At 39.4% G+C, this 72,089-nt stretch overlaps 2 pseudogenes; both read left to right on the top strand.

Annotated features, from left to right (window-relative positions):
* Positions 1 to 22,643: 22,643 nt before the first annotated feature.
* Positions 22,644 to 23,745, top strand: LOC149229215 (proline--tRNA ligase, chloroplastic/mitochondrial pseudogene; annotated as a pseudogene).
* A 25-nt stretch (positions 23,746 to 23,770) lies between these two features.
* Positions 23,771 to 27,833, top strand: LOC149229216 (proline--tRNA ligase, chloroplastic/mitochondrial pseudogene; annotated as a pseudogene).
* Positions 27,834 to 72,089: the final 44,256 nt, after the last annotated feature.

Consider the following 72,089-nt stretch of genomic DNA (forward strand, 5'->3'; position numbering starts at 1 on the left):
TAAGTTGTTTTCATATAAACTTAGTGTTTCACCCTCTCATCCCTTCCCCCCCTTCATATTAACCCCTAACTTCTTATTATCTAAATCCCCTATGTTCCCCTTTTCCCTACTATTGTAACACCATGGTGTATAAACCCCAAAACATGTATAATATCCCCCCTTGTTAGCACTATAGCTAAATAAGTTTGTTAAAGGGAGACATTAGTCCACCAGGGACTATGGTCAACCCTGTCATGGGATTACTCTAGCCTCTGGTTGGAGTAATAACCTCCCCCTAATCCATCCTCTCCCCTCTTTGCAAAAAAATTTCACAAAAGGCCCCTTTCCCTCTGCTTAAACCTAATCATAACCCTTGTTCCCCCTACAGATTAATTCAAAAACTCAAAAAACCCACAGCAACCCTTTAATCCAAAGTCCCGCCTCCCAAATATTAAATTAAATATTTAAATACACGGGCGGGACCCAACCCAAAGCTGCGCAGTTGACCAACTTTACCCGCCAACCGTTGATCATCCGCCGCCCCCGATCCAACGGTGGGCGGTCAATCTTGGATCCCGACCTGCCTCCCTTTAACGTCTGGGGAATGGCGGTATTGGGGGCCGTACCCAGGATGTGTGGCATGCGCTGGGGTTGTTCGGAGCCCCCCTCCCCGATACCGCCTATCACCAAAGGTGGTGCGGGGAGACCACTTACCGCCTCCCTGATACCGCCCATCCGGCGCACGTCACCCTCACGTCATCCTGACGTCGTGTCGCCTCCGCCTGCCCCTGCACCCCGTGGCCCTCCACGTAGCCCTGCCACTGCATCCGCCCGCCACCGTGTCCAGCCACGCTGGCCTCCAGCTCAGCGTCCACGTCACCCTCCGTACCCGGGCCCGCCGTGACGTCATGCTGACGTCATTGGCGGAAAAGGCGCCAATGACCCGTTTTGTCCAATTTTGTCGTTAAAAACGCCCAAACTAGCCGTTTATTGCCATTTTCACGTGAAAACGACGCAACCATTGTCAACTTGTTCGCCGCGAAATTGCCTCCGAGCCATCAAATTCAAAGTCGCGGCCGCCATCACTTGTCAATCCAGCTGCAGTGAGCTCCCCCTGCTCGGCCCGAAGACATTCAGTGCTATTTTATCCAGGTATTCATCGCGAGTTCCTTATTTCGTCCCCATGCTTGCCATTAATCTGCAAATTCTCCACTAAGCATCGCTAAAATCCTAAATTACACATTGTCTACTACTGAATTGACAATTAAATCAACCTGCATTGCCCCAGCTCCAAGAATTTGACACTCTAACCATAATTCACGGCTTGAAATTTGCAAATTTAGCCCCGAGTTGCTCGGCATTGTTCCCTTTTGCCGGGTGGAAGCCCAAGTCTGCATGTCACCAAATTGAAGCCCGCACACCCTCTGCAATCTTCCCCACGAATTCACAATCCCTGTGAATTTACCACAAAACTGCAGAGACAAGTCTGCCAAGCCTGCTTAATTCCACTTTGAAGATAATTTCAAGCATTATTTACAGTCAGCCAGTCACTTAAGCTCTGAGGAACCTTGCAAACCATTGCACTCACCTTGTTCAAAATCAGATTACACAATGGCTGCTCCTGCACCCTCAGCCCTCAGTGTTGCTCCTTTAAATGCACCAAACAAAGACCTGGAGTCCTTGCCTCTTGCTGACAGGGACTACCTCATTGAAGACTTTGTACACCAGCCACCCAGGCACCTTCTGCAGCAGCACCAAGTACAGACAAAGGGAAAGGAATAATGGGTGCTGAAGAAGAAACCGTGAAAGAAAAGCCTGCCCCTTCAAGTGAGCAGCAACCAGGGCAGCAACCAGGGCAGCAACCAGAGCGGCAACAAGAGCAGACTCCCCCTCCACAAACTGAGCCACAAACAACTCCAATTTTGCAGACCCCAGCACAGGAGGAGAGAGGCACGAAAAGAGACAGAGAAGAGTCCACTCCTGCTAGTGGATCCTTCCAACAACCCCAGACCAAAAGGCCAAGGGCTGACGCCTTAGAGGTAGAAGACATCACTGAAGAAGTCCTTGAAAGTTCAAGGAAAGACAGGGAGGGCAGCCAGCATACAAGTACAATCTCCTTTCAGCAGGAGCAAGGATTACAACTTGGTTTGGAGGTGTCCACCTCCTCTCAGCAGAGAAAGAAGCCCAAAAGCACTAAGGCTTCTTTCAAGCAAATTAAGCCACAGAATGACTTGCTGAGGGTGGAAGTCTACAAACAATTTCTAAATGCTACACCAGCCCAGAAAGAAAGGCTAATGTCTGTATATGACATTCAAGAGGAGAAATTGCTCCTCAGCCATTTCAAACCTACAGTGCCCAATCCAAAATCAGCGGCAGATTATGTGAAGACAAGGGTGGAGGTCTTAGCCAAAGACATCCATCCCATGGACCAAATTGAACTCCACAAGCAGGCAGGAGAAATGGTCTATGCAACCTTGGTAGACAGGGCAACCATGGCCCATGAGCTGAAAGAATCACTAAAAAATACCAACACTCAGTTGGATTTTGAAAGAATGTCCTCCCTAGCCAAAGACAACAGAATAAAATCACTTGAGGACATTATTATCGACCTAGGACATGATCCTAAGGATCCAAAGGGTGTAAGAGCCCTTATGAAGAAGAAGGAGGATGACCTCAATGCATTAAAGAAGAGGTTAAAGCTGCTGCCCATAGAGCACCCTCAAACAACAGAGCTACAAAAGGAAAAGCAGGTTGATGAGCAACTGGACCTCATAATGCAGCTAAACCAAAAGGTCCTCGACTTGGAGAAAGAGCTTGAAGGGGCATTACAAGATAAACAGGGAGAATTTACATCCCAAGCTCCTCCAACTACTTCAACCACTGCAACAACTACAGAGGCAGCAGTGGCTCCCACAATAGAAGCAGCAGCAACAACAATAGCTCCAGATTCCAGCACAAGCGTAGAAGAATTGACTAAGGCCATCAAAGAAATGGAGCTCCAGCCAAATGAGATAAAAAGGCCAAGGAAAATTGGCAGAACTCGATGCCTAGTATGATAAATCAAAAGTGACTGTAGCAGAGCAAGGCAGAGAAATAAAGGCCCTAAAAGAAAAGATAAAGGCCTTAGAGAAAGAGCTAAATCTGGAGAGTGCCATGGCTAAGATAAAAAGAATTCTATGGGCCAAAATTGGCCAATCCATCACTCAGCAATAGAGGTCAATCAAAACTATACATGAGCAGATGGATTTAATAGGCCAAGCATAGACAGAAATTCAGAGGGGCAAAGCATTACTGGGAGACAAACCTGAACAGGCAAATAGAATGATAGATTTTTTGAACAGGCAAGAAAAGGAGGAACTGGCAGCCATCGGCATTGTCAACAGAACAGAGGCTGTCCTCATAGCCAAAAAGGTGCTAACTCTCAGAAATTATGTACAAACTGTGGAGAGGAAGTGCTATGAAATACAGGCTGATGTGGAGGAGTATAAAGTCAAGATGGCAGTGCTGCAAGCAAAGGGACTGCCCAGCCTACTAAGCGGTGCAGGAAGACTGATCTCCCGAGATCAATTTACCAATAGGATGGCAACTTATATTGAAAATCAAATCACTGCATCTGGCAGTACATCTGAGGAAACATGGCCTCCAACAGGACAGAGCCTATACGATAAACTTGAAGGCCTAGCTTTTATTGAAAATGAGGTAAATCACCTTTTTGAAACTCCTCCAAACTTTTACAGATATACAGAGGCCGACGAAACTTTGATAAAGATTCGAAGACATCAAATGCCTAAGGAAGATTGGTGGCAGGCAATGCTTCAAATTTTGCCACGGTAGCCTCAATTGCTCGGTCACTGCCAGCTCCAACTCACTAGAAGACAAACAGCAGAATAAAGTTAGTATTAACGGCAGCTGAAAGGTGACTCAGCACATGGATAATGACAGCTAGCCCAAAGGATAAGAAAATACGCAAATTTTGGACAGCGTATCCTCAGCCGACTCCAACAGCCGCCAAATCAACAGTTTCTGACTATTTTGGACAGCTAAAGCACTGAAGAGTTATTTCAGCATTAACTTTCTCAGCTACAATGCTCCAGGAGTTGGCATAACATAAATGAGCCAGTAACGCATTCCCTTGATATTTGTTCATGTAAATTTTGTATATATACCCCCCTTAGCAACGCATAAGGGGTTGGTGATTTTCACTCTGAGGCGAATCTATTGTACACTTTCAGATTATCTAATACAAAGGGCTGGACCAGCTTAGTGATTTCCTGGAACTTTGATGTCTTGCTGATGACATACGTGCTGTTGCAGAATTCTTGTGCTGTCTAATGAAATAATAAGTTTTCCTTAATCTCTGTTTTGTCTTCTTATGTTACCAAATCATGTTCATGTTTCACTAATCTAGCAATAGAGAAAAGGGATAGTGCAGGATATGTTTGGTTACACCATGTGCTCAATCTTTTATTGCTGTAAATGTTTTCTTCAGAATTAACTATGGACATGAATTCTTAAATGCTCATGTTTTTTCATTAATTCTATAATGTGAATGTTGTCTAGAAATTCTTCACTGCTTCTAAATAATATTCTCACTTCTTCTGCATATCAGTTTATTGGAAGATTCTTAACTGCCTTTCATGAACTTGACACATCACACTTAATCACAATTTCAAAGCATTGTTTCTCAGACACTTATCCAACTCTACAGCATCACTACTGTATCAACACAGCACACCAAACTACTAAAGGACCACTGACTCCATGCCCAATGGCCTAGAACATATTAGTGAACACATATATATCTTGATTGAAACCATCACCCAACCAAGTCCAAAAACAAACCTTGAGCATCATAGCTAGCCTAAAATTCTTCTCAAAACATAGACAAACCATAAAGAGAGAGCCCTCTCTGATTACAGTTTGGCTAGAAGCTGTAATCCAAAGATTGGTTAGTGGTTACCCTGGTCGTATTCCCTTGGGAGTCAAAGGGAACAAACTGGGTGTTAACATAATTGGCGACTCCACTGGGGACTTCCTCAGGATTTTCTAATGTCTGTATATTTCTTAGAGCTGCTTCATTCAATCTTCATGCTAGCTTTAAGGTTTACATAGCCATTCCAAAATCTTATCTGGTCCTTGTAGACACAAAAATATTTCAAAAAATTTACTCAAAAACAAGTTTAGAAGCTGGCTCCCAAGAAGAATCCACGATATACAAGGTCAAATCCGGACCCCAATCCTCCAACTGTTTTTGAAAATCCTAATACAATCCCTAAGATCATTAGGAAGTAGCAGGGACAGGAAACTCTTGCAGATTCAAGTCCTGAGACAGCTCATCCAAACCTTGTTCCAACTCTAATCAAGGTTCTATTTCGGTCTACCCTTGATTCCCCTAGTTCACCACCCACATCTCAAAGCCCTTCTTTCACACCTCCATCCACTGCACATATTCCCTTGACCAACACTCTAGTTTCTACCGTTCCCAATCCCCCTGTTGTACCAGTCGTTCATGCTATCCCAGTTATCCCTGTCAATCCTATAAATCCTGCAAATATGGCTAATAGATATGCACCCCTGCAGTTGCCTGCCAATGCTGCAGCTCTACCCCAGGACTACCAATCCAAGATCTCATATTTTGACTCCACTGGCCCTTTCACAGCAATTCAGCATGCCAGGAGGATGCAAGACCATTTTGAGAACTATGAAATAGTTGATGATAGTGTGAGAATGAGAATCTTTGTTCAGAGCTTGACAGGGGATGTAAGAACTTGGTTTAGATCACTGGCTGTAAATACCATCACAACTCCTGATGAGCTTTATCAAGCCTTTACTAACAGATGGGAGAAAGAGAAAGATCCCCTGCACATACTTGGTGAATATGATACAATCAAACGAGGTCCTCAAGAGACCGTTTTGGAGTATTACGCAAGATTCAACAACGTATATAACGCAATACCACAGAATTTAAGACCTCCTCCTGATTTAGCCTTATACAAATTTCCTGATGGTTTTGACCCTGATATGGCATATCAGTTGAAGGAAAGAGCTCCTGAAACCCTTGAAGATGCCCAAAAGGTTTCTGTCACAGTAGAGGCTAACCTGATTGCCAAAAGAAACAGGGCAAGACTGGAAAAAAGAACCAATTTCAAAGAAGAACCCTCAGCCTTTGATCAAAAACTGGATGCAATACTCACCGGTATGAAGAGATTGGGTGATAAAGTAGAATCAGTTGAGAGAAAGTCATCATGGGAAGCACCACAAAATAACCCTATTAGGAATCCAAATTTTAGGAGAAATCAAAACCCAAACGTTGGCAAGGTCGGTTCTGATCCAGACATAAGACCTCCGTTCCAGGAAAACTATACTGAAGCATCCACTTCAAATGAGCAAGTAGATGACACCCACATTAACCTGATGGGCCTGAATGATGAGCAGCAAGTTTTTTTGAGTCAAGAAGATCATAAGGATGAGGACATTCAGCAGTTCCAAACCAGGTCAGGCGAGTCATTTGACTTTAAACAAGGCTATGACACAGCTGTTTATGAAGTTCATAAACAATATAAGCTGAGAAGCAGAACTATAAATGTAACACAGCCTGAAAAAAAAAGGATACCCAGCAGCCCAAAAGAGCCATAGTCACAGAGCTAAATGACACAACTGATTCAGTTACAAAGGAAGTAACCATTCAAGAAGTCACTGAACCATTGCCTGCAAAACAACAGCCTATGGCTACATCACCCTTGCAGCCCAATCCAAGTAAAACTTCTCAAGAGATGAGTAAGAAGGACAAGCCTCAAGATCAAGATAAGAATCAAGAAGAAAACCTAGTGAACAAGGAAAAGGCTGTCACCCACAACACCAAGATCCAATCTGAAAGACCCTTTGACTTAGAAACCGAAATTGGCAAATTGAAGGTAGCTATCCCTCTCTCAGAACTAGCCAAGAATGACATTTATAAACAACAAATCAAGAAGTCCCTACAACTTACTCGTACTAAAGATAATGTCAATATATTGGATGACACCCCATAATTGCTTTTCGGTCCAGAGGTTGATGGAAAGGTAACAGTTATAGGGATCCTGCCTTTCTATGTCAGCCTGCATGTTCATGACAAGATACTACACAATGCAATGTTTGACTCAGGTGCCTCTCATAACTTAATGCCCAAATCAGTCATGGAAAGATTGAATCTAGATATTACAAGACCATACAAGGACCTATTCTCATTTGACTCCAGCCAAGTTAAGTGTTTAGGTCTGATAAAAGATCTTTGTGTGTCACTTGTCCAATACCCCAATAAGACAATCATGATGGACGTTGTAGTTGCTGATATTCCACCCAAATATGGCATGCTGTTATTAAGATCATGGGGGGCTAAACTCCAAGGTTCCCTACAATTAGACATGTCGTATGCAACCATCTCAGTCTTTGGTCAACCCAAAAGGTTATATAGAGAGTCACTTATGAAATACATGGTCAGCAGTGAAGAAAAACCTCAAAACTTTCCCATATATGTTGTCCATTCTGATATAGATTCATACATTCTCTTCAATGATAATTCGGGTCTTACAAATGATGAAGAAAACCAAACACTCAAACAAGATCAGCATATAAATGAAGAAACTGTTGTTCAAGACATATGATTGAGAAATCGATTAACAAAACAGTTCAAGAAGGAAAACCAAATACAAGCCAAGATCTTAAATTATTGATGCTAACTCCCATAACAGTTGACAATTTTTCCCTAAAACAAGATATCCTATGGTTCCTTGAATTTGATGGGTCAGTCAACAAATTAGGGGCAGGAGCAGGGGTTTGGATACATAATAAACAAAACAGTCATGCAGAAGGCCGAGCCTATAGGTTAAACTTCAAGTGCACCAACAACATGGCAGAATATGAAGCTCTCTTACTAGGCCTCAAGCTAGTAAAATCCTTAAAAGCCATAAAAGTTTCAATCCTAGGAGACTCAGACCTAGTCATACAACAAGTAATGGGTAATTTTGTCACCAATGACAAAATACTGAGGTCTTATAGATCTGCTTCTGCTGAACTAGTGCAGTCCTTCACTGAATTTCAAATTAACAAAATTCCTAGAACTCATAACCTGCATGCTCATAGCTTGGCTACATTTGCAAGCACTTGTAAACTTCCTTTTGAACCCCAGCATTGCTTTACAGCTGAGGTAAAACACAGACCCTCTGTCCCAAACAATGTCAAGGACTGGCAAGTGTTTGAGGATGATACCCATATAAATCAATTTTTGACTTTGCAGCAATAATTTTCAGGGCTAAACATTGATATGGAGGCTGCAAGTGATTCACAAACACTAGGTGAATAGCACCAAACAAGTATTTCGCCCAAAACAGCGAACCAAATGTTGCATCCAACCATTTTCAACAAAGAAAATCTACAAGAACTTAAACAAATCAGTTGTGAGGAGATAGCTGATAATGAAGCTGAAATTATACAACTGAAAGACAACTTCCTCCCAACAGGGCTTACTCCCTTGGAAGACATTTTCGACTCAAATGATATTCTCAGGAAGCCAAAATTGTAGCCCCTCAATACTACCATAGAAGAGTGTAACATTGGAACTGCAGAACAACCCAAGATAATTAAATTGTCCGCATCTTTACCACCTGATCAGAAGCCTAAATACATTGACCTCTTTAAAGAATTCCAAGATGTCTTTGCATGGAGTTATGAGGATCTAAAATCCTATGACACCTCTGTTATTCAACACACTATCCCTCTCAAGCCAAATCAAAAACCCTTTAAGCAAAAATTGAGGAGAATCAATCCTATGCTTCTCCCAGCAATGGAGCAAGAGGTACAAAAAATGTTTAAAGCTGGCATCATAGCACCAATCAGATTTTCTGATTGGGTTTCAAACTTGGTTCCTACCAGAAAGAAAACTGGTGAAATAAGGCTTTGTGTTGATCTAAGGAACTTGAATCAAGTGTCCCTGAAAGATAATTACCCCTTACCCAAGATGGATCATATCTTGCAAAGAGTAGTGGGGGCCTCAAGAATTTCTTTACTTGATGGTTTCTCAGGTTTCAACCAGATCCTAGTTCACCCTGATGATAAGGAAAAAACAGCATTTACAACCCCATGGGGAACCTTCAAATATGTAAAAATGCCTTTTGGATTGAAGAATGCAGGGGCTACATTTCAAAGAGCAATGGATATTGCTTTTGCTAAAGAGATTCATGACTTCCTTGTCATTTATTTAGATGATCTCACACCTTTCTCAAAATCTGACCAAGAACATTTGAAACATCTAAGGCAAATATTCATAACCTATAGGAAGTATGGAATTTCTTTAAATCCCAAGAAATCCCTGTTTGGTTTAGAAGAAGGTAAGCTGTTAGGTCACATGATTTCAAAGGATGGCATTAGAATTGACCCAGATAGGATACAAGCTATCTTACAAATGCCCCACCCTAGAAACATCAAACAATTACAAGCATTCCTGGGGAAGATCAACTTCCTAAGGAGATTTATCCCAAATTTGGCAAAATTGAGCAGATTGCTAAATAACATGCTAAAAAAGGATTCAAAAGTAAAATGGACGGTAGAAGCAAATCAAGCTTTTGAAGGAATAAAATTGGCCCTTACCCAAACTCCAGTCTTAACAAATCCACAATTTGACAAAGAGTTTATCATTTTCTCTTTTTCCTCCCACCATACTATTGCTGCTGTCCTATTACAGAAAGATGAACAAGGAAATGAAAAACCCATTGCTTTCTTTAGTAGAGCTCTCAGAGATGCACCCCTGAAATATCAGATCATGGAAAAGCAAGCATATGCTTTGGTCAAAGCTATCAAAGACTTTAGGATTTATATCCTATACTCCCATGTTATAGCTTATGTTCCAAGTCCCATTGTGAAAGATATACTTACTCAAGAGAACTTAGAGGGCAGAAGAGGAAAATGGATTGCCAACATTTTAGAATTTGACATTGAAATAAAACCTACAAAACTGGTAAAAGGGCAAGGTTTGGCCAAATTAATGTCTGAAACAAACTTCCAAGCCTTGGACATCAACCAACTGGACAGTGAACTGGAGCTGGCGACTCCAAATATCAACGTAGCCTTTGAAAAATCTTCTTGGTATTCTGATATATGTTATGTGTTACAAAACCTGTGTGCTCCCCCAGGATTGTCGAGAACTAAATGTAGGTTCCTAAAAATGAAAGCTTCAAAATTTTGTGTCATGAGTGGCAATTTACTTTGGGAAAACCATGAGGGTATATTGTTAAACTGCTTAATTGAGAATGAGACTAACAAAATCATGGAAGAGTTTCATGTAGGTGATTGTGGTGGACACTTGTATTGGAAGTCCACTGTGGATAAGATACTGAGGGCTGGTTACTATTGGCCCACCTTGTTCTCTGATGTTAAAAAGTTTTCTACCTCATGCCACAAATGTCAAATATTTGAGGGAAAGAAAAATTTACTGCCACTCCCTTTGAGGCCTATTGCAACAGAGAGACCGTTTCAGCAATGGGGCTTGGATTTCATTGGGGAAATTCATCCCTCATCTTCAGGCCAACATAGATGGATCCTAACAGCTACAGATTACTTTACTAAATGGATTGAAGATGTTCCATGTAGACAAGCAAATGATTCAACCATCATTCATTTCCTTGAGACCAATATCCTGTCTAGATTTGGTTGTCCTGATAAGATAATAACGGACAATGCTGCTGCTTTTAGATCCAAGAAGATGGTGAATTTCTGCCACAAATTTCACATTACCTTGGGCCATTCTACTGCATACTATCCCCAAGGTAATGGCCTAGCTGAATCATCAAATAAAAGCCTTGTAAACATCATAAAGAAGGTGTTGGAAGAAAATAAGAAGAATTGGCATAAGAAGATTGTGAATGCCTTGTGGGCAGATAGACTAACAACCAAGAGATCAATTGGGATCAGCCCATATGAGTTAGTTTATGGATTAGAAGCCAAATTTCCTTCATTACTAGGGGTCCCTATTATGAAATTACTACAAGAAAGTCAAGCTGAGCCAAATGACATGGAGAGAACGATCAATCAGATAATATGTCTGCAGCAAACCAGAGATCAAGTGTATAGCAGAGTTCAAATCCTACAAGAAAAGCTGAAGAAAGCCTTTGACAGAAGAACTAAGGCTGAAGATTTATCCTTAGGGGACAAAGTTCTTAAGTGGAATTCAAGAAGAGAAGACAAGGGTAAGCATGGCAAATTTGACTCCCTTTGGAGAGCTCCTTTTGTCATACAATCACTACAGGGAAATAACACTTATTTTTTGGAAAATTTGGATGGCACTGACTTAGGTGAAGGTCCTGTAAACGGCAGGATGTTGAAGCACTATTTCGACTACTTTCCATGTATATAACAGAGTTTCCCCATCTGTATATAATCAGCTGTAAATATTTTCTTTCAGCACATAAATAGTTCAGTTTGAGAAGCTACTACAAATAAGCATAAAGGGGCTTTATATGCCAGGAATTCCACAGAGGTAATAGACTCCAGTTTTGAAGTACAAAGAGAGAATTTTCAAATTTTGGCAAGAACAGATCAAGGGCCAAGGCATTCTGACCTGCTGTTCTTGGTATTTCAAGAAGAAAAACCATCCCCAAGTGGAGCCACTGTTAGCTACCTATACCAATAGGTTTCATATTTCATGATTGGCAAAGAAAGGTCCAAATATGCTCTGCTTTGGTGATGCAAAGATCCCATATTTCCAGGAGAAAACATGTGTACATAGCTTGATGTTGACTCAATTTTGATGGGTGGTTCAACAGCCTAATCTGGATCATGCCATGTTTTAATTTTCTGTTGTAGAATAGAGAAAGAAGTCTGTCCAAACTGTTTAATCTTGGCAGACCAGTAGCTTAGGTAGAGAAGTAAGGTTCCCAACTGCTTAATCTGGGACCTTAGAAGCAATAAGGGTAGTTCTAGATAGAAAATCAAAAGAAAAGCCAAGAGAAAAGAAAAGGCACATAAGGGTCTGCAAGTCTAAGTGCACCCTCCATGAAGAAACAAAAAATGCTAGGCAAGTAGATGGGTAAGCAGATGGGGTTGCAGAAATGTCATTCCTTTCAATTGAGTGTTTGGTAACCTGTTTATAAAGGAATATCAGTGGATAGAGAAGGTCCTCTTCTCCATCATGTTGCAGCAAAGTAAAGGAGCATGTCTAACTTCCTTTTCTCCCCTTTCACATTCATTACTAACATCCCTTCATCATTTGTGTTCATGAAAGAATTTAAGGTTTTATGTTGGTTCTTATTCCTTTAAAAGCCACATTTCTTGTCTAAAAATTCTTTTTATTTTGATCTACTCTCTAAACTAAGTTGTTTTCATATAAACTTAGTGTTTCACCCTCTCATCCCTTCCCCCCCTTCATATTAACCCCTAACTTCTTATTATCTAAATCCCCTATGTTCCCCTTTTCCCTACTATTGTAACACCATGGTGTATAAACCCCAAAACATGTATAATATCCCCCCTTGTTAGCACTATAGCTAAATAAGTTTGTTAAAGGGAGACATTAGTCCACTAGGGACTATGGTCAACCCTATCATGGGATTACTCTAGCCTCTGGTTGGAGTAATAACCTCCCCCTAATCCATCCCCTCCCCTCGCAAAAAAATTTCACAAAAGGCCCCTTTCCCTCTGCTTAAACCTAGTCATAACCCTTGTTCCCCCTACAGATTAATTCAAAAACTCAAAAAACCCACAGCAACCCTTTAATCCAAAGTCCCGCCTCCCAAATATTAAATTAAATATTTAAATACATGGGCGGGACCCAACCCAAAGCTACGCAGTTGACCAACTTTACCCGCCAACCGTTGATCGTCCGCCGCCCCCGATCTAACATTGGGCGGTCAATCTTGGATCCCGACCTGCCTCCTTTTAACGTCCGGGGAATGGCGGTAATTGGGGCCGTACCCAGGACGCGTGGCATGCGTTGGGGTTGTTCGGAGCCCCCCTCCCCGATACCACCTATCACCAAAGGTGGTGCGCGGAGACCACTTACCGCCTCCCTGATACCGCCCATCCGGCGCACGTCACCCTCACGTCATCCTGACGTCGTGTCGCCTCCGCCCGCCTCCGCACCTCGTGGCCCTCCACGTAGCCCTGCCACTGCATCCGCCCGCCACCGTGTCCAGCCACGCTGGCCTCCAGCTCAGCGTCCACGTCACCCTCTGTACCCGGGCCTGCCGTGACGTCATGCTGACGTCATTGGCAGAAAAGGCGCCAATGACCCGTTTTGTCCAATTTTGTCGTTAAAAACGCCCAAGCTAGCCGTTTATTGCCATTTTCACGTGAAAACGACGCAGCCATTGTCAACTTGTTCGCATGTGGATGAAACAATGCTGGTATTGCTAGCTGCTTACAGCCCAGGCCAACCCCTTGCATGCAAATATAACTTTGCCAAGTTCATACCTAACAAGATTCATGATCAGCTGTGCAAAGTAGGCAGACAGGGTGTCTTCAAGTACTCATCCTATATCTACCACCTTTTCATGTACTATCAGTCCGAGGTTTTTCCATGCTACATCAAAAAGCTGGATTATAAAGGGGAAAGAAGATTTGTTATCTTCTGGGCATCTGTCTATCACAAAGTCCAAAATTCACCCTATTCCTATTGTGAATTTATTGACCAATTTGTATACCCTGTTTCTTGCTTATTGATGAGGTCCCCTCCTCCCAGAATATCAACTGAAATACAGAAAGTCCTGCAGCTCTCCAAGAATTACAAAATAGGTGATTGGTACCTATATGAGGAGCATACAGTCATCAGAGTCTATGGCTGTGAGCTCTGTCCATACAGGCTCCCAAAATATGTGCCTATGAGGATATTTGCCTTGGAGTATTATAGGCAGTTAATTCAATCTGACCTCACTCACTTTCATAGCTCCAAAAAGAAAGCCCATCTCAAGTTCAAGAACCAGGTGGGCCCCTTCATCATGAATAAAAAAGAAGGATGGGAAGATGCTGACCTAATCCTCAGAAACAAATACAAGCTATCACATAGTTTCCAGTGGGTCCCTTATGACCCTGAAGGCTTCATTACTGCTAGAAGAGTCAAGTACAGGCTACTAGGTTATAAGCATTGCAAATATCCACACATTGAAAAATATGCCAACCAGCAAGAATGGCAGCAGGATACTTTAATTGAAAAATTAACTGAAGAAGAGACAATGTTAAAGAATGTCAAGGAACTGGAAAAGACTCTTGACCTAGATTCTGTGCAGCAGGTACCCTTCAAACGACCGCACTCAGCAGGAGAAGGGACCTCGGCCTCAAGAACTGCACCAGCCACCCAGGCACCTTCTGCAGCAGCACCAAGTACAGACAAAGGGAAAGGAATAATGGGTGCTGAAGAAGAAACCGTGAAAGAAAAGCCTGCCCCTTCAAGTGAGCAGCAGCCAGGGCAGCAACCAGGGCAGCAACCAGAGCGGCAACAAGAGCAGACTCCCCCTCCACAAACTGAGCCACAAACAGCTCCAATTTTGCAGACCCCAGCACAGGAGGAGAGAGGCACGAAAAGAGACAGAGAAGAGTCCACTCCTGCTAGTGGATCCTTCCAACAACCCGAGACCAAAAGGCCAAGGGCTGACTCCCCAGAGGTAGAAGACATCACTGAAGAAGTCCTTGACAGTTCAAGGAAAGACAGGGAGGGCAGCCAGCATACAGGTACAAGCTCCTTTCAGCAGGAGCAAGGATTACAACTTGGTTTGGAGGTGTCCACCTCCTCTCAGCAGAGCAAGAAGCCCAAAAGCACTAAGGCTTCTTTCAAGCAAATTAAAGCACAGAATGACTTGCTGAGGGTGGAAGTCTACAAACAATTTCTAAATGCTACACCAGCCCAGAAAGAAAGGCTAATGTTTGTATATGACATTCAAGAGGAGAAATTGCTCCTCAGCCATTTCAAACCTACAGTGCCCAATCCAAAATCAGCGGCAGATTATGTGAAGACAAGGGTGGAGGTCTTAGCCAAAGACATCCATCCCATGGACCAAATTGAACTCCACAAGCAGGCAGGAGAAATGGTCTATGCAACCTTGGTAGACAGGGCAACCATGGCCCATGAGCTGAAAGAATCACTAAAAAATACCAACACTCAGTTGGATTTTGAAAGAATGTCCTCCCTAGCCAAAGACAACAGAATAAAATCACTTGAGGACATTATTATCGACCTAGGACATGATCCTAAGGATCCAAAGGGTGTAAGAGCCCTTATGAAGAAGAAGGAGGATGACCTCAATGCATTAAAGAAGAGGTTAAAGCTGCTGCCCACAGAGCACCCTCAAACAGCAGAGCTACAAAAGGAAAAGCAGGTTGATGAGCAACTGGACCTCATAATGCAGCTAAACCAAAAGGTCCTCGACTTGGAGAAAGAGCTTGAAGGGGCATTACAAGATAAACAGGGAGAATCTACATCCCAAGCTCCTCCAACTACTTCAACCACTGCAACAACTACAGAGGCAGCAGTGGCTCCCACAACAGAAGCAGCAGCAACAACAACAGCTCCAGATTCCAGCACAAGCGTAGAAGAATTGACTAAGGCCATCAAAGAAATGGAGCTCCAGGCAAATGAGATAAAAAAGGCCAAGGAAAAATTGGCAGAATTGGATGCCAAGTATGATAAATCAAAAGTGACTGTAGCAGAGTAAGGCAGAGAAATAAAGGCCCTAAAAGAAAAGATAAAGGCCTTAGAGAAAGAGCTAAATCTGGAGAGTGCCATGGCTGAGATAAAAAGAATTCTATGGGCCAAAATTGGCCAATCCATCACTCAACAATGGAGGTCAATCAAAACTATACATGAGCAGATGGATTTAATAGGCCAAGCACAGACAGAAATTCAGAGGGCCAAAGCATTACTGGGAGACAAACCTGAACAGGCAAACAGAATGATAGATTTTTTGAACAGGCAAGAAAAGGAGGAACTGGCAGCCATCGGCATTGTCAACAGAACAGAGGCTGTCCTCACAGCCAAAAAGGTGCTAACTCTCAGAAATTATGTACAAACTGTGGAGAGGAAGTGCTATGAAATACAGGCTGATGTGGAGGAGTATAAAGTCAAGATGGCAGTGCTGCAAGCAAAGGGACTGCCCAGCCTACTAAGCGGTGCAGGAAGACTGATCTCCCGAGATCAATTTACCAACAGGATGGCAACTTATATTGAAAATCAAATCACTGCATCTGGCAGTACATCTGAGGAAACAGGGCCTCCAACAGGACAGAGCCTATACGATAAACTTGAAGGCCTGTTTTTTATTGAAAATGAGGTAAATCACCTTTTTGAAACTCCTCCAAACTTTTACAGATATACAGAGGCCGACGAAACTTTGATAAAGATTCGAAGACATCAAATGCCTAAGGAAGATTGGTGGCAGGCAATGCTTCAAATTTTGCCACGGTAGCCTCAATTGCTCGGTCACTGCCAGCTCCAACTCACTAGAAGACAAACAACAGAATAAAGTCAGTATTAAAGGCAGCTGAAAGGTGACTCAGCACATCGAAAACGATAGATAGCCCAAAGGATAAGAAAATACGCAAATTTTGGACAGCCTATCCTCAGCCGACTCCAACAGCCGCCAAATCAACAGTTTCTGACTATTTTGGATAGCTAAAGCACTGAAGAGTTATTTCAGCATTAACTTTCTCAGCTACAATGCTCCAGGAGTTGGCATAACATAAATGAGCCAGTAACTCATTCCCTTGATATTTTTTCATGTAAATTTTGTATATATACCCCACTTAGCAACGCATAAGGGGTTGGTGATTTTCACTCTGAGGCGAATCTATTGTACACTTTCAGATTATCTAATACAAAGGGTTGGACCAGCTCAGTGATTTCCTGGAACTTTGATGTCTCGCTGATGACATACGTGTTGTTGCAGAATTCTTGTGCTGTCTAATGAAATAATAAGTTTTCCTTAATCTCTGTTTTGTCTTCTTATGTTACCAAATCATGCTCATGTTTCACTAATCTAGCAATTGAGAAAAGGGATAGTGCAGGATATGTTTGGTTACACCCTGTGCTCAATCTTTTATTGCTGTAAATGTTTTCTTCAGAATTAACTATGGACATGAATTCTTAAATGCTCATGTTTTTTCATTAATTCTATAATGTGAATGTTGTCTAGAAATTCTTCACTGCTTCTAAATAATATTCTCACTTCTTCTGCATATCAGTTTATTGGAAGATTCTTAACTGCCTTTCATGAACTGGACACATCACACTTAATCACAATTTGAAAGCATTGTTTCTCAGACACTTATCTAGCTCTGCAGCATCACTACTGTATCAACACAACACACCAAACTACTAAAGGACCACTGACTCCATGCCCAATGGCCTAGAACATATTAGTGAACACATATATATCTTGATTGAAACCATCACCCAACCAAGTCCAAAAACAAACCTTGAGCATCATAGCTAGCCTAAAATTCTTCTCAAAACAGAGACAAACCATAAAGAGAGAGCCCTCTCTGATTACAGTTTGGCTAGAAGCTGTAATCCAAAGATTGGTTAGTGGTTACCCCGGCCATATTCCCTTGGGAGTCAAAGGGAACAACCTGGGTGTTAACATAAGCAACTAATCTATCTCTTCATCTTTGATGGCCCTGGTGGCCTCCCTGTCATGCCAAGCTTCTGAAGTGATGTCCTCTTCTCGGTCATGAAACCATGCCTTCGTCTCTTTGCTTCTTCCCACTGCCTGTGCTTCTTTTCCTAGAGAATTCTCAGCTTCCTGTAGAACTGTCTCAGCATTCTGTAGAACTGTCTCAGCATCCTGTAGAGAGGCTTTTGTGTCCAACCTTTCCATTCTCTCCCTCCAGGTGAATGTCTTCAGGCTTCCCTACTCATAAGTGATGGATGCCTTTGAGGGGGACCTTTCCCTTGGTGTAGTTGGGGTGTCTATAATTGTAATTGGCTTTTTTGACGGTGGCTGCGGTTTGCTAGTCTTTACCCTCACGTTCCTTCTTGTCTTAAAATACAGTGAGGGCTCCCTCTTTTGCTTCTCCTTCTGCTTGGGAGATGTGTTTAGGGTGGCCAACACAGCTGCTGCCTCCCTAGCTAAAATCTCGAGCAATTTCTCCTTCTGCTACCCTTTCCCCAGACTCCCTGTAGAAAGTCCTGTAGTAGCGGTTTTCTGGCTTCCTGTAGAAGCAGTTTTTTGGCTTCCTGTAGAAATAGTCTGATGGCTTCCTGTAGAGCCAATTTTCCCTGATTTGACTTTCTTGGCTGGGGGTGCCTTCTCTTTGACTTGTGCTGTGGTTGCCTTGGGTGTGACAACTCTCATTTGGGCTTTCTTGTCCTTGTTTCCAGCCTTTTTTCCTTTTTCGCTCTCTCTGTTTTTGCTGTTGTCTCCTTTTCTATCTCATGTTCAGCGGTCATGTCAAATTCCTCTTTTTCCTTCTATTCTTCCTCTGTTTTGTCCTCTGTTTGCATGTCTTGTGCTCCCTCATCAATGTTCTTCTCAATTTCTTCAGTTGGAATGGTGTTGAGTTTGTGTTTTAACCAAAAAATAGAGAAAATGCTCAAGTGGAAAAAACACAGTCAATCATTGAAATAGAGGACAACTGAACTCGGTCTTTTTTTTTAACCCAAGAAGGAATTTTTCATGTGCTCTTTACAACATCAAATGGCAGTAATTCCCTTGTGTTAAAACTGTTGTCACCTCGAATTGGTCTGTCTGTTTATGAAATAAAGTTTTCACAGATCAACGCATAAGGACACTGGTTTTCTCACACATTGATAGATATGTAAATTCAGGTTTTTCTACACACAGGTTGGTCTACGGCATGTCTTCCTTGCAAGGGAATTTTTTTATTTTCTTCTTTTTTCTTTTTAAAACTGATGAGGAGATTTCGGAAGCAGAAGAAAAGAATGGGTAAACTCATTGAATCATGCAGGCATGCTTCCACTGTTCTCAATGCACAGGAAGACTTTTTACTCTCATTTTTCAATTTAATGTCATGTTCAATTCACCATTTTGCACCAACAAATCATGCACAAATAATTTTCCCCGATACTACCTTGTTTGGAGCTTGAAATTCGCCGAAAATCCCAGGTATTTTTTCTGCATGGCTGTTTTCTGTGTTTCCTGTAGAAGACTTCCTGTAGAAATGCTTGTAGAGTGCCCCTGCGCCTCTGGGTGAGCCTGATACGCAACAGAATCTTGAAGACATGTAGAGAAACTGGTGGAGGATGACTAGCTAATCGTTTTGTGCATACTTCAGTTGAGGATGTGGCAAGTGCAGATGAACAACAGTTTGTGAGTTTCAGCCGAGCCTTCTTTAATTGCTGCGTGATTTGTGGTGAAGGAGTGAGGTGGCCAGGTGTACGTGGCCACATGCAGATGACAGTGCTGTGATGAGTTGCATGTCCTCTTCTCGTTAATCAGTTGCACTGGAGTTAAAGCCTCTACCACTGTCTGTTTTTTTTTTTTTTTTTTTTTTTTTTTTTTTTCACGTGAGTTGTCTAACACGTACGCTGCATGATTCCTGGCTGATTGCTAGAGAATTGGACAAGGAACTATCGGCTTGATCCCACCACTTCATTCTTTATGCACTTTCGAATCATATTGATGCAAATAGAGGAGCTGGTTTAGACACATACCTGCAAGTCGAATGGTTGTTGTGAGGTGCTGTGGCCTTTCATTTGCTGCATGCACTGGTTTCTGTGGTTGCATGCCTGGATCCTTTATGTTATAAGTTTTTTGTTGTCTGATGTGTGGTTATTTGTCTTGTGCAAGTATCCTCTGGCCGAATCTAAGTTGCAGGAGTTCGTTTCCACGTTCAGATCTACACCCTCAAGCTGCTGCTGCTGAACTTTCACAGGACCAAAACTTGTTTTCGCCATTGCTCCAGAACGATAGATCAGATCGATCTAAAACTTGTTGAGCATGTTCCTATCATCATGATGCACCTCCCACAGCAAAATTGAGGTCAATGGATGCACAGATTTCGAGAAAAATGGAAAATGGCTGAAGATTTCAAAGATCAATTTCTCGGAAAACGTGCATCGGAATCAGCTGAAACTGCTTCGGTAGGTTACTATCACCCATATTCATCTCCCCATGAAACAGGTTTTGAAATGGATGCATGGATATGGAGAAAATGCAAAAATGGCTAACCGTGATGGAGGCAGATTTCTTGGAAACCGTGCATCAGAATGGGCTGAAACTGCTCGAGCATGTTGCCATCATCCCTATACAATTCCCTGTAAAACGGTTTTTCAAATGGATGCATGGTTTTCAAGTTAGGGAAAAAACAAATTCTATTCTATGTATTTTTTTCTTCAAAGCATTCTGCAAGTTTTTGCATGGAAAGAAAAGTTGAGCTTGGGCTGTGATGCAGGCATGGAGATGATGGAGGAGGAGTTTTAAGATTGCAGGAGGATTTTTGAACCCTTGCGGAAGCTATTGTGTTCGCCAAACTACTTTTTTCAATCCATTTTTAACTTCTTGTAATTTCTACAGGAACTTCCTGTAGAAAACACAGTTTTGAGGAAAGAAGCACAATGACATGGAAAAAATGATGGAAAAGGGTGAGGGATGGAAAAATGGATGTATGCAGGCCTTATGGACATATTCCCAGCCTTCGGGTCCTCTTCAGAGATCAATTTGGCTTTTTTGTAAGCTTCCTGTAGAAGACACAGAACTTCTTGTAGAAAACACAATTTTCATAAAAGAAGCACAATGAGGTGGAAAAAATGATGGAAAAGCATGAGGAATGGAAAAATGGATGCTTGCAGGCATAACCAATAGATTCCAAGCTTTAGATTCCCTTCCAAAATCGATTCTGGCTCGCTTGAAGGTTCTACAGGATGTTTCTTGTAGAAATACAGAACTTCCTGTAGAAGGCACAAAAATTCCTTTGTCTTTGTTTTGAGTGATCCTCCTGACCTGCAATGTCATTCTTGCAACCTGCAATTATTCAATGGAAATTAGCTTTATTTTTATTTTTATTTTTCTCTTTTTTGAAAAACAACTAGCGCGCCTCATGGAGGTTTTCACCCTAATTGCCTACCCTGGGCGCCTCCAAGGGAGGTTTTCACCCAGAGATCTTATTCTCTTTTCTCTTTTTTCCCAACCCATTGACCGCCTCATGGAGGTTTTCAATCAATGAGCCAATCCAAGGCGCCTCCGAGGAGGTTTTCACCTTAGATTTTTTTTTTTTTTTTTTTTTTTCCTACCCTACCCTACTTGAAAAACAAAATCATTTTCAAGTGTAAGAATACTTCCAATGGAGCCATGTGCACATCGAGATTAGAGACAAAATGATGTGGCGGCTTGAGATGCATGCTTTGACAGCTATCCGGATTTCAGAGACCAAATGATTTGACTTTGAAGGGATCAAACATAGCTGAGGAAGAGAGTACTGCTGCAACTTAGTGACCGTCTGAAACCATATTTCAATATAGCTCTGATATCCTTGGTCCTTTTGCTGATCTGGATCATGTTTCATGTCACCTTCTACCATGACTTTCTCATCTTCCTCTTTTTGCTGATCTTTCTCTTGAATACATGGAAGATTTGATGGTAACCATGAGGGAACTCTCTTGATCTCTGATTTCGATGCCTTCTCTTCATCAAGTGCAACCCATGGTTCTTTGATCTCCTCTTTTGAATCTTCTTTTTCCTTTGGTCCTTCAATGTTGTCAATATAATCTCTGCTTTGCAACACTCTTCCTGAGCTATGGTGAAGTTCGTTGAGCTCAAGAGGAGTCATTTGGACATGTTGTGCCTCAGCTTTGCAATTGGGTTGAGCTACTCCATTGTATGGTTTTGGAAATGGTGGTACGGGTAGCTGAGTGGGGGTGTATATTTGAGATGGATGTGGATGGGGTTGTGGTTGGGAAGGCATTTGGGGTTGCCTTGGTGGAGCAGGAGGCGATGGTTGTGGATGAGCAGGTGGTGGAGGAAAAGAAGCGGGAGGGTGTTGTATTGGGGCCTCCACCCTTGCTGAGGTGCGTTCTGTTAGACTCTGTCTCATGTCAGAGATTGATTCTTCTTCAAAACCCTGTTTTGAAGAAGAAATCATTAAATGTGTTTTTTTAGAATATGTAATTTGTCATGATGTTCTAAGTCTCTAGATGAGACTAAAACTTTTGAAGGTGATAAAAATGGGCAACTATGGTTAAATAATTCAAATAGCATAGATTGTCTACAAGGTATCCTTTCAACGATGTTTACATACGGCCTATACATTTTCGTGCAAATTGGAGAAATGGAACTCTGGAATCTTCCATCTCATTGGAGGTGCAAATGAATTATCACAACATTCACAAGGTTACATGGGAACCTTTCTTGGAGCCTTGGAGCTTGCAGTGTCATCTTATTAGAAATTTTGGATGCAATGGCCTGTTGAGCACATCACCCATGACAAATGTTCATATTGACTCATTATCCCAGCTCAACTTAAACCTTATGGAAGCACTAATGCAGGCTGTTGTTCGAGGCAATGAGATGATCAAGGATATGTTGGATGGATTTAGATCAGATGACTGTCTTGGAAATCATCAGGTTGAAAAGCATAGTCCTCTTGGGAATGCACATGTAAGGCGATATGCACCATATTTCCTTCAAAATGACACAGGAATGCTTCTATATTTTTGGTTGATTCGTGGTCCTACAATTGTGGAGAACAAGTGAAACCATTGTAAATCACATGTTTACTCAATGGGTTCATAGCTATCGTGATCTTCCACTTATGATTAATCAGTGGGCAAATGTTACGAGATGGGAAATGCGTACAAAACCATTTGTGCGAACACTTGAATTCTTATGGCAAGAAGGTCATACAGCTCATGCCACAGAGGAAGAGGCAGAGAAAGAGGCTTTGCAGATGATTGAGGTATACCATAAATTTGCTTGTGAACAAGCAGCTATGCCTGTTATAGTTGGCCGCAAATCGAGAGCAGAGACATTTGCTGGTGCTCTTCGCACCTATGCCATAGAAGCAATGATGGGTGATTGCAAGGCTTTGCAAGCTGGAACTAGTCACAATCTTGGGCAAAATTTTTCTCGTGTATTTGGTACTCAGTTCACTGATGAAAATGGACAGCGACAATATGTATGGCAAACTTCTTGGGCAGTAAGCACACGCATGGTGGGTGGCATTATTCTGACTCATGGCGATGATACAGGCTTGATGCTTCCACCAAGGATGGCTCCAATACAGGTAATTATTATTCCAATATGGAAGAAGGCTGATGAGAAAGGTGTGATCTTGGAGGTAGCATCTAACCTAGAGAAGATACTTAAGGCTACCGGCATCAAGGTCAAAATGGATGAGTCAGATCTGAAGACTGCAGGGTGGAAATTCAATTTCTGGGAAATGAAGGGTGTTCCATTAAGGATTGAAGTTAGTCCTCGTGATGTCTTAAATAAGAGTGTTGTAGTTTCAAGGCGGGATATGCCTGGAAAAGATGGGAAAGAATTTGGAATATCGATGGATCCATCATTTTTAGTAGTATATATAAGAGACAAACTGGAAAAAGTGCAATCGGCTCTCTTGGCAAGAGCTACAGCCTTCCGAGACAGCAACATTGTAAATGTAGAATCTTATGAGGAACTTAAAGAAGCGATTTCTGATGGTAAATGGGCAAGAGGTCCTTGGGCAGCAAGTGATTTTGAAGAGTCAAAGGTGAAAGAAGAGACAGGTGCAACAATACGATGTTTCCACTTTGATCAGCCACCTGGAAATAAAGCTTGTTTAATGACTGGAAGAATCCTATGCAGACCGTATTAGCGCATGTGCTATTCCTCATTCCGGTATGGTATCCGAAGCTTATACTGCCCACAGTTTTCCTGTATATGTTCTTAATTGGAATATGGTATTTCCGATTCCGGCCCACATATTCACCTCATCTGGATACTCTGCTTATTTTTCGCCAACAACTGGCAGTAAAATCATAACTATCCGCCAAGCTAACCGGATATGTGTATAGAATTCTATCTTTGGTGATTTGCACTGTACAAGCCATGAGATCGTCGATAGCCATGATTTTAATGGTCACTTGACCTGCTTTCATGCCGAATGGGATCCAAAGGCTCCGTCCGAGTGCCTTGCAGTCATTGGTTGTTACATAAATGATAATTTCAATGGCATCGCTCTGCATCCAATTGATTTCATCAATACAAGCAATGGACAGCTTGTCACTGAAGTAATGGGTCCAAATATAGCAACCGATCCTTTACTAATGTCTTCAGTTCTGATCCTGTGGAGATCTGCGCTCCAGTATTTATCTTTTAATTAGCCAATGATCAGAGGATTTTTAGGGACACGGTTCTGTTTTAGAATAGAAGAAAACGCTCTTTCCTATTTTTGTAATTGCAGTTGAAACAGCACCTTTGCTGTTGGACCGATTCGTTTTTCCCTTAGCAGATTTTTATTTAATGTATTAAAAAAATTTCTTTTGGGAGAGAGTTAGAAGGGAGAGTTCTGAGTGCTGAGAGCTGGTGGAGAACATAGCTTACCATGTACAGTTTTTGGCAGAGAATTTAATGAAATTACACAGCTCTGACTTCTGAGATTCCTATGGTATGATAATTTAGCATAAGTTTTCCCTTGTTTCATATGCAATCTGTTATGTTTCATTTCACTACGTGATCATTTCTAACTGAACAAATGAAGTGTTTAGGTAAGAATTCATGCCTGCCATGCTCTGCCTATAAGTTTGTTCATGTTTAATGTTTTCCTCTGTTTGACAAGGATTCATCTCCTATGCCCTTGTCAGCTCCTCACCAGCCTTGCCATCCCATTTAAAATCTAGATTTGATGGTAAATTTCTTGCCTACCTTGCCTCAGTCGATAACCTGTGTTGTTCATTATATTTCTCTGTTTCAAGCTGTGATTTTGCCCATGCAGCCCAGAAAAACCCCGTTATTTAATTAAAAACCCCAAAATCAATCTTTCTGATCAGTTTACTAGCCTAATATCAGTGTTACCCGTTTGGTCATCTCATCAATTGAAGATTTACCGAGATTGACCGGAGAGAGCCTTCTCCTGCCCCGTAGGGCTAGCTACGAGGCTAAATGGTTTGATGTTGCCTTGAGGTTTACCTTTCTCAGCCTGAGGTGAAACTTCAAGCGCTAACATACTGGCGACCATACTGGGGAGAACATTCAATTTTCTTGTCCCAGTACATGCAATCAAGGTGCAGATCTGATGTTGATGGTGGACAGCAGTTAGACACATATGTAGGCTGAACCATTCACTTGGCGACTCCAACTCGATCCAGACATTCCAACGCTTGCTGATCCATTCATGCAATGGAAGGGTATGTGGCAAACCCTACCCTGTGTGAAGCTGTAGAAGAAATAAGAAAGCTGTTAGCAGATAATGAATTTGATGAAAATGTTTTCAGCGCCTTGCTTCAATGCTTGAAATCTGTTAAGGTCCTCAAAAATAAAGTGTATGAGTTAATTGTTGAAAGAATCGAAAAGGAGATTCAAGAACTAGATGAGCAAATTCAGTCATATGATTTCCAAGACCCTAAAAAGTTCTTGGAAATCCTTCCTCATTCGAAACAAGATATCACAGACTTGCCTATAGATGTTTACATTGACAATGTGCAGCTGGAAGTATGTATTGCAGAATTGGGGCAGCCAACAGAGTCCGGCTTCCGCGATCCAGTGACAACATACATGGACACATTTTTCAGTCTAATTGATAGATCAGACTGTCTTGTACGTAACCAGGCTCAGTGCATGTATGAAAGGCTGCCAGCAATTACATCGGTGACCTCGTGGAAGCATTCTCGAACGACATCATTCTCAGGTTTACTTGAATGGTTAATCTGGCATTTTAGCATTACCTCATCTATTGTTTGTACAACAAGGTAGGGTAGCTTTGTAAATAAATAAGCAGCCATAAGGGCAGCATCTTGTTTTAGTTTGCTTGAAGATTGTTTGAGTTCAGTTTCAGTTTGAAATTAAGTCAAGAGTTGTGTCGATGATGACTCCATTGCCCAATGGGTGGAGGCACTGTCTGCTCTCGCAAAGTTCTGCGGTTCTTGGCACCTCCACGGAGCGGCAGCTGCCATCCCAAGTGGAGCCGATGTTAGACTCCGTCTCATGTCAGAGATTGATTCTTCTTCAAAACCCTGTTTTGAAGAAGAAATCATTAAATGTGTTGCTTTAGATTATGTAATTTGTCATGATGTTCTAAGTCTCTAGATGAGACTAAAACTTTTGAAGGTGATAAAAATGGGCAACTATGGTTAAATAATTCAAATAGCACAGATTGTCTACAAGGTACCCTTTCAACGGTGTTTACATACGGCCTATACATTTTCGTGCAAATTGGAGAAATGGAACTCTGGAATCTTCCATCTCATTGGAGGTGCAAATGAATTATCACAACATTCACAAGGTTACATGGGAACCTTTCTTGCAGCCTTGGAGCTTGCACTGTCATCTTATTAGAAATTTTGGATGCAATGGCCTGTTGAGCACATCACCCATGACAAATGTTCATATTGACTCATTATCCCAGCTCAAATTAAACCTTATGGAAGCACTAATGCAGGCTGCTGTTCGAGGCAATGAGATGATCAAGGATATGTTGGATGGATTTAGATCAGATGACTGTCTTGGAAATCATCAGGTTGAAGAGCATAGTCCTCTTGGGAATGCACATGTAAGGCGATATGCACCATATTTCCTTCAAAATGACACAGGAATGCTTCTATATTTTTGGTTGATTCGTGGTCCTACAATTGTGGAGAACAAGTGAAACCATTGTAAATCACATGTTTACTCAATGGGTTCATAGCTATCGTGATCTTCCACTTATGATTAATCAGTGGGCAAATGTTACGAGATGGGAAATGCGTACAAAAACATTTGTGCGAACACTTGAATTCTTATGGCAAGAAGGTCATACAGCTCATGCCACAGAGGAAGAGGCAGAGAAAGAGGCTTTGCAGATGATTGAGGTATACCATAAATTTGCTTGTGAACAAGCAGCTATGCCTGTTATAGTTGGACGCAAATCGAGAGCAGAGACATTTGCTGGTGCTCTTCGCACCTATACCATAGAAGCAATGATGGGTGATTGCAAGGCTTTGCAAGCTGGAACTAGTCACAATCTTGGGAAAAAAATTTCTCGTGTATTTGGTACTCAGTTCACTGATGAAAATGGATAGTGACAATATGTATGGCAAACTTCTTGGGCAGTAAGCACACGCATGGTGGGTGGCATTATTCTGACTCATGGCGATGATACAGGCTTGATGCTTCCACCAAGGATGGCTCCAATATAGGTAATTATTATTCCAATATGGAAGAAGGCCAATGAGAAAGGTGTGATCTTGGAGGTAGCATCTAACCTAGAGAAGATACTTAAGGCTGCCGGCATCAGGGTCAAAATGGATGAGTCAGATCTGAAGACTGCAGGGTGGAAATTCAATTTCTGGGAAATGAAGGGTGTTCCATTAAGGATTGAAGTTAGTCCTCGTGATGTCTTAAATAAGAGTGTTGTAGTTTCAAGGCGGGATATGCCTGGAAAAGATGGGAAAGAATTTGGAATATCGATGGATCCATCATTTTTTAGTAGTATATATAAGAGACAAACTGGAAAAAGTGCAATCGGCTCTCTTGGCAAGAGCTACAGCCTTCCGAGAGAGCAACATTGTAAATGTAGAATCTTATGAGGAACTTAAAGCAGCGATTTCTGATGGAAAATGGGCAAGAGGTCCTTGGGCAGCAAGGGATTTTGAAGAGTCAAAGGTGAAAGAAGAGACAAGTGCAACAATACGATGTTTCCCCTTTGATCAGCCACCTGGAAATAAAGCTTGTTTAATGACTGGAAGAATCCTATGCAGACCGTATTAGCGCATGTGCTATTCCTCATTCCGGTATGGTATCCGGAGCTTATACTGCCCACAGTTTTCCTGTATATGTTCTTAATTGGAATATGGTATTTCCGATTCCGGCCCAGATATTCACCTCATATGGATACTCTGCTTATTTTTCGCCAACAACTGGCAGTAAAATCATAACTATCCACCAAGCTAACCGGATATGTGTATAGAATTCTATCTTTGGTGATTTGCGCTGTACAAGCCATGAGATCGTCGATAGCCATGATTTTAATGGTCACTTGACCTGCTTTCGTGCCGAATGGGATCCAAAGGCTCCGTCCGAGTGCCTTGCAGTCATTGGTTGTTACATAAATGATAATTTCAATGGCATCACTCTACATCCAATTGATTTCATCAATACAAGCAATGGACAGCTTGTCACTGAAGTAATGGGTCCAAATATAGCAACCGATCCTTTACTAATGTCTTCAGTTCTGATCCTGTGGAGATCTGTGCTCCAGTATTTATCTTTTAATTAGCCAATGATCAGAGGATTTTTAGGGACACGGTTCTGTTTTGGAATAGAAGAAAGCGCTCTTTCCTATTTTTGTAATTGCAGTTGAAACAACACCTTTGCTGTTGGACCGATTCGTTTTTCCCTTAATAGATTTTTATTTAATGTATTAAAAAAAATTCTTTTGGGAGAGAGTTAGAAGGGAGAGTTTTGAGTGCTGAGAGCTGGTGGAGAACAGAGCTTACCATGTACAGTTTTTGGCAGAGAATTTAATGAAATTACACAGCTCTGACTTCTGAGATTCCTGTGGTATGATAATTTAGCATAAGTTTTCCCTTGTTTCATATGTAATCTGTTATGTTTCATTTCACTACATGATCATTTCTAACTGAACAAATGAAGTGTTTAGGTAAGAATTCATGCCTTCCATGCTCTGCCTATAAGTTTGTTCATGTTTAATGTTTTCCTCTGTTTGACAAGGATTCATCTCCTATGCCCTTGTCAGCTCCTCACCAGTCTTGCCATCCCATTTAAAATCTAGATTTGATGCTAAATTTCTTGCCTACCTTGCCTCAGTCGATAACCTGTGTTGTTCATTATATTTCTCTGTTTCAAGCTATGATTTTGCCCATGTAGCCCAGAAAAACCCCGTTATTTAATTAAAAACCCCAAAATCAATCTTTCTGATCAGTTTACTAGCCTAATATCAGTGTTACCCGTTTGGTCATCTCATCAATTGAAGATTTACCGAGATTGACCGGAGAGAGCCTTCTCCTGCCCCGTAGGGCTAGGTACGAGGCTAAATGGTTTGATGTTGCCTTGAGGTTTACCTTTCTCAGCCTGAGGTGAAACTCCAAGCGCTAACACGTTCCACTGAGGCTATGGCTGAGCATAAGAGTGAAACGAATGAGCAGCTGGTTGGGCATAATATGGATCTATGAAGGAACAAGGAGGAGGTGTGAACCAGGAAGGATGAGCAAGGGGACCCCAAGAAGGCATGAAAGTGGATTGATAGGGGTCATAATAGGTCTCGGATGTCCCTTGCAGTTCCTGATTGTAAGATCTAGGTCCATGTGTCCTCCTTTGGTTCATATAATAGAGTGGTTCAGTGGCTCCTTTAGCCCTTTGATAGGCAGCTTTGATTCCGGGCAAGGAAGGGCACTGATTCATAGGATGGTCTCTTTCACAAACAAAACACACTTCTATGGAGTGCAATGGACATTCATTCCTAGGATGCTTTCTAGTGCACCTGGGACAGAAGATGGCCAAAGCCCTTTTGGCTTCCTCTTGCTTCCTTTGGATCTGCAAGGTATCCAGTTGCATGGCAAGAAACTGCCTCATATCACTCTTGAAATCTTCGATCTGATTTGCAAATTCATTTTTGGATAAGGTACTGCTCCCAACATTTCTGCTTGTAGCCATTGACTCCAGAGGAATGTTTTCTTCTTCTTCTCCGCTAGAGCTTCTTTAAGGATGCCTTGATGTCCACCTAGGGCTTCTTCTTAATCACAGCCATCGAAGAAGAGAGAAGGTTGGCTGTGTGAAGTAGTGGGGGGTGTTGTGCAAATATTTTTCTAAATTATCTCTACTCCTACAAGGCATGAAAGGAAATATTTTTGGTTTTTTTTTTCTTTTTTTCCTGCTTGTACCCACAAAAACTAAAATAGATTGAACTGCAACTAACTATCTTGCTGAAATGAAAATGCGGAATTGAAATGAAAGTAGGAAATGACTAATCTATTTTGCTCAAATGAAATTGCAGGAATGAAATGCTAGTCTACGCTTGCGGAATTGAAATGCTAATCTACGCTTGCAGAAATGAAATTGCGGAATTGAAATGCTAATCTATGAAAGCGGGAAATGTCTACTCTACTTTTGCGGAAATAAAATGAAATAAACTACTTAGCAGAAGGTTGTAGTGGAAAATAGAAGAAAAGCAACAATCACCAATACTCTGATGCTTCCCCGGCAACGGCGCCAAAAAGAGTGTGGGCTCCAGTATTGCAGCAATAATGCTGCACTCATGGAACTCCCTTCTTTAATTTTATCAACCCGGTAGTTCGTAACAAACTTGGAAGCGACGGTGCTGTATGCACAAGTACTAGCTCTTACTGCAGCTGTCACTTGGTTAGCTGGCACAAGTCTGCTAGGAGCTTAAGCCAACTTCTATGAGCTCTTAGAAGAAGCTTTTTAACTGATGAATGAAAGCTAACTCAAAGGGGCTAATTTACTTGCAGAAAGAAACTAGAAAGCGGAAAGGAAATGCAAACCCTAGCAAACCCTAATTTTACCAGCTAGCCCTACTGATGCGAAAAAGAGGATGCAAGCTACTGAAAGAGATGCCATTGACTTCTAGGAATGTAAAATGCATGTGTCTAAGTTATCACTATCTGAAGAAAACATCTTTTTGTATTTTTGAATAAGTTGTCACAATTATCATGCATACAATTTAACTGTTTTTGACTGTGCAGAGGTGGATTGGCGAGAAGAAATTCTTGGAAGAGGTCAGGAAGGTTCAAATAGGGCCTAAGGGGTCCCTAACACCCTTCCAGATAGTTTCACAGAGTTTGGATATCAAGAAACCTCATTCGTGAGCTTCTACAAGAAGTCTGCAGGGGTTCTACAGGATGTTTCAGGAATTTCTACAGGATGTTCAGAAATTTCTACAGGATGTTTAAAAATTGGACTTGGAGGATGGGTGAGTGAGGGAAGATGCATGAATGGATATGGAGGTAGGATAGGGGTCTGAAGTGGCCTGGGGACTGGGGGATGGAGTGGTGAGAAGGTATAGATAACTAAGTTGGCTCAAAGAAGGCTAAAACAATGATGTACAAAAACTAGGGTTATGTGAGAAAATGTGGCAAACGTGAGGTAAGGATTCTAAGTAGAGAGTGTAGTGGATGGTGCTTATGGAGAATAAGCAGATGAAGGAGTGGTAGAGGTGCTCTCCAAGTCGTTTTTCCAATTTGAACCAACAAAGACTTGTAAATTCAAAGACCTAGTTACGTTGACCTAATATGCTAGCTACCAGTAAAGAGAATGAACGGAAGTGTGACCTGCAATGAAACCATGTATTTTAACTCATGCAACTAAGAAAACAAAAGTTTGAACTTGTAACCAACTTCTACACATGAAAATCAAACACTAGTGATTGCATGGTAAAGCAAAATCAGTGTTTTTGTGGGCAGCAAAGTCATCCTAGTCACAGCTCCTGATCCCATTAAGGGAGAGGTAAAACCACAGATGTTTGATGGCCCTTTTCTTGAAGCTTTTTTTGTTAACAACCTATCAACTAAATCTGAGCATGAAAAGCTATTTTACTCATCAAAAACAACCTAAATAACAAAACAATATTTAAATCTAAATTGCAGATTTTATTCTAAGAATGCAGCAAAGACACATGAAAGTAAACAAAGGAGGTACTGGGTGCTTGAGATGGGCCCAACCCAAAGAGATACAGCCTCCTAAGAGAGATTTAGAGCTGGTGCAAAGATGGATTCATCTTTATTGATCAAAAGAAATGTTACATTCCAAAAACTGTCCACAAGGAGAACTTGAAAATGCGCTGAAAGCAAAGCTAATCTACTGCCTAAAAATCGAACTACAAAATGACTACAAAATGAATACGAAATGACTAACTGAAATGAGGCCCTAAGCCCTCTTATTTATACAAATTGAGGACCCCAACAGTCCTCCTAAACTTTAGGGACTCGGCTGCCCAAAACTTGCAGTTAACAACAGTCCTACTTGACTTGCTTGGCTACCCTTGTGTAAATTTATTTGGTGGCCCTTGAACTCCGAGCTGATGGTGGAGAATTTGAGGTAAGGGCCCATAAATGAAGGGGACACCTTCCTAAAAATCCTCTCCATGAATTTGGCTGCCAAGTGCTCGTTTAAACCTTTGATTTTGTCTCCAAATTGACCAAAAAGACTACACAAAGCACACATTAGACTTGTTGGCATAATGACTAACCCAATTCAATCTATTAGCTTAAATATAATAAAAAACATGCAATAAACTAATGAGAATGGTGGATTAAGTCGAATTAGGAGGTTGAATGAGCCCATATAATTATTCATTTTTGGGGCTCATCAAGTCTACCCAGATCAGTTACTTTTCTGTGAGTTAATCTATTGAAAGTGGATAAAGAGAAACCTATGTTCAATAGATGTCAACCTCATTTTGTTAGAAGTATGAGGTGATGGACTAAACTCGTTTTTCGTCGTGAATTTTTAATGAGTCACATGATGACAAACTCAATACCTTCATCAAATTTTAATGAGTCAAATGAAGAAACCTCAAGGAATCCTTTTTAGTTTATTTGGAAAGGAAAAAGAGGTAAAAGAATTGATCATTCCTTCTTTGTATATTTAACGAGCCCAAAGAAGGGGAAGAACTTAGGTATTTTTCGATTTAAGAGCGAGAAATGGTCCCAAAAAAGCAAGTGCTCTTGTTGCTTCCATAGATTTTTAACGAGCCCGGTGACAAAAACTCGAGATTTTTCAGTTTAACGAGTGAGAAAAGTACCTAAAAGAATGCTCAGGCCATCTTTATAAATATTTAATGAGCCTAAAAAAAAAACTCGGGATTTTTTCAGTTTTATGAGCGAGAAAAAATCACTTAAAAGGAATGCTCTAATGATCTTTTTCAGTTTAATGAGCTAGAAAAAGAGTGAAAAAGAGTTGCTCAGACCATCATCGTATGTATTTAATGAGCCCAACGATGACAAACTCAGGGATCCTTCAGTTAAAGAGCAAGAAAAAGTCCCAAAAAACAACATGCTCATATCTTCTTTGTAGTAGTTTAACGAGCCCAAAGAAGGAGACTCGAGGATTTTCATATTAACGAGCAAGAAAAGTACCATAAAAAGATCACTCGATTTTCTTCATGGTAGTTTAACGAGCCTAAAGAAGGAGACTCAAGGATTTTTTAGATTAACGAGCAAGAAAAATACCCTAAAAAGAATGCTTGATCTTCTTCGTGGTAGTTTAATGAGCTCGAAGAAGGAGACTAGAGGATTTTTCAGATTAACAAGCAAGAAAAATACCCTAAAAAGAATGCTCGATATTTATTGATCTCATGCTTGACAATAGAAGGGTATATGCCATGCATTTCCTCATAAGACCAAGGAAAAACATCATCGAATTCCTTAAAAGGGTTGGTGAATATCGCAATTTCCTCAGGATTGCAATTGGCTCTAGTCTGTATATTTTCCATGATTCCTGTTGTGACAGAAATATTGATGAGCAATGTCTTTGAAATATTTCCCATGTTTCCTTTCGAGTCCAAAGTTTGGATAGTCGTATATGGTGAGGAAATGATTTCATGTGCGTTAGGTGATAGGATTTGAAGAGGCATCATGTCCGAATCAGATATCGAAACACGATTGTGTGAGTCCTCCCAAGGTCGCTCTTCTAAACTCATGATTCCTCTAATAGCTTCGTTCATAGGTAGGACTTGATTGAGTGGATCGAAAGAAGGAGCCATTATCGGAGGGGTAGTGGTACCATTGGCTGTAACCAAAGTGACTGGAGATTCGGATGCAGATTGAATGGCTTGGTAGGCCAATTGAGCTGGTGACAGAGGCATTTATTCTCCATAGGTGTCAATGTCTCAAGGAGCTGGTAGGATCCATGGATTGGTCTGTTCATGAGTAATAGATGAAAGCATATTGACCGTATGTGAAACCTTGGGTGGCTGAAGAGGGAAGCAACCCATGAGGGAAGAAGCCTTCAGTAGACTGATACCGATACTTACATAAGAGTCAGATACACCACCTACTAAGGGTATAGAGCTGCTAGGTAATGGAGAGTAATCTGGGGTGCAAAAGCATAGCTAGTCCATTGTGACTATCTTTCCATCTAAGGGAAATAGTATGATAGAGAAGACCGAAGACACAATGGCATTCATGGAACAAGTCCAGGTGCAGCCCAAAAATAGATTATAGTTGAGTTTATGATCCATGACTTCAATATCCACCATCACTGTTTTCCTACTCAAGGTGATGGGATAGTTAGCTAGTAACCTTTTGGGATGAAAGTGTGGTCGTCGAAAGCTTTAAGGGAATTCGACGATGGGGATAGGGTTCGAGAACCCAAAGTGAGCCAACATGAAGCCGACATGATGCAGGTAGAAGCACCTTCGTCGATGACAGTTCTGTGTATACCCTTACCTTTATAAAAGATTTGCACTTGAAAGGGGAGGTTTACACTTTTGCATGTAAAAAGTTGCAAGCATGGAATCCTGTGGGTCGATACCACCAATAGATGAAAGAAAAGCTTTCCTTGGTGCTGGACATGTTTATAATACTTTGAGCATCGACATAGCCGACAGTGCTTGCTCCAAGTCTTCTACAATGTTGTAGTTTTGGGTGACATGTGTAGATGTAGGCATTATGCATTGAAGTGCCCCTTTGGGGGGGGGGGGGGGGAATTACAAGGTCAGAAACCGGCCATTTGATATGAAAATCGTTGGGTAGCGGTGGGTTTTGGCTTGAGGAAGGTTCCTCTGGATGAGCGATAGGAGCTCCATAGGATTTGGCTCTTGTTTGTAGATCTACAATTTCAAAGGTGTAAACGGTAGAGGATCCTTCACTAGCTAAAGGATGTTGCGAACCACTATTGCCCCCTTGTGGGGGTAATGGTTGGTTTTCAATCGGGTGTTACTGCTGCTGAGCGAGGAAAGGATTATTCAGGATAGCGGGGGTCCTACTAGTATCCTTTTTAGCAATGAAACCTATGCATTCTTGGAGACGTAGACATAAATATGTCATGTGGTCTTTAGCACATATTTTGCAAGGGAATATGGTGGGTTTATCCTTTCCATTGTCAGGAGGTGCAGCGGCCTTCTATTTTGGGTTTTGCTGCTTTGTTGACTGCTCATCAGAAGGAATGGTATTTTTCTGATTCTTCTTGTTCTTACCACCAGGTTTTTGCATAGACTGAACAAAGTTTATCACAGTGGTAGGAAGAGCAGTCAATTTGGTAGAGGGGTCTGCTGACATCTGGGTAATGTGACTGCTGAGTTGTTTTACAATAGCCCCAAAGGTTGCACCGACAGTGCCATCGGCGTGAGCTCCAGGGTGCTAAGTAGTGGAGACATTGGAGTTACTAGGGGTAATGGGGATTACGTCGTAAAGAGTGGCAGACTATGAATATATCAGATCTAAGTGATAGGCACGACGTATGGATTGGTCTTCTATGACCACACCACCTAAAGTGACATCTCTAGTGATTTGCGGGAGTAGGGACTTGCAGAACTAGTTCGCTAAGAGATAGTTTGGGAGGGGAGCTTTGACTAACCTCCGCCTACATCTCCATTCATGTATATGATTAGAGATGTGTGTGGCAATATCCTGACATAATGAAGTGAGGAGTTCTGTCCCAGTCTCATAGTGGATGGGGAGCTAGAAGTGCTTTAAGAATTCCATTGCTAGAGTGTCGAAGGTATTTACTGATGCGCGTGGTAACTCAATGTACCACTTAGCTACGTTGCCAGTGTGGTTGCAGGGAAAAACACATAACTAGACACTATCATCCACCATGGAGTCGGAAACACACCAAAGATGATAGATGCTGATATGAGTGCCCAGATCCTCCCCTCGTTTCCCTTCGAACTTGGGGATGTTTGTTGGCATCTTATGTGGGATCAACGACCAAAGTAAGTTGTGGTAGATGGGGTCATTTGTAAGTTTGTACAAGTTGGGGATGTCCAACATTGCCAAGAAAGGCAAAGTGTGCAGTGCCCCCAACTCAGACCAAGGCAATGACATATGACTTGAGGAACCTTGCGGTCCTCCCATCATTTGAGTCCCAATATTGTACATAGGTTGTGTGGTATAGTAGTTGCCTTGGGGTATGGCATTGTAGTGTGGATTTCCATGGAAAATTTGATGTTGGGGTATAGAATTTCCCCCAGGATAAGTAGTGCCCCCTTGACTCCTTTGAATTTGTGAGTAGGGTGCCCCCATGGATTAGTTGGGACCTCCTTGAGGATTCCCGCTCGCCACAGAACTAACCATATCTCCTTAATTGACATAAGGAACTCTCATGTCAATCAATCACTGACCATGCATGCCTGAGAATAGAGGGGGAACTGTTATGTTCTCGACTGGTATGTGCATACTGGGAATGCCCCTAGATATTTGAATCTGGGGGATTGAACTATACAATGGTTGCCCATCATATTGTTGGTGGACAGGAACCACACTAATATTGCTATATTGGGCGTTATAAGAAGCATTGTATGTAGCACTTGTCGAAGGTATAAAGTTTGAGACTAAAGGGGTGGAACCTGGCATCGACTAGGTTCCACTCATGGAGGGTGTCATCTGAGCGGTTGTACCTGGGACAAATGGGATAGTGGGGTTTGCCATCAATGGTGTGGTGGTGACGGTCAACTGGGGAAGTGGTGGAGGACCTAAAGTATCCAAAAAGGTCCATGACCCGTTAGTCATCAATGGGATGGATGGAAATTTTCCAACTAAAGAGACAGGGAGTACAGGTGCCACGAGAACCAAGAGTGGGTCCAATGGATTCATGAGCAGATGGTTAAAGGGAGGAAGAAATCCTTGGGTAAAGAAATCCTCTGGAAAACTTGAATCATCAGTTGCCCAAACAGATTCTGTGTGAGATCTTGGAGATTGATTCCCCAAAGATGGGGAATTTGGTTCATTGGAGATCGACGGATCTTCCACAATGAGTGGAGGAAGTCCTAACAATCATCTAGATTGATGATGAGGGTCGGATGTAGCCATGGTGACCATTAATTTTTATCAATAAATTTTATCATGATATTTGTTAAAGTCTTAGTGATAGCACATGGGTACCTAAAAAATATAAAAAATACACTAAGTTGATCAATCAGCAAACAAAGGGAAATGACCTTGTCTGATAAGCATCGATCACAGGAGATGAAACCCAGTATGACAATGAATAACATAGAGGGCTGGCCAAATGTATAGTTACGGTTACTCTAGAGCTTCTCCCGAACCTCAGATTGAGGGGCCAAGTACTCTCGTGAAGACGAGCACCCTCCGAAAAACTAAAGGCAGAGAAGGTCAGCCTATGTCAGGTACCAGGGCAGCTCGCCCTAGTCACCTTGTGTAAGTCCCTAAAAGCTTGGCCACTAAGGATACCTCAGATCACAGACACTACTGGGGGGACATAGTCGTAGACAGTATTTTGTGTGGGCGAGATACCTCAATTCCCGACTTAGCTCTGAAATCCTCGAAGGGATCCCCAATACATAGAATACCCAAAGGATTTGCAAGCGAAGGGAGGCTACCTTCACTTACAGTCCAATGTTGTCTCATATTTAGCTCTGCTTTGACTGGAGTGGTCCTGGTAGTATGATTGCAAAAGGAATTTTCGCTCTTTTAATGACACTATTTTTTGTTTTTCATCTTGGGTAGTTTACTCACACTACCTATCCCAAGATCCTAGCCTGAACTAATGTTTTTTTTCTCAATGAAGAGTTACTAATTGATTTTAGGTATATTATGTGTACTTTTTTATTATCTTCGATAGGGGAGTTGACGTATGAAATGTGATGGGACTCTGACTCAAAAATCATGCACAAGACAATGCCTTAAAAAATATTCAATTCAATGAAACCAAGTTGTATTCAACAGGTGAGAGTCTTTCACATATTCATATTTGTTCCATGCATCTGAATCATTATAAAGCATGCATAACCAACAAAAATTTTTCCAATGCTTTCCTAACAAGTACTTGAAACCAAAATAAAGCAGCTTTTAACCAGCTAAACAAAAGAACGAATAAAAAATGTGGATCTCTCTTTCATAAAAAATGTTTTCAAGAAAGAAGAAAAAACTTATTTCCTAAAAAAATAAAAATAAATAAAAACATTATTTCAGGGCACTTATCTTGCTAACAAAATGCAGTTGCAGACCCTCTTTTAGTCCATGAGTAGGCTTCCTATCCCCTCGAGTTTGGAGACACAACTATATATCAAGTTTTTAAGGGACTAACACTCTGTAGAAGTGGCCACAAAGAGTTATTGTGTCCACTAAAGCTCTGTGTATGCAGACAAAGAGCTTTATAAAGCACTATGTAGTCTGCTGACCTACGTTAGTGTGGGAAAACAACTCAAAATAGGACCTTTTTGATCAGATTCAAGGCTGAATATGTGAAGGCAGAATGTAGCAAGGCTTTAGTTGGACAGAAAGGGAATGAGAAAGTATAGGGAGGTCTTAGAAGGAGGAGGAAACTGAGAGATGTATAGGTAAACTGGGAACTAGATGTATACTCCCCAGTGGAGTCACCAATTATGCTATAGGATAAAATGCATGGTGCATGGAGAATGGAGATACCCTCAAAGGCCTTCCCGGGAGCTTTGGAAGACTGTAAGATTATTTAAAACCATCACAAAGTTACATGCATGTTCATAAACAATAACTAACTATCAAAGTAGGACAAATAGATTACCTCAAGTCTCCGTGTAGATTTGCTAGAGAGCACAATGTAGCTAGGTGGAAGTCCCCTGAGCCGGCTCCAGATCAAGTCCTGCACATAGAAGAGACAAGCATAGTCACAACGTACAACCTTGATAACTAATACATGAATACATAAAAGAAAATCTATTTAGATATAACTAAGCTACTCATGCTAAAAGGTATTGGACAAACAAGTTAATGAATTATAGTACCAACACCATGGAGTCGGAGTACAACTACAACTCTATATTAATGTTGGAAGTGTGATTACAGCCATCTGTTGCATAAGCCTTTCCTTACCCCTCCAGCTTCTCTCTCTCTCCCTTCTTAACAACTTCTTCTAATTTGAGACAATGCTCAACAATCAGGTATGCTATCCTTTCAAATGATTTGACCTCTATCACCATAGCCCTAGCTTTTCTTATGTAGTAATTGGGTTAGGTGTTATGAAACCATCTCAAGAAAAGATAGAAAAGATAGATCAACGCCTTAGAATTCAGCCTCTTCGAGGGGGAAACCTCCTTTACATTACATAAATGAACAATTCTTGGATGATTCAAATGACAAAACCTCCTTTCTATATATAGGTGCCTAAGGAGTCACAATATAATCCAGCCGACTTAATAATAATAATATAAAGCCACAAAAATAACAATAGAGGGATTCTATGGGGCACAGTAACAACAATATGGAGGCAATAGGGGCACAACAATATTAATAAGGGGTATAACTACAATAGTAATGGGGTAATCACTAGTATTATAGGGACCCAACATGCCCCTCTCCTTCAAAAAAGTGTTGTCCTCAACGCTTGAGTAGTTCTGGATACTTCTGCATAAAATTCTCATCCTCCCATGTGGAATCTTCAGCAGATAAGTTCTTCCACTTGATAAGATACTCTGAAATTGATCGATTTCGTAGTTGTCGAGTTCTTGTTTCTGTGACTGCTTCCGATTCCAATATAATTTTTCCTTCCTCATCAAGTTCTGGCAATATTGTTTGAACTGGGAGCTTTTCGCCTATAACCTTCTTTAAACATGAAACATGGAAAACTAGGTGCAATCGAGAAGCTGCAAGAAGCTCCAATTTGTATGCCATAGTACCAATCTTTTGCAACACCTTGTACGGACCATAATACTTTGGTGATAATTTATTATCCTTCTTAGCTTGCTTGAGGGACATTTGCTTATATGGTTGTAGCCATAGGCATACCCAATCACCTACATCAAAACTTCTTTCACTGCGATGTTGATCTGCCTGTTGTTTCATTCTATTCTGTGCCAACACGAGGTTATCCTTTAAGAGTTGGAGGACTTGTTGTTGATGTTCGATGTGATGTTCCACTGCCTGAACCTTAGAATTTTCTCTTAAATATGATGTGATGGATGGTGGTTGATACCCATAAAGTGCCATAAATGGGGTCATTTTTGTTGTTGTATGGAAGGAAGTGTTATACCACCATTCAGCTAGAGGCAACCATTTGACCCATTGTGTCTGTTTATCAGATACAAAGCAACGAAGATATCCTTCTAAACATTTGTTTACTATCTCAGTTTTCCCATCAGATTGAGGATGATAAGATGAGCTATGAGCTAACTGAGTACAAGAGAAGAAAATAATTCTGTCCAAAAATTTCCAGTGAAAATGGGATCTCTGTCACTTACAATAATCTTTGGGTTTCCATGTAGCTTTTGAATTATTTCCATAAATGCAGTAGAAACTGTATTGGCTTTAAATGGATGTGATAATGCACAAAAGTGTGCATACTTGGTAAGTCTGTCAAATACCACCATGATGACACTCTTTCCCTTAGACTTGGGTAAACCTGTGATAAAATCCATTGAAACCTCCTCCCAATGTTGGCTTGGAATGGATAAAGGTTGTAATAGACCCGATGTCTTAATTGTTTCAACTTTATTTTGTTGGCAAACCAAACATTCCGCCACAAACTTTTGAATATCTGATTTAAGGCCATCCCAAAAAAATTCCTTCTTAACCCTGTGGTAAGTTTTTAAAAATCCTGAGTGCCCTCCTAAGGGAGAAGTGTGCAATTCCATAAGAATCTTTTGTTTTAGCTGGGAATTCTTACAGAGGTATAAGCGATCATTGTACCATAACGAATCATTTTTCCAGCTAAATGTATCAGACGTACTAGAATCTTGTTGTAGCTTTCGAATAAGTGCCCACACTTCTTCGTCATTCTTCCATTCCTCCCTTGCTTCGTTTATCCAATCTGGTTGGATAATAGAAATGGTGCACAACAATGCTTCCACATCCTCATCCTTTCTTGAGAGTGCATCTGCCACCACATTTTGCTTCCTTTTTTTGTAGATGATTTCAAAGTCATAACCCAACATCTTTGTGACCCACTTTTGTTGCTCTTCAGAGGATAATCTTTGTTCTAAAAAGTATTTAAGGCTATCATGATCCGTTTTTACCTTGAAGTGTCTTCCCATTAGGTTGGGTCGCCATTTCTTAAGTGCATGGAGTATTGCCAACATTTCCTTCTCATAAATAGCTTTGCTTAAAAAATTTCCCTTGATTGGATGACTTTCAAAAGCAATGGGTCTTTCATCTTGCATTACAACAACACCAATTCCATTTCCTGAAGCATCACATTCCACAATAAAGGTTTTTGTGAAGTTCGGTGTAGCTAAGACCAGTGCTTGGCACATTGCCTCTTTAAGATGTTCAAAGGCCTTTGTTGCTTCCAGAGTCCATGAAAATGCATCTTTCTTCAATAATGTTGTTAGAGATGCTGCTATTCTCCCATAATTCTTAACAAACTTGCGATAATACCCTGTCAACCTGAGAAATCCTCGCAGATGCTTTATGGATGTGGGGATTTTCCATTCCTTAATGGCTTTAATTTTGCTAGGGTCTACCTTAACTCCTTCATGAGATACAATATGACCCAAATATTCCACCTCCTGGACTCCAAAGAAACATTTGGATCTTTTTGCATATAATTGTTTCTCCTTCAATAGTTGTAGCACCCTGTCAACATGTTCAACATGATCCTTCCAAGACTTGCTGTAGATTAGTATATCATCAAAAAATACTAACACAAATTTTCTAAGGAATGGTTTGAAAATTGAATTCATCAAACCTTGAAATGTTGAAGGTGCATTGGTAAGGCCAAAAGGCATGACCAAAAATTCATAATGACCCTCATGAGTTCTAAATGCTGTTTTCGGAATGTCTTCAATCTTCATTCTGATTTGATGATATCCTGAACGAAGATCCAACTTGGTGAAGTAAATTGATCCATGCAATTCATCCAGTAATTCATCAATGACAGGAATGGGGAACTTATCTTTAATAGTGAGCTTGTTGAGCTCCCTATAATCCGGACACATGCGCCATGATCCATCCTTCTTGTGCACCAATACTACTGGAGCAGAGAAAGAACTTTGACTTGGTTGAATTATACCAGCCTCTAGCATTTCTGCAACCATACGTTCAATTTCACTCTTTTGGACATAGGGATATCTGTACGGCCTGATGTTTTGAGGAACACTTCCTGGAATCAGATGAATAGCATGATCATGATCACGCATAGGTGGGAGACCTTTGGGAGTCTCAAATACCTTGGAATAATTTTCCAGGACATTTTTGAGATCTCGAGAAATAGATGATTCCGATGTGGAAACATCTAGCGAACATAATTGTGCAATTACACCTCTTTGCTCCTTTTTTAGAAGCTTTGTCATACCATTAAAGCTGATTATCTTTCCTGGTTTCCCTGCAATACCCTTTAATTCAACTTCCTTTCCTTCCATAGAAAATTTGATGAAAAGTTCTTGAAAATTAAAAGCTATTGTACCCAAGGATTGTAGCCATTGGACTCCTAGTACAACATCAGCACCTCCCATTGGAATGGAAAGCATTGGGCTAGTCAATACATATTCTCCCATGGATAGCTTGATATTATGGCACTTTCCAGAGCAATTTATTGTTCCTCCATTTGCAATCATCACTTGACACTCTGGTGCTGGATATAGGAAGCAATTCAATTCTTTTGCTACCTTACAATGAATAAAATTGTGGGTGCTTCCTGAATCAATCAACACTATTACCTTTTTCTTCTTGATTTGTCCTTCTATCTTGATGGTTTGTGGAGTGGTAATTCCTACCAATGCATTACAACATATGGTCAGATTTATTTTTTCTTCATCTAGGCTTTGTTCCTGGAGTATATCCTCTTCTTTTGACCTTTCTTCATCCTTTTCTTCTTCCTCTTCACAATCTATGTAGAATAATTTCTTCTCAGCACACTTATGACCTTTAGTGTATTTGCTATCACAACTGTAACAAAGCCCTTTTGCTCTTTTTTCTTCCAATTTTTGTGGTGTCAACCTTATAAGTTGTGGAAGACTAGGGGCAACAACACTTCCGTCTTTATAGTTGTGAGTGGTATGCTTCCTGGTTGGCATAATTTTGCTTTCCATTTTTCTTGCGAACCTGAATGCCTTCTCTAATGAATCAGGTTCCCAAAGGCGAACATCATGTTGGATATTATCCTTTAAAGAGCCTATGAACACATCAATCCTATGCTCCTCTGGAATATCTTTTACCCTTATGTTCAATTTTTGGAACTCCTCAATGTGCTCCATTATTGAACCCTTTTGTTTGAGACTTATCAATTGGCTAAAAAAAGTGTTGTTTCTTGTATCCTCATAATGTGCTATCAATTCTTCCATAAAAATTTCCCAAGTGATAAATTGTTTACAAGAGCAAAGCCATTGATACCATACAAAATCATTTGGTTCCAAATATAAAGTTTCCATACATACCTTTTGTGTGTTTTGCACATTATTGAGATCAAAGAATTGCTCCATTTGTAATATCCATGTGGCAGGATTCTTGCCATCATACTTCCTCATATCGATTTTTGGAATATGGTGAGTCTTCGATCCAACATTAGAGTCTATGGAATCATGATTAACATTTCTTTTGTTCTCATCATGAGTTTCCTTTAGTACCCTTTCACCCTTAGTGACCATTTCTTGTGGCAACTTATTCATATTTATCTTCAATTCTTCCATCTTATCATCCATGCCATCAATTTTAGCTTCTACAACAATCCATCTTAGCTTCTACACCTTTCTTTAAACCATCCATCTTATCTTCTACATCTTTCCTTAAACCATCCATGTTAGATTTTGTTGCTTTTTGTGCAAGTGACACTTGTTGCACTTGTTCCTGTAATTTGGATATATCATATAACATTTCTTATTCTTCTTCTTCATCAGTCATGCTAGAGCTTTCAGGTTCCTTACTAGGTGTTTACATTTTCTTTCCTCGGGGCATCAGTTACCGATAATAATGCTCTATTATGCCCTTTGAATTCCTTCAAAATAAATTTTCAAACCAAGCTTAAGAAAAAATTTAAGAAAATCTACACACCATTTTTCACTTTGTAGGAGCTCGATATTGACTCTGATGTATCTCTGTACTTTCCAATCATCTAGTACTTAATTTGTGACCTGCAGTAGCCCCTTGTGTCCTCTTTCCAATGCCACAAGTCTAACCCAAATTGGATTCTCCAAGGAATAGTTATGCGAAATCTCCTATAGTGACTTGATTATAGACTAGTTCAGTAGAGCAAACTTGTACGACGTGCCACGCGTCACTGTTTAGACCTTTGGATCTAAAAAATGTATACAGGAAACTATAGTCCGTACTCTTTCTGTACCTTCTTACAAAATTTCAATCCGATCCCCAGAGAGAAAGTTATGACGATTTTCCGCAGGTCACCTGTTTGGAATGTAATTCAGGAGTCTGCAAAAATACCAACTTCCTCAGATCATATTTCCGCAAATATAGCACGAAAAGCTCTGAAATTAGGACCTGAGGTTCAACGCGGTTTCTTCCCAAATGTGTTTTTTTTTAAACTTCTGAAACGTCGTAGAAAAAAAATTTATAGCGAAAATTCCACGATGACCGGTTTGGAGCAGCGAAACCCTAGAATCCAAATGTCTGATACCAAATGTTATGAAACCATTTCAAGAAAAGATAGAAAAGATAGATCAACGCCTTAGAATTTAGCCTCTTAGAGGGGGCAGCCTCCTTTACATTACATAAATGAACAATTCTTGGATGATTCAAATGACAAAACCTCCTTTCTATATATAGGAGTCTAAGGAGTCACAATATAATCCAGCCGACTTAACAATAATAATATAAAGCCACAAAAATAACAATAGAGGGATTCTATGGGGCACAGTAATAAAAATATGGGGGCAATAGGGGCAAAACAATATTAATAAGGGGTATAACTACAATAGTAATGGGGTAATCACTAGTATTATAGGGACCCAACATTAGGGTTGCAATGTTCCTCCATGAGTTCCTTAGGGTAAAAGAAATGAAGTTGCCATGATTTCCAGCTCTTTCCCAGTTGCCTCCTTCATTAGGATTAGAAATCCCCCAAATAGGTCGAATTTGAGATGTTTCCTTGCTTTTCTTGAGTAGATTTAGGAGCAATTATCTAGATATTTATGAGTCAATTCACTCCTTTGACCCTTAGAACTTCATTAGGATCCACTAACGTTGTTCTTGAACTAGTAACTAGAGTTAGTAGGGTCACTAACGCACCCTTAGGCTTACAGAGAAGCTTTATAAAGCAGGTTGTCAGTGCATAGCCAGCGTTAGTGTGGAAAAAAGGCATGCTATCTTGGTCTTTGCTTCAGCTATCATGTCTTTCCCCTCTGAGACGATGAGGGGGTCAATTTGCTGTATAACACACAGAGGCTGATGAGGTCTTCAGAAAGTTGAAAAACATTCAGTTACCAACTGAAGAGAGATGGGAGAAACTAACTAACTTACTTTAATTCAAAGTAAGTCCAATAATTAACACAATTTGGTAAAAATAGAATGATGAAATTAAATGGGTAGTTGTCCCAGTCAAAGAGTATAAGTGAAAGAAGATAAGTCAAATAGTATCGGATGATAGCTAAAGGATTAATCACCTAAGGTATCAAAAAGAAATAAGATATAATAGTGCTAGAAAGCAATCAGTTAGAAAGGTGGCATTATCCTTTTAGAATTAGATATTTTTTCCTTAAAATAAATCCCAATTCAGTTTGGGATATTTTTAAAATAATTTTGTATAAATACTTCATAATTCGAAGTATGTGGGGTGGATTTTACTAGGCATTTCTATAGAATTTTCTATCAAAAGACCCAGAGCATTATTGTATCATTTGCTGAGCTAGTAAGCTGGATTGATGAATAAAGATCAGATATTTCCAAGGATTCATGTGTTGAGTGAACGTCAGAGAAGTATTCTCATGTGCTACTTTTATTTTTCTTAAGTTATTCGTAATATTTAATGTGTTTCTAAATCTAAATGTTATAACTGGAACAATACTTCATAATTTGTTTAATTACACTCTGTCTTAACAGTTATACATTTAAATGTTTTATGTTGATATCTATGTTAAGTAATTCTTAATTGTTCCTTGGTTTAGATTTATTTCTTGAATATCCAGGTTAAAGGATTCTTAATTGCCATTTGATCCTGATTACCCCTTCATTCCTCATTAATTATCCATTCTGAGAACCCTTTATTGCTCTCTCACCCCAAGTGAGACCCTTTCAACCCTCTGTCTCAAAGATCTGAAAAACACTCTGCTATCTTACCCTTTGAACATTCCCTTTTGTGAGTTAATCCAGTTTTGCTTCCTTATTGTTTGACTCCATAGCCCAATGGTCTAAAAGACATCATTATATCCATCTGTTTAAGTGATCCTGCCACCCAATCTCAAATACAAATCAAAAACACCTAGAACAATCATAACTAGCCTGAAATCATCTTAACTAAAACAAAGTTAAATCTTGAAGAGAGAGCCCTCTCTAAACATTGGGAAGGCTAGGTCTTGATCTCCAAAAGTGGTTTGTGGTTACCTTTGGTTTTTCTTTCTTCTTACTTCAAAAGGATTATCAGAGCGATAACCTGTATGTGTATATATGTCATGTATTATTGAAATTATACATATTTACTAGTTTCAATTTCTTTCTCTATTTTTTAATTTAATTATCTAATGTATGTTTATAATAATTTACATCAAATTCTCATATATATTGTTGAAATGAATATAGTTGATGAGATGTTACAAAATGTTGACACTAGCACATATAGAGATAAAAAAGTTGATGATGTTATATGCTATCATGTTAAGATGATTATTGATAAGTTCTTCAAAGATGAAAATGTGACAACTCAAAATCAAATTTTGAGAGGTCTCTTAACATCGAAGAAATTAAAATAAGATACAACACTATCGGACATTCGAAAATCAACAAAAGATAAAACAATGAAGGAGAATGTAATTGAAAATATAGGTAGCACTCTAAAATAAATTGGAATATCTAGAAACAAAAGTGACCTAGATGCACATATAGCAATACAAACATCAATGGTTTCATCAAATTCTCAAGAAAATCATTAAAAAATAACGAAAACGCATTAGGACCTTATGAAAAACATTGTACAATCATATGAAATTTTGATTGCAAATAGATGCAAATGTTGAAATCTATTGCTAGAGAGTCATTTGTAGGAAACCATTCAAACATATTGGATGAAAAAATTTACATGGTTCACCTAAAGAAAGGGATGTGATGCAACGAATAATATCATGAAATCAATATGAAGAACATCCAAAACATATCTTGGACAACACTCATATAGACTTTTTCAAGAAGTTCAAAGAAGAGAATCATGGAATTGATGTCTCAATCAGTATTTTTGTGCAACAAAAACTATGGTATGTTATGTCTATCACTATACGTGACACTCGTTGTTGTTGTTATCATGTGGAATTTAAATTTTATTATGATGCCTTCCTTGATTTTGGTTAATTTTTTTGGAGAAATTTACCTCCTCCTTCCATTATCCATGATTTCATATCCCAGATTCTATGTTGAAGAGAAAATCATGAATCATTTTACCAAAAGAAATGCGTTGGTGGTAGAAAATGTGATTGTGGAAATTTGAATTTCACAATAAATATCCTACTAATATGAATGCTCAATCATTTTCCAACATAAAAGTGGAATGGAAAACATATGAATATATCCATACATCGATTGGTGCAAGTGGTAGTACAAGTGCTGAAAGGATTCATTTAGAAGACGATGAAATTTTTGTGGTGGAGTTTTTTAAGAAGTTTGAAACATACATTTCTATATGTTGATAACTAATTTCTTGTTAATGAATATTTGATTTTTCACATTATTTTTTATTCCGCAACAGATTTTTTTGTTGTACTTTCATCCGTTAACAACATAGAAAATGTCAAGTGTTATTTGATGTGGTGCGCTGAATGAGAGATGAAGTTATTTGAGGAATATCATGATAATCAATTTATATATGAAAGAGGGTATATTATACTAAAACGATATTTTTTCCAAGAAACTCATCAATCCAAGAGTTATGTTTACTTTCAATACTATCATCCTGATGCCATAAGTTGGCAATATAGTCACTTGGTGTGTGCAGTGCACATAAAGTTAATAGAAGTTAAATTAAGAAAAAAATGAAATTTAAAAAATGGAGAATGTCAAAATCTAACCATGAATGAATCATTGAGGATGGCATCCCGTTAGAACCTTTTTAATTGAACTAACCAACAATATATTATCCTTGTACTCATCTCTTAGAAAGAGTTCAAGTAGATTGTTAACCTTCCATGACCTTTGGCTTTCCATTTTCAACAATTTTCTTTAGACTTCATTGAATAATAATATTACAAATAATGCATTCATTACAAATTTCTATGGTTTTCAACATGTTTCTCTTTTGTCTTGAAGTGAATTTATCGTCATATTTTTTTTCTTCATTTCATTTTATAAATTTTTCTTCTTTCCATTATTTTTTAACCTTTGAATGTATCAAATAATTGAGTATGTTATTATAATCAATTATTTTCATGCTTCATATTTCACGTCGTATAGTTCTGATTAATGGAAAGCTTCAAAAATCATATCTTCGTTATTATCATGCCACATTAGATGTTGAATGTAAGATTTAGGCTCAATGCCTTCTAATGATATTCAATGATATTTGATGGTCTCTCAAAAGTTAAAATACATTCTTGAAACATGATGAGTAAATGTCAATTAAGGATTGAACTTGATAGAGCATTATCCAAAATACTTTTTTTGTATCCTGATAATAAGATATATTCATCATGCATTTTATTCTTTATGTCGTATTTGTGTCCTATCAAATATTTTTAGTGCTATCTTAATGACATCATTTACCTTATTAAAATATCAAATTACCATCAATTTCAAATATTTTGCATCTCTTGTACATCTTGATAGAATCAAATTAGTGTCCTAAATAGGTCAAAAAAATGTATTTTATCGTGTGTTTGTCCTGTACATGTAGTGGATACACCATATATATGTGCATTGTGTTAGAGTCGGTCTGGTCGTCCCTCCGTCAGAGATCAAAAATCTTTTTTGAATCTCATGTTTAGGTGTCCCATCTCACTCGATTAGTTGCATTCTATTAGGAGCATGCCATAAATCTATCGAAAGGGTTTTTTTTCATTCATCCTCCTCATGCTTTACACTGTTGGCTCAAGTCTGTCCATCAAAATCAAGTTTTAAAAGTCATTTGCAGTCTTGATTCAGTTTCTAGGTCATAACAGTCATTTTAGTCATTAGATCTAGGGTTAGTCAAGCTGTGTCTTCACAAGGTCTAATAAAGCCAGCAGGCCAGAGGGAGGTTCTTGGTAAGTTGTTATTTCAAGGATTTTTATTGTCATATGGATGGATTATGACTTTTCTTCAAAAAATTGTTTTGAAGACAAGTCGACATTTCGTTTTTTGTAATAATTTTCCAAATTTCCAGTTCTTGAATTCTTCAGGCGCAGCCTTGGTCTCTTTTTCCAAATCCAATGTGAGCTATTCCTGCAAAACTTTGCCAAGAAATTCATCATTTAACCAAAAAGTCAAGGATGAAACAAAAAAGTCAGAGTTTTATTAATTGTCAAAAAGTGCCAAATTCAAAACATTACAAAATGGGTTTTGAAAGAACCAAAAATAAAACCAATGTCTTTATAAGGTTTTTCTATGAAGATGAATGTCATTCTACATGCCAAGGTTGGAGGAAATCATTTCAAAGCAAATTTGGGTCAGCAATGCGTGTTTTGGAGAGAAATCATTTGCAACTAACCGGCGTGGTGCACAGAACAGGTGGCGCGACACACTGGAAGCACGTGGCGCATTGGGAGTTTCTGCCCAGTGTTAGTTTGAACGGGCACGACACACAAGAAGCACGCGGCGCACTGGGCTCTTGGCACGGTGCATATAGTTCAAAGCCTGATATTGCATGAAGCTTCACCAATTTGCTCATACCTTGCGCGGATTTGCCAGGTAGGCTTGCTATCTTGATGTTGCATCAAATTTTGTAATCAGTGATGGTGTTTTATGGGTAATAATGGGTGAACACACATATATCAAGCCCTCTTTTTATAAACATAAGCCAAATTTATGTCAGGGCTTTAGAACTCACTGTACTCACTGTTTTGCCACCAAGATTATTCCTCCTTCGCATTGTTCCCTTGTCTTCACCAATCCCTGATACCCTATCACCTAAATTCATTATTCCCTTCTCCTACATGCTCTATCCCAAATCCTCCAACTTCACACCTCAAAACCTATACAACGGTCCCAAACCCTAAATCCTATTCCCATACATAAATCCCTCAAACCCACTCCCATATTTCCCTATTAAATTTCTCCTAATAATTCCCATTCCTCACTATTGTTTCCCCTTCCTAACAATCCCTAACAGTCCTTGTTGCATTTGTTTTTCCCTTTGGTGGCAGTCTTTGCTGGCAGAATTTGTACCCTAAAGAGCAGTCAAAACAATTTTCATATACAACAACATCTTTTCTTCAAGGTATCTTGTACAGCAGTCATGGCATCTGAGCATTCATCGGAATATGAGGTGGAAACCCAAAGTGAATCTCCCTTGGAAGAACAGGCACCCCGGAGGCCTCATAAAAGTGGCAGACATGTTAGGGAAGAACCGACCACCCTTACAGAATTGCAGGCCTGCCCTCTTGCTATGTAGTGTTTTCAGCATCAGTCATGCTATGAGTTTTGTCAAAAGGTGGCTAGTGTCCAATTTCATCATGAGTTGCCTCATGTTTTTGTGCTACACTTGCATGGAGATCAAGCTATCTTGGCTAGTGTCACCTTCACACTTGCACCATAATTTGTCTCATGAGCAACCGGCATACCAAACATTGGTGAACCATGGCACAAGAAACAAAAGATTGACCGGCAGCATTATGAGCCATACATTAAAACCAGTTTCTTGAGGCAGCTGAAGAGAGTGTTCCCGTTCCGATATCTGAAAGATGAATATGCTCCACTAATGAGATTGATCATGAAATATTTCAGCTGTGAGGGACGGTTCTCTCGTCTTTATGCTTATCACATTAGGTTGCTCATGCATTTCACCGGGGTACGGATGATGAACATTCCGTACTTCATTTGTCGGAACATAGAGAGGATGACCACCTTTATACATCATAAAACCCCTCAGCAACAACTTAATAGTGTATATCATTTTGCTCTTATTAAGATTTTGGTGGTTCATCAGCTTGGATTGCAGGGCATCACTTGGGATGATTTCATCTCTCGTGACTTCTTCAGAGCTTCATGGGGAATATCAGAGGTTAAGCATGAAGGTGAACCTTCTAATCAGCATGAGCGCCATGAGACTACTAGTGTGCCGGTATTCATCACATATCAGAGAGGCACGAGAAATTTGTTTGCAGCAGCAAAGCGAGTGTTATCTCCACCCAGGGTGGAAGGGGCCTCGCTTCCTCCATCAGCATCATAGGTACATGACAAAGGCAAGAGGCCAATGCAGGGTGAGGGGCCTTCAGGTGAGCCATCAGCTGAACATGAGACCGACTTCATTCTCCTTCATGATGATGATACAGATACGGGTCCACAAAGCACCAAACTTAGAGAGATCATCCAAGAGCAGCAAACAGAGATCAAAGCCTTATCCCTTAACTTGGAGAGGACTAAGTGGACCATGAAATACTTGAAGCAGAGGAACAAATAGCTTGATGATCAGCAAGCGATCATTGAGCTACAAAACATTCGTGAGCATCGCCAAGCTGCACAAAGGAGAAGAGTTGAGCTCACGTCTTTGGAGCAAGAGATTAATGAGGATTGGGAGGCCAATCTCGAGAGGGTTAACATGCACCTAGAGAGGCTTTTGGACAAGGATGACAAAGACCATGCATTTCTGAGACACATGGCTTTCAACTACATGGCACGAAACAAAGTGTGCAAGGCCCGAATGAGGAATTTGAAGGCGCTATTGAGGAAGGAAATCAAGAAGAAAAAGAGGAAAAGGGAGCTCGATCATCTTTAGATATTGGCCGAAGCCTCTTTAGCTCAGTAAAACACTTGATAAGGAAGCTCCAGCCCAAATTTCAAGAAATTTGGGGCATTTTTTGTATTTTTGGAAATTTTTGTACAAAAAACAGGGGTTTTCTCCCTATGCACCGCGCCATGTGGCACGTGCTTATGATTGGAGGCTCCAAAAGCAAAAATGTTTATAGTTCTAGATTTTTCGTGAAAAATCATGATTGTTGGTGCATGGCCAAGAAGTTTGGGCAACTTTTGAGTCCTCAAGAGGTCAAAAACACCCTAAAAATGACCTCTCTGCCCCTATTTTGACACAGAGGAAGCAGTCTTGGGAGAATGAGCTTTTGGAGGGGAAAATGGGCACACAATTCAGAAATTCGACTTAGGTTGGAAAGTAGACAGGCAGGGCTTTCCAAAAAGCAAACTTGGGCTCAATTTGGACTTCAGTAAGTGCCTCAAAATCAGCATCAAAGTGGCGTGATGCATACAGAAATTGGCGCGGCGCACAGAGGTTTTTTGATCAGTTTTTCACCTTCCAGCTCAGAAATTCGGCCAGTTTGACTAGTTTTGCTTTGTGATGTTATTTCTGACCTATATTGATGTAATTGGATGAAAATGATTTAATTTTGGTACTTAGTTACTTGTTATAGAGGATTCATTCACCTAAGAGTGAAAATTTAATGAATGAATCAGTTTCCTTCCTTATAGAGGCAAGTTGTTTTGATTGCCCAGATTTTAGTGATTTGTTTAGAATTGGTTGAAACAACTCCTAGAATGATGATCTCAACCCCTAGAGGCAAGGGAATAGGTTGGCTTGCCTATATTATGTAATTTCTAAGTCATTTTCAGGGTTGGACTCTTGGGAAAAGTTTGGCACTTTATTGTACATTCACTTCTGCATTTTTGGCTAAGGAAAGACTAGAGTTTTGCAGTACTGTTTGGGATCCATGTGGCTTTATGTTTTGATGGTGTGCTTATTTGAGTAATTGTAAGTTTATCTAGTGTTATGTGTATCATTTTCAAGTTTCTTCTTCTGAATTTGATCAAATGAGTGATTAAGGTAGAATCCATTAACTACTATGCTCTGCCTTTGAATTTTTTTAAATTTCCATGTTTTCATCTGTTTAAGGAGAATTATTGAGACTCTCTTGCTCTCCTTAGCTCCTCACCAGTCTTATCTGTCCATCTCACTCACTTTAAAGCATCAAAACGATCGCCTTCCTTGCCCCAATCAGACCTCTGCAGAAACTGTGCCTCATCCCCAAGCCCAAATTTGCCTTTCCCATCTTTTCAACAAAACCCTAAAAACCTAAAATCAAATCCTTTGCACTTAATACCTAGCCTAATATCAGTTGAAAATTTAGTCATCTCGAGCCTCATCAATTACTTGTTGCCGAGATCAACCCGGAGAGAGCCCTCTCCTGTCCTCGTAGGGCTAGCTACGAGGCTGAGCGTGGTTTGATGTGGACCTAGAACCTTGCCTTTTCATCCTGAGGAAAATCTAGGCTCTAACATAGTGGCGACCATACTGGGGATAGAAAATGGTTTGCTTGTTGATGTCGTTGGTTTTCTAAGCTACAGACGGAGCCTGAAGTTATGCCAGGTAGCCTTCGAAAAGCTTTTGATTTGCATTAGCGCAAGTAGATAAATGCTGCTTCAGTCAATCTCTAGTCTAGCTAGTAATCATGACACTTGACTTGCGAATCGCCCCAGTACATCTGAGAATTCTAAGCTTTTGGATGATAAGTTTAGAATCTGAAAGGCTAATCAAGTTGTTTTTTTTCCTTTGATTTCTTGAGAATAACACGCTGGCTTCAAAGAGACATACCAAAGCTAATCCAGATCCAAATCCTCCTCCTTTTTACAAGAATCCTAATCTGATTTCGAGAATTGTTCGCCAAGAGAGCTCTGTCACTCCCGTGTTTAAATCTCGTTCATGTCCTGCAATTTTTGAGTATCTTGAAGAGCTTGATTTTGATGAAAAGTTTGAATTGTCATTGTTTAAAACCAAGTTTGAAAATGCTCTTGAGTCTATCGTCCCAAATCCAGACTTTCTTGCTGCTCTAAACATTGAAAAATCTAATAAGTCCATTAAGAATTTCATTCTAAGACAACTCCAAACTGACATTTAGGCTACAAATATAATTGATTTTCTAGAAGTTGCATCTGCAACTCTTGGAGCTGCCGCAACTCCATCTAGCTCAAGGGTTCCCACAAAGCCGCCTTTCATTCCCACCCTTCCCCCGCAGCCTAACATTGTTGATCAAAAGTCTGTTGTAAATTCACCTCCATCTACTCCTTCGACATCCAGAATTGCTTCACCTCCACATACACCTCACACATCAGCTACTCCCACTCCTCCAACATCCCCTAGAACAAGTCCACCAAGAGAAATGGCTGCTCGGTTTGCACCTCTTACGCTGCCTCAAGTTTTGAATGACATGCCAGCAGATTATCAAAGCAAAATTCCTTTGTCTGATGGCATGCCTCAGGGTATCACAGCTCAACAACATGTGGATAAAATGACAGATTTCTTCGATCTCCGTGAGATCGATGCAGAAAATGTGACTATGAGGTTATTCATGCAGACGTTCGGTGGCGAGGTAAGAAAATGGTTCAGAGCTTTTCCCGCCAGAAGTATTCCTACATTAGAAGAGCTTAAAAGGCGGTTTTTGGAATGCTGGGAAGTAAAGAAAGATCCACTACAAATCACTTCTGAATATACTAAGATCAAGCAAAATGCTGGTGAGTCCGTTCAAGACTATTGTATTAGATTCAATGCGGTTTATAATGCAATTCCGGATGATTTAAAGCCAACTAGAAGATCAGCTTTGCTTAAGTTCCTGGATGGTTTTGATCTGGACATGGCTTATCAGTTAAGGGAGAGAGATCTAGCTACCTTAGAAGAAATGCAGAAAATTGCCGTTAGTGTTGAGTCAAATTTGAATGAAAAGCGAGCTAGAATGAAAGCTGAAAAGAAAGTCTCAATTAAAGAAGAGGCCTCTACCTCAGATCAGTTGAAAATTTAGTCATCTCGAGCCCCATCGGTTACCTTTTGTCGAGATTGACCCGGAGAGATCCCTCTCCTGTCCTCGTAGGGCTAGCTATGAGGCTGAGCATGGTTTGATGTGGACCTAGAACCTTTCCTTTTCAGCCTGAGGTAAATCTAGGCACTAACACATTGCATAATATCCATTATATGAATCTATTAATGAACAATTTGTGCTCCACACATAGTATTTAATATTTGAAAAAATAATTTATTAAGAAAAAAGTTAGGCCCACATTGATATTAATGCAACTTTTGAGATTAACACAACTTTTGTTGATTCAACATTGTAATATTTAATTCCCAATCTCTATGCATTATCAAATTTCATGAATGTACAACAATAATTGACTTTAAGACAAAGAAGTTACTTTAACTTTAGAATGTATGTATTTAACAAGCTTGATGGAATGTCCTTTCGTAAAAACACATATCTCATATATATGTACCATAAATCTCATAAAAATATGGATAAAGGGCAATGGTATATTATATATGGGGAACTTACTACTCCAAATCTGCTTATAAAACATAAGTTCATGAGGCTATAATATAATTTCTTCTAGATATTCTATGGAAATAACTCAAAACTAACCTAACAATTTGCAACAATTTAAGGTCTACCATCAAACACTCAAGATTGTTCATGTCTCAACAACCTAACCATTGGGTTTAAGCCACCATTGGTCATGCTTTCAATCACAAAACTCTATTTTTCAACACTTTTCTAGTCCTAGGTTGAAAAAACCTTCATACATCTGCATGCAAATAGACTAGATCAATATAACATTACCTCTAACAAAAGGAGGATAATGATAATTTGTGAGGGGTTTATTTTAGTAAGGTGGGATGGATAGGAGATCAAATAATTAGGATGGTGAATACTTCAAATGGCTTCGATATTGGGAATGAGAAATAGATCAAGGATGTATATCAATGGAATGGATATGATTGTGGCATTACTTGCTTTCCAATTTTTTCATAATAAAATCAAGCAAAGACAATGATTAAATTTACAAACTATAACTTGAAACCTAAAACCAAACAAATAATTGGAAATTATCTAGAAAACCCAAGCAGAGGTTGATGAATGAGAACTTTTGTGAGTAATAGTGGCATCCATAATGTGACTTAAATGTGACTACATTTTTTCACAATTTTGATGCATTCTACTTATCATTTAAATTCAAACATACATCGTTCAAATTTGGTATGGATAAATTGTAAATGTTACAAAGGGTATCAAAAGTTGGGTTCTAAAACTCTACATATGTGAGCCATACAAAGTACGAAATAAATGGAAATCTACTTTTAGTGATTCATATTCATGAACTTAAATAAAAATCCTTTAAGTATCAAATTGTTCATAATGAAAAATGCACCATGTTTCATTATGAAATTTTATACTATGTTTTCTTTGAACAACTTTATTTTAAAACTTAAGTATCAACCCACATCCATAGTAGCTCTCCTACACAAGTTGATAATCTATTCATGAATGAAACATGTGCACCATGTTGTATAATGCAAGTTATGATTACTTTCAATATTCATCAACGACTTGATAAAACCCCATGTATGAACCAATATACATAGTAGCTCTAGCCTTCTACACCATGGTACTTGATTCATGAATGTAAAATGATTGCTTTGAATATTCATTGAACTTGATAAAACCTAAGAATCAACCCACATCCATAGGAGCTCTTCTATACAAGATGATAATCTATTCATGGATTCAAAATGTATAACACGTTTTATAATGCAATTTTAAGTTATGATTGCTTTAGACTTCTTCAGTATGATAATATTCATGAATGAAAAATGTACCATGTTTTATAATTTGTAATTTTACTATATATATGATTTGTTTGAATATTCATTAAACAACTTGAAAAAACCTAAGTATTAACCCACATCCATAGTATGTTCTATAATATTGGAATGTTCATCATGAGAAATGTATAAACTCCAAATTTTGTATATTAGAAAGATCAATTCATGATAAAAAGTTATATAAAAAATATGTACAAAATTTATATCATGATGAAAGTTTATAATAAAGAAATTATCAAACACAAATATACATCAAGGATAATCTCACTCGCATCTATGATCTATCATCATTCTCATGGGTGCCCTGCACAACATGTGTAATATGCATATATACATAATATTTTGTAATTTTAAATTGAATTTTAATGTATTAAAATTAAATGAAAATTTTATCATCAAAACATAATTATAAAAGGTTTCAAATTCCATGCAATACCGTTAAGTGTCCATCATCAAAACATCCTCCTAGGTTCCTTGAACAACATGCTCATGAAACATCCTCATGGGTGCCTTAGACAACATGCTCTATCATCATACTCATGGATGCCCTGCACAACATGTGTAATATACATATATACATAATATTGTTTACTTTTAATTTGAATTTTAATGTATTAAAATTAAATGATAATTTTATCATTAAAACAAATTTATAAAAGGTCTTAAATTCCATGCAATACCCCCAGAGTGCATGTCATCAAAACATCCTCTTCGGTTCCTTGAACAACATGCTTATGCACTCTTTCTTCATGGTGTTCACCCTACATCATGTCCTTCATGGATGATCTATACAACACATGTACATGTATATATCAATTTATATAAATATTCATATATTTAGCTTTATAACAATTTAAAATTGCACATGAAAATGCATGAACTCGTAATATTAAAAAGTTTGAAACAACATTTTGAAATTGTCTAGATGATCCAATCTCCATAGCTAACTCCATAGCTAACGTCCTTGGAGAAGGAAGAATTCTTTCACAAGCCTAAAATTCAAATATTTTAAAAGTGCAAGATAGATCACGTTTTTTATTTTTAAATTTATAAAGTTTAAAACTTGCTTTAAATAGATAAATGACTTGATCGAATTTATAACGAAAAAACTTGAAATATTCAATACTTATAACAAGCTAATCTCTATCACATCTCATAATATCGAGGAAGAGAGTTGTTAAGTGCCAAAAATGCGAGATGGAATAGAAAACTATAAACATTTAATTATGTAATTATTTCTTTTACAAAAATGTCTTCACAATACCGATATAAGAAAAATAAATTAATAGTATGGACATGTTAAAAAAAGAGTCACATCTCTACACATATCTTCGTTTGAACTTGAACCTGGAAACATTATATCAAATTTTCTGTTCAACAATCAAGTTAGCTACAAATGGTGAACATATGAAACATCTAAGTTAGATTATATATCTGAAAAAATTAAAAAAAATATATGTGAATCCAACTTAACATAAAATTAGATCCTCATAATTTACATTACATTAAAACATCCTTTCTAAACATAAAACATATTGATCCCATGCCCTCTTCCTCATGACTAATTAGGTATTTCCAGCCATCATGGTAAGCATTTACATATGATCTAACCTCTTCAATATTCATGTCATCTATTTCCAGGTTTGATTTAAATACAAAATTAGCATGTGGATTAGCTCATGATCCTTTTTAATTTAAAAAAGCATCTATTCTAGTCAATGTAGTTTGTATGTTGTTTAGAATTTCATCTATGTTGTTTATAATTTCATCACTTACTTCTCGACCAATATCAGAACTAGCATACATCTTCAATCACAGAGTTATGAGACATGGTGGTTAATGTACCAAAGGAGGCATAGGACGAGGCATGAAGTAACCCTCAATGCACCCTTCCGATCATATGGCTGACCTTTTCCAACACCATAATATTTGGATTGAAGGGTGATATAATTACGTTTCATACCCTTAAAAAACTCTACATAAAAGAATCAGGAAAAATAATTTGGGACCTCATCATTCCATGGGATCTTGCCATAAAATGCACAGAACATGTCATACAAATGGTGGGCCATTCTAGGGTGCTTGAAAAAATTCATCTTCAACATTTTCTTTTCGACCCTTCTTGTTATGAAACTATCTCACAAATAGATAGAAAATATAGATTAACGACTTCAAAATCAACCTCTTCGAGGGTGAAACCTCCTTTACATTAAACAATTGAAAAGTTCATGGATAATACAAATGACAAGACCTCCTTTCTATATATAGGAGTCTGAGGGGTCCCAATAAAGTGAGAACCTACAAAACAATAATATTGTTGGGGCACAATACTAACAATACTGGGATTCTATGGGGCATAACAATAACAACATGGGGACTATATGGGCACAATAATATAATAAGGGGTTGCACTCATAACAATAATGGGTTACATTAGTAGTATACATACCTAGCATGCCCCTCTCCTTCAAAAAGTGTTTTCCTCAATGCTTGAGTAGTTTTGGATGCTTCTATATAAAATTATCACCCTCCCATGTGGAATCTTCAGCGGGTAAGTTCCACTGGATCAGATACTCTAAAATTGATTGATTTTGTAGTTGTAAATTTCTTGTTTTTGTGACTTCTTCCAGTTTCAATATGATTTTTCTTTCCTCTTCAAGTTCTAGCAATATTGTTTTAACTAGGACCTTCTCACCTTTAAGCATGAAACTTGGAAAACTGGGTGCACTCGGGAAGATATAGGAAACTCTAATTTGTATGCCATAATACCAATCTTTTGTAGCACCTTGTACGCATCATAATACTTTGGTGATAATTTATTATCCTTCTTAGCTTTCTTCAGGGACATTTGTTTTTATGGTTGTAGTTGTAGAAATACCCAGTCACCTACATCAAAACTTCTTTCAATACGATGTTGATCTACCTGTTGTTTGATTCTATTGTACGCCAAAGTGAGGTTATCCTTTAAGAGTTTGAGAACTTGTTGTTAATGCTCGATGTCATATTACACTACTTGAACCTTAGGATTTTATTTTAAAGATGATGTGATGGACAGTGGATGACATCCATAAAGTGCCATAAATGGGGTCATTTTTACTGCAGTATTAAAGGAAGTGTTATACCATCATTCAGCTAGAGGCAACCACTTGACCCATTTTGTCTGTTTATCAGATACAAAGAAACAAAGATATCATTCCAAACATTTTTCACTATCTTTATTTTCCCATCAGATTAAGGATGATAAGATGAGCTATGAGTTAACTGAGTACCAAAATATTACACCTCTTGTACTCCAAAGAAACATTTGGATCATTTTTCATATAATTGTTTCTCCTCGAATAGTTTGAGCACCCTGTCAACATGTTGAACATGATCCTTCCAAGACTTGTTGTACAGTAGTATATCATCAAAAAATACTAACACAAATTTTCTATGAAGTGTTTGACAACATAATTCATCAGATCTTAAAATGTAGAAGGTGCATTGGTAAGACCAAATGGCATGACCAAAAATTCTTAATGACCCTCATGAGTTCTAAATGTTGTTTTCAGAATATCTTCAGTCTTCACTATGATTTTATGGTAGCCTGAACGAAGATCCAACTTGGTGAGGTAAAAGGTCCATGTAATTCATCAAATAATTCATCAATGACAACAATGGGAAATTTATCTTTAATACTGAGCTTTTTGAGCTCCATATAATTCATACACATGTGGCATGATTGATCCTTCTCGTGCACCAATACTACTGGAGCAGAGAAAGAACTTTGACTAGGTTGAATTATATGAACCTCTAGAATTTATGTAACCATATGTTCAATTTCACTCTTTTGGGCATAGGGATATCTGTAAGGCCTGATGTTTGGAGGAACACTTCCTGGAATCAAATGAATAGCATGACCATGATCAAAAATAGGTGGGAGGCCTTTGGGAGTCTCAAATACCTTGGAATGATTGTAAAAGGATTTTTGAAGATTTGGAGAAATATATGATTTTGATGTGGGAACCTCTAGTGAAAATAATTGTGAAATTATGCCAAGTTATTCTTTCTTTAGAATATTTGTCATTCTGTTAGAGCTGATTATCTTTCCCAGTTTCCCTATGATACCCCTTAATTCAACTTCCTTTCCTTCTGAAAAAATTTCACAAAAAGTTCTTGAAAATTAAAAGCCATTATACCCAAGGATTGTAGCCATTGGACTCCTAGTAGAACATCAGCACCACCCATTGGAATGGAAAGCATTGGCCTATTCAATACAAATTCTCCCATGGATAGCTTGATATTATGGCACTTTCCAAAGAAATTTATGGTTCCCCCAGTTGTAAATATCACTTGACACTCTCGTGTTGGATATAGGAATAAATTCAATTCCTTCGCTATCTTACAATGAATGAAATTATAGGTACTTCCCAAATCAATCAACACTATTACCTTTTTCTTCTTGATATGTCCTTCTATCTTGATAGTTTGAGGAGTGGTAATTCTGGCCAATGCATTACAAGATATGGTTGTATTGTTTTCTTCTTTCTCCAAGGATTTTACATACTGTATATTCTCTTCTTTTTACATTTCTTGTTCATTTTCTTCCTCCTCTTCAAAATCTATGTAAAATAATTTCTTCTCAGCACACTTATGACCTTTAGTGTATTTGTTATCACAACTGTAACAAAGCCCTTTTGCTATTTTTCTTTTTCCAATTATTGTTGTGTCAATCTTGTAGGTTTTGTAAGGCTAGCGGAAACAACACTTCCATATTTATAGTTGTGAGTGGTAGGCTTCCTTGTTGCCATAATTTTACATTCCATTTTTCTCACCAACCTGAATGCCTTCTCCAATGAATCTAGTTCCCAAAGGTGAACCTCATGTTGGATGTTATCCTTTAAATTCCCTATGAACATATCAATCCTATGCTCCTCTCAAATATTTTTTACCCTTATCTTAAATTTTTTGAAGTCCTCAATGTGCTGCATCATTGAATGATCCAAGTCCGGGTGTGAAGAATGAACCTTCAAAGACCTTTTACTTTTGCAATGTGTTAAAATATTTTTTTTTAAAAGAACATTAATGAATACATCTGTATGAGGAAAAGAAGAGGAACATAACAATCATCATCACAGGAAAACATAAGTGTTAATAACGAAGTTTGTCTAGGAGGGACTATGTCTCCGGGCCTCGTTGTCAAGATGGTGTAGGCTGCTACATTAAGTGTTGTCAATAATGGTGATGTACATAGAGATGATGTCTCGATCAGACAAGGAAAAATTCCCACATGCAGGAGGGGCTATAAGAGATATTCCACAACTAGAATTCTCAATCAAAAGATTCCTATCAGTGTGACACAAAACATGCATGGTGAGCATCCCACCAACATGGCACAAAAGGCATATCAGTGCAGAACACATGCATGACGACAACGAGAGTATCCTAGCAACATACAAAAAGGGATCTCAAAGCATAACATGATGAGTTATGACAAAAAGTACATCACATAAAACATTCTACATAACATGAAGCAAGGAATCATGACAACATGTAATGAACAAGATCCCGCATCAACATCAGTCAAGCATCTGTGCAACATAATGCAGAAAGAAGAAGTACATGAACACATCATATACCTCACAACCAAGGGCCGTCTGAAGAAGTGGATGTCTCACTGCTGAGGCTACTTGTACCATCGCTCTCAAGGCATCGATCTCATAAAGATGACTGCTCGCACATGAATGTGGATATTTGCACTGGCACTTAGAAAAGCGACTAGAAGAAGAAATGAGAGAATAAGAAACCTAAAGCCACCATCAGACTTGTGGCATCGAGTAGTGCTGAATCGACTGTCTAAAATATGAATTCTGAGAAGTTGAGAATTCTGGGCTTAAGGAATCTTTTAGATTCCTTGGGATTCCTGAAAGATTCTATTCTATGGATGGACTGCAAATCTACAACTCAGATGGAAAATCTGATCTCTCCCTTTCTTTCCCTATGGAAAACCATGAAAAATAAGCATAAACTTGACTATATTCTGAAATGTCAAAATTTTACCTCCTTGGGAAAATTTCATGGCTCACTGTTTCGCTCCCTGTTTTCGCTGAAATAATAGTTCCACATGCATTCTAGAAATGATAGGAAAATGCAGACCTCTGATGAAGAAATGAACAACATTATTATGTTCGTGGCGATGAGAGGTGTAAAACCCATATAAAACTTGTCAAATTCTGGCAAAGTTAAAATTTTGCCCTTTTGAAAAATTCATGGTTCCTGCATTAAAATATTAATTAATTCACCGCCTCGAAATATGTGCCTACATTCTGCCTCAGAATTCGTGCCTCAGTCTCTCTCTGTCTGGAACTGTGTGCAAAGGTGAAAATCTGAGTTTATATAAAACTCATCGGCAGATTTACCAATGTCAGGTGGTTAGCGTGCTGGTTAAAAGCGAAAAATGATTAAAGAGAGGTTGAGGGATCAAATCCCACCTCTCCCATATATAAACCTTTTATTAACCAAAATTTGTTTGAAATAGGGGTCGGGTTCGCTTTGGGCAGCCCGACCCTTAAACCCTGCATTAACACTTATCGACGTTAATATATATACATATATCGACGCATATATTAATCGAAATTGGCGGTCGGCAGTTGGTATCGGTGCTTAACATGGGGTGTTGGCAGGTTTATCGGCCTGACTTATGGGAGTTCCCCGATATATCAGCGGTTATACATATCAACGATTTATCAGGATTTTCGCCTATATATATCGGCGATCGATGCGGCGATATATGCGGCATATATATATATATATATATATATATATATATATATATATATATATATATATATATCTATATATATATATATATAATCTATATATATATATATATATATATATAATATATATATATATATATATATATATATATATATATATATATATATATATACATATATGTATATATAAGGTAGGGGCGATAGGGTGTGGGCCAGATCCACCGCCGATGGCCCGTGCCCACCCCTTAATACAACAATTTTTACATATATGCGATGGTTGATATATATATATATATATATATATATATATATATATATATATATATAATATTGATCTAGGTTGATATTGGTGGCCACCTGCCAAGTCCACCTGGACCCCCACCATTGTTTCTCTCAGCATTTTCAGTTTCCTTAATTGTATCACAACTTACTATTTTTAGCAGTTTTTCGGGTCCTGAACTTCCAGAGCCGTTTGAGGTCCTAAACTATGTTTTTTGGGAAATTTGGGGGCAACATGGGTCCATGGATGGATGTTTCCCTTCCCAAAGTGGTAGTGCTCGAATAGAACCTTCTAACGAGCTAATGTATGCGTCAAACGGAGATCGTATGCCAAAGTTACGACCCCGGGAAGTTGATGTACCAATTTACCCAAACGGGGCCCATAGTTTGGTGTTTCATCTTCTAGGGTTAGGTTTTGGAATGTTAAGGGTTTTCCATTGTTTCTCAACAATAAATAGGCCTTCAAGCCTCATTGTAAGATAGTTCAGAGGCATGTAGCCACCACATCTCTTCTCATAGATATGCTACCATCGCCCTAGCTGGTTTATTTCCATTACTATTTGTAAGCATATTTTAGTATTTTACATTAATGAAATGAAGTATTATTTCCACTGCATATTTGTGTTTATGGTTATCTCTGTAATTTTTTGCGTTCTTGTTTAGGTCACATCCGTCCGAGTTCATCACCTTGTGGGAGCCGGATCATGTTGATATAGAAGAAGGATGGGACTTGGAGACTCTGTATTAACTATCGGGCGCTGAATAAGATCAATGTTCGTAATAGGTACCTGATCCCATGGATTGATGACCTCTTCGACCAACTGAAGGGGGCGAAATATTTCAGCAAGATTGATCTGAAGTCAGGATATCACCAGGTACCAATCAAACCCTTTGATGTGTGGAAGACTGCCTTCAAAGCCAAGGAGGGCCTTTTTGAATGGTTGGTTATGCCTTTCGGATTGATTAATGCTCCTGCAACCTTCATGAGGCTAATGGATGACATCTTGCGGCCATTCACCAACTCATTTGTAGTGGTATACTTGGATGACATTCTGATCTTCATCCAGAGTTGGGAAGAGCACCTCCACCATATTCGACAGGTTCTCCAAACACTGCGGCAACACAAGCTATGTGCCAATTTGGAGAAATGCACTTTTGGCATGACCCAGGTTTATTATCTGGGATACATTATTAATGCACAGGGTGTCCATGTGGATCCAGCCAAGATCCAAGTCATTCGGGATTGGCCATCTCCAACCACTTTGACAGAGCTATGCAGCTTTCTAGGTCTTGCCAACTTCTACTGCAGGTTTGTGTTGGGGTTTTCTCATATCACTTGGCCCTTGAGTCAAGTCACCAAGGGAGGAGCGAAAGAAAAATTCTTTTGGTCTGAATCTCAACAAAAGGCATTCATAGAGTTGAAAGATCGCCTCTGCACGGCACTAGTGCTCACATTACCAGATTTACAACAACCATTTTAGGTCAAGACAGATGCCTCTGACTATGCTATTGGGGTAGTCGTTACTCAACACGGGCACCCAGTGGCATATCACAGTGAAACACTTTCAGACACAGTTCGGAAATATCCCACTTATGATAAAGAGATGTATTCCATTGTGCAGGCCTGCCGACAGTGGAAGCATTGCATTTTGGGGAAGGAAACGTCATCCACACAGACCACCAACCCCTACAGTTCATACAGACCGAAGGGAAATTGCAAAATGATCACCATCATAAGTGGTCTACATACCTACAACAATTCCGTTTGAATATCAATTATAAGAAGGGAAGCACCAATAATGTTGGAGATTGCCTCAGTCGACCACCAGTCATGGTGTTAACCACTGTGCTCAACTCTTGTGGGCACGGGACTTCTGATTGGCCACTTCTCTACAAAAGCAACCCAGAATTTGGCCACACATACCAGGCACTCTTGGAGAGTCAGCATGTTCCAGATTTCCACCTCCAGGATGCCCTATTATGCCACCTGGGTCACCTTTGTGTTCCTTCAAGCGAGCGTGCCAAGATGATTTGGGAAGCACACTACAGTTGGGCTGTTAGGCATTTCGGGGTCGAAAAAATGGTGGTAGTACTGGAAAAGTATTTCTATTGGCCGAATCTTCGACAGGATGTTGGGAAGTACATCAAATCATGTACTACCAATGCCATTGCCAAACCAACCATCAAGAAGCAAGGTCTCTATGCCCCACTTCCTACCCCTAGTCGACCTTGGGAATCCATCTCCATGGATAACATGTCAGGCCTTCCTTCCACTAAGCATGGAAATGACTATGTTTTTTTGGTCATCAATAGGTTCTCAAAGATGGCTATTATGGCGGCTTGCAGGAAGAACATCACAACAGAAGCCACTTGTAAACTCTTCTTTGAATGAATGTGGGTGCACTTTGGGATCCTGCAGTCTATCATCTCAGATCGGGATAGTCGGTTCCTCAGTACATTTTGGTCCAGCCTCTGGTCAATGTTGGACACCAAACTCACTAAGTCCATAGCCTTCCATCCTCAAACTGATGGCCAGACAGAGGTTATCAATATGATGATTGTCCACATTATGTGCATGTACAACTCAAAGCATCCACGCACATGGGATGAGAGCCTCCCCTATGTTCAACACAGCTACAACCAAGCTCTTCACAGCTTGACTAGCCACAACCCTTTTCAGGTGGGCTTGGGATTCCAGGCACTATGCCCCATTGACGTGGCCATACCACTGGAAACTACTCACATAGATTCGGCTCATGTCCAGTCCGAAATAGATAAGGCAACCAGCTTCATCAAGCACATCCAACATATTCACCAGCAAGTCAATGACATTCTTGAGAAATCAAATGCCAAGTACAAGCAGCGACATGATCAACACTAGGTGCCACACAAGTTTCAAGTGGGTGACAAAGTCTGGTTGCATTTTCAAAAGGAACACCTTACTGGAGCCTATCGGAAAATGATACCACTCTGATATGGTCCTTACACCATTACTAAGGCTGTGGGAGACAATGCGTTTAAGCTCAGCATCCCCCCATTCCTTGGTCTGCACCTATTGTTCAATGTGGACCGCCTTCGACAATACTTTCCACCATTACTAGACACATCCAACATTGTAGAACAGCTCACACCCACAGAATTAAATCCAGATTGCATGGAGCAAGCTACAACTGATCGGATCGTGGACACACAGATCAACAACACTCGCCAATAGAATATCCAACTGTATCGAGTTGTCAAAGCAGGCCAACTCCTTCACCAGGGCAAGTGGCTCACCAGGGACCAAGTTCAGCAAAAGTTTCCTCATCTCATGAAGGAACTCAACACAATGGGGACCATTTCTTCCTAAGGGGGGAGGAATGATCCAGGTGGATATTGGTGGCCACCTGCCAAGTCCACCTGGACCCCCACCCTTGTTTCTCTTAGCATTTTCAGTTTCCTTAATTGTAGCACAACTTACTATTTTTAGCAGTTTTTCGGGTCCTGAACTTCCGGAGCTGTTTTGAGGCCCTAAATGACGTTTTTTGGGAAATGTGGGGGCAACATGGGTCCATGTACTGATGTTTCTCTTCCCAAAGTGGTAGTGCTCAGATAGGTCTTTCTAATGAGCTATTGTACGTGTCAAACAGAGATCGTATGCCAAAGTTATGACCCTGAGAAGTTGATGTACCAATTTTACCCAAACGGGGCCCACAGTTTGGCATTTCATCTTCTAGGGTTAGGTTTTGGAATGTTAAGGGTTTTCCATTATTTCTCAACAATAAATAGGCCTTCGAGCCTCATTGTAAGACAGTTCAGAGGTATGTAGCCACCACATCTCTTCTCAGAGATAAGCTACCATTGCCCTAGCTGGTTTATTTTCATTACTATTTGTAAGCATATCTCAGTATTTTACATTAATGAAATGAAGTATTATTTCCACTGCATATCTGTGTTTATGGTAATCTCTATAATTTGTTGCGTTCCTGTTTAAGTCTTGCATTCCTGTTTAAGTCCGGATCATATATATATATATATATATATATATATATATATATGTATGCAGAGGTTATGGAGGAGGGTTTGGCGGTGGTTATTGTCACCGACCCCGAAACCATATTATTATTTTCTTTTGAGATAAGGTGGTTTTAAATGGTTCGGTGGGGTTTGTTTCTGGTGATCCCAAAACCGTGTGTTGGATTTTTATTTTTTTATATAGTTAAAACAAATTTCGTTATATGGTTATTTATTAACCATTTAAAATGATTTTGTCTCTTATGCTGGTTTAGGAGACAAATGATAAAATGCCAAGTGTCAATGGTTGATGGGCTGCCATGTGGGTCCCACCTGCTTACTGGGATGCCATGTGGCACACTATGGGCCCCACTTTCTCTTGTCATGTCAAACTTTGAAGAGCTCTATCTTTCGCATACGAGCTTGGTTTAACAAACTGTTCACACCACCACGATCAGGACGATGGGGTCTTCGATCTGGTACTAGTTTGAGCATAATTCAAACATTTTGATTTTTGAGCCATCTTTGTCCTTTGTGTCTCTCTAGAGCCACTGGATCAATCCTCCCCACTGAGGAGCTTTTGGTCCTCCAAAAGCATGGAAAATAATTTGCATCTCTCTCTATACCCTGTCTGCATCACAAGTGTCCTGAAAAGGTCTCGCTTCCATCTCCTTCACCTTTGTTCTTCGGAGCCTAAGTGACAAGCCGACACCTGCTACTTCTGCAACCTGTAGTACACTATTTCCAAATTGCACGCTTTGAATGACATGACCAACTAAAGACCCAAATGTCCCACACTTTCCACAATTTTATAACATATACTCGGTGGTCAAGTTTACATCAAGATGGACGTAATACTCCAACTATGACAACAAGGCCAACCTATCATTGTTGCTTCAAAAAGTGATGGAAAACACCTCATCACTGCAACACATGATTTACATACATAAGGCCAAATATTATTATTTTTACAAGTGATGGAAACATAACATGACTTTCATAGTTTTAACATGCAACTCAAAATACGACTCAAAACATGACTAGACATCATTGTTGCTGACCAAGTGATGGAAAACACATCATCACTTTTACACTTTAAAATGCAACAAATGGTTTACAAAAGAATGACCATGAAATGACATTATTTCAAAAAAACCATTTTTCACTTATCAATGTGAATGGGTCACCTCCTTGAGGTGGTTTTTCTTTTCAAACAACTGCTCTTCCTGGTTCATGCACTGACACTTTGTCTTTAAGGTGCTGCTTTGGATGGAGCTTGCAGCAAGTGGCTCTTTGATGGCCATTTCTGTCGCAATGACTATAGTAGGTTTTCTTCCTCCATATCTGCTTAACCTCCTTCTTTTCATCTTGTTGAGAGGGTGTTTCATGCCTCATGAGTGCTGCCATTTTTTCCCAACACTTAGAAAAGGTATGGTTAGGTAAACCACAAAAAGTACATGTTTTCCGATGCCTTGATCTTCGTTCATTATTAAAAACATGGTCATAATCAAAATGAACATTCAAAGATCGAAAGTGGTTATACCTTCTTTTACTGTTTCTGATGTTAGTATGGCAATGAGAGCTTTCCTCAGCTCTCTCCATGCAATGGAAACCGCCATGTGATGATGGGGATGTTTTCCCATCATCCTCTTTCCTCGACGAAGTATCAGACAAATTTGACACCTTTGAGAACTCTCCTCTGGTATATGTCGAGCCTGCAAATCAATGCTCATGCACAACCTCCAAAGGTTGAGTGATGCCTTAGTTATTAACACCAAGTTCTTTCTCCTCGTGCCTTGTCTTTGTAAGGAGCCTCATGTTTGTCCCTGTAATCAGGTTCTCCAAGTCTCCAACAGAAATCATACTATGAGAAGATGAAACTGAAAGGAAATTAACATCTTTTACCTTCTCTTTCGATTTGGAAAGAACTGATGAGGGCTACTCATCATCCGTTGTTGGTGGTTTGCTAACTGTCTCAGTGCCTTCCGCAACTTCTTTCCTGACATACCCAAGTCTTGCTCGACACAGTAATTCATCTACTTGTATGGGATTGACAATGCCTTGACCATTAATGCCCAAGCCTCTTCCTTCATATCCCATTCTCTTCAACAATTTGGAGCCAATTCCTGTGGTATGATTTTCAAACACAGCGAAATCATCATCAGGAAACATACATGAAGATGGAGAATTACTTTTTACCTCACATGGGTCTCGCTGCAGCTTTTCCAAGGCCTCGTACTTTTCTTGTAGCTGTCATAGAAAACTTTGTTTTTCCTCTTTCTCTTCATGTAGATGCATCTTCAATTCATCGTTCTCTATTTGAAGATTATGTCTGTTTTGATTCAGTTCTTTCATGGCCTCTTTTGTGGCTTTCAACTGAAGTTGTAATCACTCCTTTTCCTCTGTCTCTTTCTTTAGAGTTTCATACATGATTTCCAATCTTTTGGAAATGTTAAGCATGGTATCGTACATTTCTCTTTCATCCTCTGTCATTGTTCATGCTGCAATTCACATCAATGCAAAGACCGCTCTGATACCACTTGATCTAGGTCCAAGTGTGAAGAAGGACCCTCCTAAGACCTTTTACTTTCATGATGTGTTAAAATTGATTTTTGTAAAAGAACATTAATGAATACATCTGTATGCAGAAAAGAAGAGGAACATAACGATCATTAGCACATGAAAACATAAGCGTTGATAATGGAGTTTGTCAAGGAGGGACTACATCTCCAGGCCCCAGTGTCAAGATGGTGTGGGCTGCTACATTAAGTGCTGTCAATAATGGTGATTTACACAGAGATGATTTCTCGATTATAGAAGGAAAAATTCCCTCACGTAGGAGTGTCTCTAAGAGGTATTCCACAATCGGAATTCTCAATCAAAAGTCTCTTATCAGTATGACATAAAACATGCATGGTGAGCATCCCGCCAACATGGCGCGAAAGGGATCTCAATGAAAAACACATGCATGATGACAACGAGAGTATCCCAATAACATACAACAAGGGATCTCAAAGCATAACATGATGAGTTATGAGAACAAGTATATTCCATAAAAGATTCCACATAACATGAAGTAAGGAATCATGACAACATGTAATAAACAAGGTCTTGCATCAACATCAATCAAGGATCTATGCAAAATAATGTAGAAATAAGAAGTACATGAGTACATCATATACCTCACAACCAAGGGCCATCTGAAGAAGTGGATGTCTCATTGTTGAAGCTGCTCGGACCATCGCTGTCAAGGCATTGATCTCATAAAGATGGTTGCTGGCACATGAATGTGGACATCTGCACTGGCAATTAGAAAAGTGACTAGAAGAAGAAATGAGAGAATAAGAAATCTGAAGCCACCATCAGACTTGTGGCATTGAGTAGTGCTGAATCGACTGTCCAAAATCCGAATTCTGAGAAGTTGAGAATTCTGGGCTCAAGGAATCTTTTAGATTCCCCTGAGATTCCTCAAAGATTCTATTCCATGGATGGACTGCAAATTTTCAACTCAGATGGCGAATCTGATCTCTTCTTTGCTTTCCCTGTAGAAAACCATGAAAGACAAGTATAAACTTGACTATATTCTGAAATGTCAATATTTTAGCTCCTTGGGAAAATTTCATGGCTCATGGTTCCACTCCCTATTTTCGCTGAAATCATTGTTCCACGTGCATTTTGGAAATTACTAGAAAATGCAGACCTCTAGTGAAGAAACAAACAAAACCATTGTGTTCATGGCGATGGGAGGTGTAAAAACCATATAAAACTTTCCAAATTCTCACAAAGTGAAAATTTTGCCCTTTTGCAAAATTCATGGTTCCGGCATTAAAATATTAATTAATTCACTGGCTCGAAATCTGTGACTGCATTATGCCTCGAAATCCATGACTCGGTCTCTCTCTGTCTGGAACCATGTGCAGAGGTGAAAATTTGAGTTTATATAAAACTCATTGGCGAATTTATCAATGTCAGGTGGTTGGCGTGC

This window comes from Pinus tabuliformis, chromosome J, assembly GCF_031772625.1.
Source record: "Pinus tabuliformis cultivar Carrire ecotype Pingquan chromosome J, CPIR1, whole genome shotgun sequence".
Lineage (NCBI taxonomy): Eukaryota > Viridiplantae > Streptophyta > Pinopsida > Pinales > Pinaceae > Pinus > Pinus tabuliformis.